We start from the raw sequence: 72,089 nt of genomic DNA, 5'->3' as shown, positions 1-72,089 counted from the left end.
TGGTATTAGTGCTCAATTGTGAGCCTCCAGTTAGGGGGTCATTTGTCTACTAGTTACACATGACATTAGTTAGTTTAAATGCAGCTGAAATTAAGTAAAAGTGTACAAAAATACAGCTGAAATACTTACCATTTGAACTGTCTGGGTTTTAGAAGTGTTATGAGATTGCGTGGCCACCCTTGCCACCTGTCATTAATGAGAAAGACATTAGTACAAGTTAAAAATGACAAAGTTTGGAAATATATATAATGCCTAAGATAATATTAGATCACCATATTAGATGGGATGAAATTTTTGGCATCAGACATGCCAATACCATTCCAATTTCCAAATCTAGAAAGCGATGGAGGACATTCTGAAAATGCACCTCTCCCTTTTTTCCCTCTTCCCCCACCTCTAGTTGATGATTCCACTCCCCTACCATTACCTTTTCCCCTTCCATTACCACTAGTCATATTGACCTTAGCATTCTGTATGTCCACATTAATTGTTCTCGGTCTTCCACCAACATTTCTTGGAGGGGCTGTACTTCCTCCCCTTCTTGTTTGAGTGGCACTTTCATCCTACAAAAGTAACCAAATTAGTAAATAAACTAAGTAAGGAAATTATTAAACACAATTTAAGACATCATACACAACCTGTCTTGGTTGCTTGCATGTCTTTTTATTATGACCAGGCATATTACAGTTGCTTGCTACAGTGGGCTATAGTACCCTTTCTGGTTACCATATCACTATTCACAAGCTCATCTACACTTTTTCTTCGTAGCTTTCTTGGTCTACCAGGTCTTCTCCTTAGTTTTGGTGATTGAATGGGCAATCCACCTGTTTGAACCCATAGACTATTTTCTGGAATGGGAACCATCATACCCTTATAAGCTCTACAATAGTACTCTACACTATAGTATAGATGGATAAGGTCTGCTGGTTCTTGATTAGAATCTATAATTGCTGCACATGCATGTACACATGGAACACCGGTTATATCCCATTCTCTACAAGTACAAGTTCTTGCATTTAGGTTAACAACTGCCCTACATAGCCTATGATCTTCCATATGCCTTGACTAGCTTGAATAGCTTCATATTCCACTACTCATGCCTTAATTTCCTCCACTTTGTCATGGATTCTTGGACAAATTTTTCCCTTGACCTTAGATATGAACTCTCTCTTTTCTTGGTATCTACACATAATCAGCCTTCTAATCGTTTCAAACATAGATAAAATTGGCTCCTCCCTTGCCTCCTTAATATACTGGTTGAAGGATTCACTAATGTTGTTACTCAAAAGATCACACTTTGATTTTGGATTGAACATACACCTTGACCAAAGATTAGCTAGAATAGCACTCAACCAGTCATAAGCTTCCCTATGAGCAACCTGGAGTTCTCTCATCTTTTGTGTCCATTCATCTGGCTCATATGCCCTTGTAGCAGCCTACATGATATCTCTAAATGCCTTGTCCTTAACCTCAGTTTGAAATTGGCATACATATGCCTAACACAGAACCTATGTTCCACCCCAAGAAACAACACATCAAATGTCTCAACCAGACCCTACAAAATAGCAACATCATCAATCATATTGGGTTTAATTATATAGCAGTAATTATATAGCATTAATCATATGAATGTTGAAAAAATTTAATGGCACATTTACCTTTTGTCTGTCAGAAATGAATACCCAAGTCATGTCAGCTGGTGATCCAATATGAGTAGCCAGAAGTTCTAGAAACAAGTGCCAACTTTCCTTACATTCAGATTTCATGCATGCCATTGCTATAGGATACATCTGATTATTTCCATCCGTCCTAATAGTATGCATTAGATGTCCCCCAATCTTTCTTTGAGATGGCAAGCAGCTAAACCTATAACTAGTCTGCAGCCACTGATAAATCCATCCTTTTATGCCCCAAACATAACAAACATTCTCTGAAATATAGGATTAACAGAGGCTGGAGCAACTTCTGTCATAGCATAGGCTGCAAAACTAGGATTTTTTGGCATAATGGTTGCACAATAATCTCTTAGCCTGGAATATTGTTTCTTATGATCCCCAAACATTTCAGAAAGTGCATGTTTCTTGGCCCTATACACCTTCCATCTAGAAACTCTTAATTTGACTTTCTTTTAATTGTCTTTCGAAATCCCTTAAGATTCTAGTCAGGTTCATCAGCCAATTCCTTTTTGAAGTGTCAGCCAATTATCTTGAATTTGCACTAACATTCTCATAAGACCAAGGACACCTATGAGGGGTGCCCTTTATACTCTTCACCTGCATTGCTTTAGTTTTCCTATAATAACTTGCATATATCCTCCAACAACATTCTCTGTTGCATATTGCAATGATTTTGTTACTATCATTTTTTTGGAATTTCAACTCAAAACTTTTAAGGATGGAATACATTCGAATTGCCTTTCTAAACACATGTGTGGTTGGAAAAATGAGGCTTACCACAATTTTAGGATCAATCATGTCTCTTTCTTCATTAAATTCACGAAATTGTTCTCTATTTTTATCATTAGAGGAGTGAATGGTAGTTTCTAGTACTTCAACATCTACAATATTTTCATGCTCAACAAACTTATCCTCTTTCCTAGCCTCAATAAAGGCTCTATAATTATCACTAATTAATTTAGCATATTGTTGGTACTGTCCTAAGTTAATATTGCTATCCAGCCCACTAGTTACCTCAGTAGTATCATCACCAATATCACAGCCATCACTTAATGTGTCCCTATCTAAGAAATACTCAAAATCTGAATCATATTCAAAAGATTGCTCACTTTCAAGTGTGTATGATTCATCAGATTCTGTTTCTGATTCATTCACATCATGATCAACCTCTGGTTCAATATTATCATTCACCCCACCAGCCCCTAAACCATCATTACCATTCCCAGCTCCCTGATTAGCATTTATATTGCTATTACCTATAGCTCCATTACCATCTTGCTGATCTCCATTATTATTTTCTACATCCCCATTATCATTTACCTCTCCAATATAGATATGAATGTATGGTTCATCCTTAAACATTCCAAACATTTCCATGACTGTTGCTTTACTGTTTAGTAAGGCAAATTCATCATCTGGCATTTTAAAGCAAACTTGAGTGTTTATGGGCAGTTCTAGTCCTTTTAACTTCTCCCAAATCTCAAATCTTGACATATAATCTGGGTCAATACCATTAAAATATTTTATATTCCCACTCACATATGTTAGTCGTGGATTATGTACAAAATGGCTCCCATAATAGATTTTGAATAAGAACATATTTTCCAACTGTGATGACCACACTGGTATGCGACAAAAAAATAATAAAACAAGTGAGGGACCACAAAAGCACCTTTATTGAACTTAGTTAACATACTGTAATTAGAAATAATAAACTTAAAACACACTACCAACACCGACCCATGTTCAACACAATAGAATCTTGTAAAGAAACCTATAAACAACCCAATTATTGCATGAAAAGGACAAATAACAAAATTTGGTCGCAATCAACCCGACAGTAAACCAACATAAGGACAACATGCAACATATTCCATCATAACCATACAATACACATTCTAAAACCCAAACTACAAGTTTGGGCATCCAGATCCACACAAAAAGGGTAAAAAGTCGATTAAAGAAAGAAAAAATGGGGGCTTTGCATATTACCCGATTTGCTGAGTTTCTATATATATTCCACCTTCTTTTAGATTCTTCAAACCATTAATTTCCTACTTCTAGTCACCCTCTGTAGTGATTCCTCTTTGCTTCTTCCTCGATCGCAAGGAAAAAACAAAAAAATTTGGCAAACTCAAGAATTTTGGCCCTAGAAACCTACTATTCGATTTTTCTCTTTGTCTTGTACTTTCCGCCCGACATAATGGGTTTGATTGGGACGAAGGGTACTTTTGTTCGTTCAGTTATTATATGAAAATAAAGTTATCATTTGTGTGATAAAGTAAACAGTGTGTAAAGATCCGTTACTTTTCAGTGGAGTTTGGGTGCAAAGTGCCTATAAACATATTTAGGGGTGTATTGTGCAATGGCCAGGAAAGTTCATAGGGGTTTTCTGCATTTAACCCTAGTTTTTTTGTGGGGAAATTGTCTTATGGGGCCAAAAACAAGCAAACCAAACTTAAATTGCATTTAAAGGAAAACACCTCAACAAGTCACTTAGTTTTTGCATTTTGGTGAACCCCTTGTTTTCATTGACAGGGAAGTGATGTACATAAACAGGGGGATACCACCCCAACCAATCATATTCTGATCAAAACAGAAAGCAGAAATCACTATCACAAGGCATATTCACAACTCAAGACACATATCTAAATACTCCTGTTCCCTGTCAATGGATCTCCAGCCAATAGCTATAATCAAATTTTTAAAGGCTCTGATCCAGTAATTGATTCACAGTTGAACCCATGCCCCTGAATGCTAATTGATTCCTTACCCGCCATAAGCACAAGTGATAGACAATTGCTACTAAAGAACTCCTGAGGCAGTTACTAGAAGTCTTTTTAGAAAAGTGTTATTGCTGTATCTGCCATTATAACTCCTGGTTCCATTCCACCATACCTGCTCAATATCAACCACTTCTGCTGTTTGACATCCCATATCACTACTTAGGAAATTTACGAAGGCAAACTGACTAAAGATGCAAATCACCTTCTAATACATGAAGTCATAAGGAATAACAGTTACAAATCATTTTTAAAGCATGTTCATTTACTACATAAGGTTCAAAAGCAATAACTTGATAAAGTCACAAATCATCTTCAAAGCATCAAGGTTATAAATCATGTTCACTAAGTCTAGTTTTAAACTTCATATTCAAGAAGTTCAAAAGGAATAAGACTTAATTCTTGGTAAAAATCATGATTTGCTAAACACCAGCAAACTGAAATGCGAAATGTTTGATCAATTTCATGCTGATCTTGCCATATCCACAGCAGCCTCAGGCTTCTCCTTGAGTGTTCTTCACAAGGAAGAACAACTCTCCATCCTCCAAACCAATACCAACTACTTGAACACAATGGAGTTTGACTTTTTTGTCCTTGAACATTAGGAATTCAGTAACAGTAGGCCCCTTGTAAATTTCCTGAATAGAAATAAAACAAAATTAAAGGTATTATTCAGTATGTGAGACAGTCACATACATGCACAATAAGATTATTTTCACAACGTACATCTCTACGCTTGTACTTATCAAAACTTGGATAACCTTCCACCAAACCAATAATAGGTTGCTCCTTTATGATTTGTAGGAGTGACTTACTGAAGTGCATCAAAGAAAACCTTTGAACATAAAGTTTTTCTTTCTGCAAATGGAAAAAAAAAAAAAGTAAAAGTGTCAGGAATTTGAAGACCAAATAATCAAATATTGTATTAATATTTAGATTTTGCATTAAACAAACAAATACTAAACTAAAAGAATTATGAATCAAGAGACCAAATAATCAAATATTAAACTAATCTCTAGATTTTTGAATTGAACAAACAAATTCGTACAGCCTCAAGAGCTGTATCTGGAATGACTGGAATAGGATTCCCCTTCCCCATATAAGGATAGACTTTATTTGTGTACACGTCATATCGCTGTATATACTCAAATGTGGCTTTTATTGAAACACCTGAGATGCCAAAGTCATCAATTTCTGCCTTTTCTAAATTCATCTTTTCATGAACATGATCTACAAGCTCCTGGCTGGACAAAGGTATTGGGAATTCTGACTTTTCATCCAAACAGTGTTTTACTGAAGTAACAGTGTTTGCATTGAGAGCCGAACAAGATGCTGAAACGAAAAATCAAAAAATGGAACTTAACTTTGATTACCTATAAATAAATAACTAATTGACAATCAAGAACTTACAAGTTAGATGTTGATACAGGAGTAATTGTGTGAGGACTATCATCATAGCACGCGTGTGTAACCTATTTATTAAAAGCATATCAAAACAGCCTGTTTGATGATAGGGACATGAAAACAAGCAAACTAAGAATGCACTTGACATACATTTTTAAAAAAGCTATTAGAAAATATGGAAATCTTTCTTTTTTTCACTCAAGCGAATGGATCATCATCATCATCAGACCGCTTTCTTTTGCTCATAAATGGATTAAGCTTGGCCATCAAAAACAACCTGCGAACAAAATATTATAAATAATCCACATCAACAAACAGCATTTGCTAACTAACAAAGAAAGCTTGATTAGTCATGGCAGCAATTGTCAGTTGTAATTGCCACCATCAACAATCACTTGCAATTACCCCAAAAAGGGAAAAAAAGAGCATTGCATTGCAAATGATGACTTAAAAATATAGAAGCACTTAAAACTGACATCCATTGCCATGAGAATAGCAAAATAGACTAGACACAAAGCTTCTTGCATCCAGAATCAACCCATCAAGGGACAAATTTCGTCCCCCACAACAACACTGTTTGTGATTGCTATATCACAAATATAAGATCCTGAGTATTTTTGAAGTAATGCCTCCACAAGCGACAGAATTCGCCTTGACCACCAATATCCCAAAAAGCAAAGTTAACATTCATATACTCAACAGTCTCAACATTGAAAGCAATGGTGTCCAAAGTACACAAACACACAATATATATGTGTGTGTTTATACACACACACTATACTAAAAGCAGCAGTCCTAAAAGCTAAGAATTTGAGTCCTAAAAGTAATGTTTCTTTAAGACTTTAAAATCAATAAATAAGTAGACCTTTAAGCTAGTGGAAACACACTGTATGAACTAAGAATTATATAGAAAAGATATTATACTCAAAGCTAAGAATTATACAGAGAAGATTTTTTTGTCTTGACCCCCAACATCCCAAAATAGCAAAGCTAACATTCTTAGACTGAACAGTCTCAACATTCAAAGGAATGGTGCCTAAACTGCACAAAACCATGATATAACTGTGTGACGTGTATACTATACTAAAAGCGGCAGCTTTTAAGAGGCTATTGTTTCACATCAAACATCTAATAGCACCATTAATCTAACCAGTCCTAAAAGTAATATGTTTCTTTAAGACTTTAAAATCATAAACAACTAGATGTTTAAACTGGTGGGAACACATTGTATGAACTAAGAATTATACAGAAAAGATATTAACTTCAAAGAAAAGCCGCTGTGGAACTTGAGCAAGGACCTTAATACTTTTAGAATATCCTACAAAAACGCCATGTATACAATGTTTTAAAGTGTGAAAAAAACAAAAAATTAGATAAAAGAAAAAAAATACAAAGAAGAGGGAAGAGAAAAATGCACAGTTCAAGCAAATAGTGGCAGCAGAGAGAGGAACTGGAAAAATGGTGGGACATTGATGACCTTTTATTTGGGTCAATTTTTTCGAGGCATGGTCTATCACTGGGAGGCAGACACAGTTTGGAAGAAAGGTCGTTTAGGGTTCCGACGAAATTAAAAAAAAGTAAATAGAAGTACCCTCCCTAGAAAGTAGGCTTGAGTTCAAATCCGAATAATAAGGGTTCATCCTTGTAATCTTGGACCTTTTCATTGAGACCCAAAGTCCATATGAAGTTAGGTCCCATTTAACAATGGAATCGGCAATCCTCAGACAAGTTGGGCTCTATCAACAAGTCCTCTAGGTCGAAAATATTCAAGTTGAAACATTTAGTAGCACCGTTGCCATCTAAATAATTGTTACTGACTCAAGTGTTGGTAGTTTGGTAGACAATCCACAAGAATTAGAGTAAGCCACCTAATGGGGTGGTGACATGTTCTAACCCTAGAATGTGAAAATCTTCCTCTCATCCTACTTTTTTAACTGGAAAGAAAAAATAATTAACCGCCAAACTGAAAAGGGATGGAAGAAAATGTTTTTGTTATCCTATTGCATAATTCTAACGCTTTCTAGGCGATCAAAAGAAAGGAAGTGGGAGAACACCGGGGTACAATGCGTGGTGAAATGTCTAGATGTGCTTTGCCCAATGTATATATACAGTTTTTTATATTTTTTCAACAACGTCTAGATGTGCCCTGCCTAATGTATATAATCAATTTTTTATGTTAGAACAACGTATGTACATTTGCAATATAACAAATTAGCAGTTGCAAGGACGAAATCATTCAAATTACGTACATTCATATTTCTACAATTGAAGCCATAGCTGATCTAGACTTCATATTCTAGAAGTTCAAAAGGAATAGGACTTAATTCTTGCTAAAAAGCATGATTTACTAAACACTATCAAACTGAAATGCGAAATGCTTGATCAATTTCATGTTGATCTTCCCATATCCACAGCAGCCCCAGGCTTCTCTTGAAGTGTTCTTCACAAGGAAGAACAACTCTCCATCCTCTAAACCAATACCAACTACTTGAACACTATGGAGTTTGACTTTTTTGTCATTGTACATTAGGAGTTCAGTAACAGTAGGTCCCTTGTAAATTTCCTGAACAGAAATAAAACAAAATTAAAGGTATTATTTAGTATGTGAGACAGCCACATATGTCGCACCCCATTTTTCGCGATGAAAATATAGTATTTCCAAAAAATGTGATTTTATTTAAAAATAAGTGAAAAAGGACCTAGAATGGGACTTTAAAGAATGCAACAATTTGGGTCCAAAATTTAGTTTAAAAGAATTTTTAAGAAAAAGAGGAGTCGCCACTTGGTATTGAGTTTGGGTGTACCAAGTCACCCAAAAATATTTTTTGACAAAAATAAAATAAAATAAAATTAAACCCTTTTCGACGATTCTAAGTCTTTGAAAAATAAGAGAAAATGAGTTCGGGAGTCATGGTTGAAGAAAAGGGAAGGCAAAAGTTCGATTAATTCAAACCTAAGGCTCCCTTTCAATCTAGTATAAGTTAGTTGCGAGATTTAGTAAAAATTTTTCTATTTTAACCCTTAAATTTATCATGTTTAGATGTTTCCTACATGGATGCAAATCTAAATTTAGAAAATGTCGGAAGGAACAAAATGTCTATTCAAGGATTTAATTGATACCAAGCGCATTAATTGCGAAATCCAAAATAATCCCTTGAAAGGGGTTACGAGCATGTATGAATGAAATTCAAAGAAAAGAAAAAAAAATTATATATCTAGATATAAGTGATCAAAGAATAGGAATGCAGTATAGTAGGTATGGGAGGCAAAAACTTGTAACATAATTTTCTTATGCAGGGATCGATGGGGTATTTAAGTTAAAAAGTTATAATCACCCATATCCATGTTCAATGAATAATTCTCCTAATATGAACAAATAAATGAACTAACTTATTTTATAATTTCTTAAATGAGATGCAATTCTAAATGATATGATTAACACATATGGAGGGTAGGGGATAATATAATAGGAAATATCATACAAATGAGAAAAGATTCTAAAAATAAAAATATGCATGAAAATGTAATGGCCATCATACAAAAGATGAATCTAATGCGTGAACGATCTACGAGTCTAACGTTGGACTAACTCATTTCTAAAGAATCTTACTAGCGGTGGACTAACAAGTAGGCGGAGGGAGAAACCACTACTAGCGTTGGACTAGTGTAGTAACGGTATGCATTCATAATACACAATAAAACAAATAAGACATAAATTAAAATAAATAAACACATAAGAGCACGTAGCACATAACACGTAACACGTAAACATAATATCTAGATGCAAAAATCCTAAAAAAAGCGGATAAAGCATATAACACATAAGCCACATAAACATTCAAAACCTACCTATTACAACGGAGAGTATAACTACAATCTATAATGGGAAAATATGATGAAGTAAACTTATCTATCCTATCTATTACAATAGGGGATCTAATTACAATCTAAAATGGAAAAATATAATGAAGTAAACTTATCTATCCTATGTATTACAATAGAGGACCTAATTATAATCTAAAATAGAAAATATAATAAAACAAATCTAGTTATCTTATCTATTACATTTTGAGGTATTTAAATGCCTCTCAAATAATTATAAAAATTCACTAAACAAATATAAGAAAATTGGAATGAACATTTGAATCAAATAAATAACAAAACATATAAAAATATATAAACACATAAGAACACGTAGGAGCACATAAGAGCATGTAATTGACATTTAAATAATAGTAATAGAGGTATCTCCCCTTTGAAGTGGTGACTAAATGGAGTCAAATTGCTCTATTTATACTCAAAATGAACAAAAGAATCATGACACCAATTTAATTGAAAATAATAATAATGATAAAAATACTAAATTCACCTTAATATGTCAAACGTAAAGAAATTTAAAAACATCTAAAAATTACAAGTTAAATATATTCAAAAGTAACATAATTAGTTATCAAAGAAAAGAAACAATCATAATAAAGAGAGTAAAAATTCATTAGTGACTAAATTGCAAAATCGAAAAAACTTTTAGGGTCAAAATATAATTTTTCCAAAGTTTAGAGGACAAAATTAAATAAATGATAAAGTTTAGGTACCAAAGTACAATTAATTTAAGGACCTAAGTGAAAGCAATTTAAAATTTCAGAGCCACAGTGAAACTACTCCAAAGATCAAGGGCTAGAGCGCAAATTTCGATTTTTGACTTGGGCAAGAAAAGGCCATCGGGCCTTTCTTTTTATTTTTGTGTGGGCCGAAAATTCCTAAACCCAACCGAAACCCAAAGGATGAGCGGTCCAACCCATCCTTTTATCACTCAAGCCCCGACCAAAAAATGAATTGGCTCTGACTTCCTAGCCCAAACCGAAACTCAAAAGAAATAAACAAAAACTCATTCCTAAAACCCAACCAAAAATAAACACAAGCCCACCAGAAAAAAAAATATCTGTTCAATTATCTTTTCTTTCTTTTCTTTCCTTTCTCTTCTTCTTCTTCTTTGTTCTTCTTCTTCCATTCCGGCCAGCTTAAGCTTCTTGCAGCTGGTGGCCATGCCGAATTTTCCGGTCGTCAAATTTTCTCAAAATACACCCCCTCACTCGATTTTTCGCGTAGATTCTGATTTTGAAGTTAAATTTTACAAAAAATGACCCGAAAGTGGCCCAAAATAGCAAAAGTCAGTCCAATTTTTTATATTTTTTTTAACCCTCAAATCTTTACCAAAAATCATAAGAATTATACTACAACACTCCTTATAACTTCTACATTATAATTATGATCTTATTTTGACAAGAAAACAACAACAGAAGTCTAAATTAAGGCAAAACAGCCCCTAATTTTGAAAAAATTCATTCTTTGCTTTTGAGGTCAAAATTTAAATTTTGGACAATCAAACATCTTATTCTAGGCCCTGTACTAGCTACGGGTCATTCATTTTAACAAAACTATGCACAAAAAATTCACTAATTTTGATTCGTTACATTTTGGCATTTTATCAAACATTTAGCTTGCATACAGAAAAACTACTTCTCTTTCCTCAATCTTGTTTGTAACTTAACCCCAACATTTAGCAACACAACAACAACAATAACACCCAACAAAAGCAAGAGAAATTTAGCAATCAACATGAATTTAATTTGCTTCAAAAAATTGAGAGATACACCGAAAGTATAGTTGGTTAAAATGCTTTGATGAAACACCAAACCTCCAACTGTCCAATGGCTTGCTCTTTTTTTTTTTTTTTTTTTTTTGCTGGTAAGTGTATGAAATTGATAAGGGGAAAGGAAGGTGAGAGTCGAGAGAGACAGAGAGTTGAAGGGAAAATTTTGTTGTCTAAGGAAATTTTTTTTCTTAAGAGAACAAGAAAGGAAAAGAAGAGCTGAGAGGGATAGAGAGGCCGAGAGAGTAATTTTTTTTTCCTTTTGTGTGTGTGTTTGTCTGTTGAAGTGTGCTGAAATTTTTTTTGTTTTTGGGAAAGAGGGCGGAGAGCTAGATGGAGATTGAGGGAAAAAAAATCCTTCTCTTCTTGAGGGAAAAGCAAGAGCCGAGAGAACAAACCCAAGAATTAGGTGGTCTCTTGGTTTTTTCCAATGATGGTTTTTGACCAAAAATGAAAAGAAAGGTGCATGGAGACATTGAGTGCAAAAATGGATCAATAGTACATTTGGTGAAAGAGTAATAATTAGGAGAAGATTTTTGATTTCTTGATTTTTTTGTTGTTTTTTTTGTGATTTATTTTTTCTCTTTCCCTAAAACAAACCTGCAAAAATGAGAAAAATACACATTAAAATGTAAGAAAATAAATAACTTATTAAATAGAAAAAATTCAAGAAAATATTAAAAATTAACAAAAATTTGGTGTCTACAACATACATGCACAATAAGATTATTTTCAAAACGTACATCTCTATGCTTGTACTTATCAAAACTTGGATAACTTTCAACCAAACCAACAATAGGTTACCTCTTTATGATTTGTAGGAGTGACTTGCTGAAGTGCATCAAAGAAAACCTTCAAACATAAAGTTTTTCTTTCTGCAAATGGAAAAGAAAAGTAAAAGTGTCAGGAACTTGAAAACCAAATAATCAAATATTCTATTAATATCTAGATTTTTGCATTAAACAAACAAATACTAAACAAAAAGAATTATGAATCAAGAGACCAAATAATCAAATATTAAATTACTCTCTAGTTTTTGAATTGAACAAACAAATTCGTACAGCCTCAAGAGCTGTATCTGGAATGACTGGAAGAGGATTCCTCTTCTCCATATAAGGATAGACTATGTCTGTGTACACACGATATCGCTGCATATACTCAAATGTGGCTTTTATTGAAGAACCTGAGATGCTAAAATCATCAATTTCTGCCCTTTCTAAATTCATCTTTTCATGAACATGATCTACAAGCTCCTGGCTGGACAAAGGTATTGTGATTTCTGACTTTTCAATCCAAACAGTGTTTTACCGAAGTAACAGCGGTTGCATTGAGAGCCGAACAAGATGCTGAAATAAAAAACCAAAAAATGGAACTTAGCTTTGATTACTTATAAATAAATAACTAATTGACAATCAAGAACTTACAAGTTAGATGTTGATACAGGAGTAATTGTGTGAGGACTATCATCATAGCACGCGTGAGTAACCTATTTATTAAAAACATATCAAAACAGCCTGTTTGATGATAGGGACATGAAAACAAGCAAACTAAAAATGCACTTGACATACATTTTTAAAAAAGCTATTAGAAAATTATGGAAATCTTTCTTTTTTTTCGGTCCAGCGAATGGATCATCATCATCATCATCAGATAGCTTTCTTTTGTTCATAAATGGATTAAGCTTGGCCAACAAAAACAACATGCAAGCAAAATATAATAAATAATCCACATCAACAAACTGCATTTGCTAACTAACAAAGAAAACTTGATTAGTCAAGACAGTATTTATCACTTGCAATTACTCCAAAAAGGGAAAAAAAGAGCATTGCATTGCAAATGATGACTTAAAGATACATAAGCACTTAAAACTGACATCCATTGCCATAAGAATAGCAAAATAGACTAGACACAAAGCTTCTTGCGTTCAGAATCAACCCGTCAAGGGACAAATTCCCCCCTACAACAACAGTGTCTGTGATTGCTATATTGCAAACATAAGATCCTGAGTATTTTTGAAGTAGCGCCTCCACAAGCGACAGAATTCTCCTTGACGCCCAACATCCCAAAAAGCAAAGTTAATGTTCCTATACTCAACAGTCTCAACATTGAAAGCAATGCTGTCCAAAGTATACATAAGCACAATATATATGTGTATGTTTATACATATACACACACACACACACACGATACTAAAAGTAGCAGTCCTAAAAGCTAAGAATTCAATAGCAACATTAATCTAACCAATCCTAAAAGTAATGTTTCTTTAAGACTTTAAAATCATAAATAAGTAGGCGTTTTAGCTGGTGGAAACACACTGTATGAACTAAGAATTATACAGAAAAGATATTATACTCAAAGCTAAGAATTATACAGAGAAGATTATTTTGTCTTGACCCCCAACATCCCAAAATAGCAAAGCTAACGTTCTTAGATTCAACAGTCTCGACATTCAAAGCAATGGTGCCCAAACTGCACAAAAACATAATATAAGTGTGTGACGCGTATACTATACTAAAAGCGGCAGCTTTTAAGAGGCTATTATTTCACATCAAACATCCAATAGCACCATTAATCTAACTAGTCCAAAAAGTAATAAGTTTCTTTAAAACTTTAAAATCATAAACAACTTGATGTTTAAGCTGGTTGGAACACATTGTATGAACTAAGAATTATACAGAAAAGATATTATCTTCGAAGAAAAGCAGTTGTGGAACTTGAGCAAGGACCTAAATCCTTTTAGAATATCCTACATACAATGTGTGAAAAAACAAAAAAAATTAGATAAAAAGAAAAAAAGTACAAAGAAGAGGGAAGAGAAAAATGCACAGTTCAAACAAATAGTAGCAGCAGAAAGAGAAACTAGAAAAAGGGTGCAATATTGATGACCTTTTATTTGGGTCAATTTTTTCGAGGCATGGTCTATCACTGGGAGGTAGACGCAGTTTGGAAGAAAGGTCGTTTAGGGTTCCGACGGAATTGAAAAAAGTAAATGGAAGTACCCTCCATAGAAAGTAGGCTTGAGTTCAAATTCGAATAATAAGGGCTCATCCTTGTAATTTTGGACCCTTTCATTGAGACCCAAAGTCCATATGAAGTTAGGTCCCATTTAACAGTGGAACCAGCTACCCTCAAAATTGGTTGGCTCTATTAACAAGTCCTCTAGATCGAAAATATTCAAGTCAAAACCTTTAGCAGGGCCATTGTCATCTAAATAATTGTTACTGACTCAAGTGTTGGTAGTCTGGTAGACAATCCATAGGAATTAGAGTAAGCCACCTAACGGAGTGGTGACATGCTTTGGGCCCAGAATGTGAAAATCTTCCTCTCATCCTATTTTTTTAACTGGAAAGAAAAATAAATTAACCGCCAAACCAAAAAAGGATGGAAGAAAACGTTTTTGTTATCCCATTGCATAATTCTAACGCTTTCTAGGCGACCAAAAGAAAGGAAGTGGGAGAACACCGGGGCACAATGCGTGGTGAAATGTCTAGATATGCCTTGCCCAATGTATATAATCAATTTTTTTATGTTGGAACAACATGCGTACATTTTCAATATGGGAAATTAGCAGTTGCAAGGACGAAGTCATTCAAATTACGTGCATTCATATTTCTACGATTGAAGTCATGGCTGATCTCGACTTCATATTCTAGAAGTTCAATAGGAATAAGACTTAATTTTTCCTAAAAAGCATGATTTGCTATACACCAGCAAACTGAAATGCGATATGCTTGATCAATTTCATGCTGATCTTCCCATATCCACAGCAACCCCAGGCTTCTCCTCGAGTGTTCTCCCCAAGGAAGAATAACTCTCCAACCTCCAAACCAGTACCAACTACTTGAACACAATGGAGTTCGACTTTTTTGTCCTTGTACGCTCGGAGTTCAGTAACAGGAGGCCCCTTGTATATTTCCTGAATAGAAATAAAACAAAATTAAAGGTATTATTCAGTATGTGAGATAGTCACATATGTCGCGCTACATTTTTCGCGATGAAAATATAATATTTACAAAAGATGTGATTTTTTTTTTTAAAATAAGTGAAAAAGGACCTAGAATGGGACTTTAAAGAATGCGACAGTTTGAATCCAAAATTTAGTCTAAAAGGGCTTTTACGTAAAAGAGTAGTCGCCACTTCGTATTGAGTTTAGATATACCAAATCACTCAAAAATATTTTTTGACAAAAATAAAATAAAATAAAATATAACCTTTTTCGACTACTCAAGGTTTTTGATAAACATGAGAAAATGAGTTCGGGAGTCATGGTTGAAAAAAAGGGAAGGCAAAAGTTCTATTAATTCAAACCTATGGCACCCTCTCAACCTAATCTAAGTTAGTTGCGAAATTTAGTAAAAGTTTTCTTATTTTAACCCTTAAATTTGTCACGTTTAGATGTTTCCCACATGAATGCAAATCTAAATTTAGAAAATGTCGGAAGGAACAAAATGTCTACCCAAAAATTTAATTGATACCAATCGCAATAATTGCGAAGTTCAAAATAATCCCTTGAAAGGGATCACGAGCATGCATGAATGAAATTCAAAGAAAAGAAAAAAAATTAAATTATATATCTAGATATATGCGGTCAAAGAATAGGAATGCAGCATAATAGGTATGGGAGGCAAAAACTTGTGACATAATTTTCTTATACATGGATTGATGGGGTATTTAAACTAAAGAGTTATAATCACCCATATCCATGTTCAGTGAATAATTCTCCTAATATGAACAAGCAAATGAACGAACTTATTTTATAATTTCTTAAATAAGATGCAATTTTAAATGATATGATTAACACATATAGAGGGTAGTGGATAATATAATAGAAAATGTCATGCAAATGAGAAAAGATTCTAAAAATAAAAATATGCATGAAAATGTAATGGACATCATACAAAAGAAGAATCGAATGCGTGACCGATCTACGAGTCTAGCGTTGGACTAGCCCATTTCTAAAGAACTTTACTAGCATTGGGCTAGCAACTAGGCGGAGAGAGAAATCACAACTGGCGTTGGATTAGTGTGGTGACGTCATACATTCATAATACACAGTAAAACAAATAAGACATAAATTAAAACAAATAAACACATAAGAGCAAGAAGCACGTAACACGTAAGTATAATATTTAGATGCAAAAATCCTAAGGAAAGCGGATAAAGCATATAATACATAAGCCACATAAACATACAAAACCTACCTATGACAACGGAGAGTCTAATTACAATCTAAAATGGAAAAATATGGTGAAGTAAACTTATCTATCCTATCTGTTATAATAGGGGACCAAATTACAATCCAAAATGGGGAAATATAATAAAGTAAACTTGTCTATCCTATCTATTACAATAGAGGACCTAATTACAATCTGAAATGGGAAAATATAATAAAACAAATCTAGTTATCCTATCTATTATATTTTGAGGTATTTAAATGTCTCTCAAATAATTATAAAAATTAACTAAACAAATATAAGAAAATTGGAATGAACATTTAAATCAAGTAAATAACAAAACATATAAAAATATATAAACACATAAGAGCACGTAGGAGCACATAAGAGCACGTAATTGACATTTAAATACTAATAGGGGTACCTCCCTTTTGAAGTGGTAACTAAATTGAGTCAAATCGCCCTATTTATACTCAAAATGAACAAAAGAATCATGACCAATTTAATTGAAAATAATAATAATGATAAAAATACTAAATTCACCTTAATATGTCAAACGTAAAGAAATTTAAGAACATCTGAAAATTACAAGTTAAATATATTCAAAAATAACATAATTAGCTATTAAAGAAAAGAAACAATCATAATAAAGATAGTAAAATTCATTTGGGATTAAATTACAAATTCAAAAAAGCTTTTATGGTCAAAATATATTTTTCCAAAGTTTAGGGGTCAAAATTAAATAAATGATAAAATTCAGGGACCAAAGTGCAATTAATTTAAGGACCTAAGTGAAAAAAAATTAAAATTTTCAGGATCACAGTGAAACTGCTCCAAAGATCAGGGGCTAGAATGCAAATTTCGATTTTTGACTTGGCAAGAAAAGGCCATCGGGCCTTTCTTATTATTTTTGCTTAGGTCGGAAATTCCTAAGCCCCGCCGAAACCCAAAGGAAATAAGCGGTCCAGCCCATCCTTTTATCACTCAAATCCGACCAAAAAATGCATGGGCTCTGACATCTTAGCCCAAATCGAAACCCAAAAGAAATAAACAAAAACCCATTCCCAAAACCCAATCAAAAATAAACACAAGCCCACAAGAAAAAAAACATCAGCCCAATTCTCTTTTCCTTCTTTTCTTCCCTTTCTTTCCTTTCTTCTTCTTCTTCTTCTTTTTTCTTATTCTTCCACTCCGGCCAGCAGAAGCTTCTTGCAGCTGGTGGCCGCCGCCAAATTTTCTCAAAATACACCCCCTCACTCGATTTTTCGCGTAGATTCCGTTTTTGAAGTTAGATTTTACAAAATATGACCTGAAAGTGGCCAAAAATAGCAAAAGTCAGTCCAATTTTTTTATATTTTTTTAACCCTCAAATTTTCACCAAAAATCATAAAAATTATACTACAACACTCATTATAACTTCTACATTATAACTATGATCTTATTTTGACAAGAAAACAACAACAAAAGCCTAAATTAAGGCAAAATGGCCCCCTAATTTTGAAAAAATTCATTCTTTGCTTTTGAGGTCAAAACTTAAATTTTGGACAATCAAACATCTTTTCCAGGCCCTGTACTAGCTACGGGTCATTCATTTTAACAAAACTATGCACAAAAAATTCACTAATTTTGATTCTTTTCATTTTGGCATTTTATCAAACATTTAGCTTGCATACAGAAAAATTACTTCTCTTTCTTCAATCTTGTTTGTAACTTAACCCCAACATTTAGCAACATAACAACAGCAACAACAACACCCAACAAAAGCAAGAGAAATTAAGCAATCAACATGAATTTAATTTGCTTCAAAAAATTGAGAGATACCTCACCGAAAATGGAGTTGGTTAAAATGCTTTGATGAAACTCCAAACCTCCAACTGTCCAATGGCTTGCTCTTTATTTTTTTTTTTGTTGTTTTGCTAGTAGGTGTATGAAATTGATAGGGGGAAAGAGAGGTGAGAACCGAGAGAGATAGAGAGTTGAAGGGAAAATTTTGTTGTCTAAGGAAATTTTTTTTCTTGAGAGAACAAGAAAGGAAAAGAAGAGCCGAGAGGGATAGAAAGGCCGAGAGAGTTTTTTTTTTCCTTTTGTGTGTGTGTTTGTTTGTTGAAGTGTGCTGAAAATTTTTTTGTTTCTGGAAAAGAGGAGGGCCGAGAGCTAGATGGAGATTGAGGGAAAAAAATCCTTCTCTTCTTGAGGGAAAAAGCAATAGCCGAGAGAACAAACCCAAGAATTAGGTGGTCTCTTGGTTTTTTCCAATGATGGTTTTTGACCAAAAATGAAAAGAAAGGTGCATGGAGACATTGAGTGCAAAAATGGATCAATAGTGCATTTGGTGAAAGAGAAATAATTAGGAGAAGATTTTTGATTTCTTGATTTTCTTTTTTGTTATTTTTTTTGTGTTTTATTTTTTCTCTTTCCCTAAAACAAACCTGCAAAAATGAGAAAAATGCACATTAAAATGTAAGAAAATAAACAACTTATTAAATAGAAAAAATTCGAGAAAACATTAAAAATTGACAAAAATTTGATGTCTACAACATACATGCACAATAAGATTATTTTCATAGCGTACATCTCTACCCTTGTACTTATCAAAACTTGGATAACCTTCCCCCAAACCAACAATAGGTTGCTCCTTTATGATTTATAGGAGTGACTTGCTGAAGTGCATCAAAGAAAACCTCCAAACATAAAGTTTTTCTTTCTACAAATGGAAATGAAAAGTAAAGTGTCAGGAATTTGAAAACCAAATAATTAAATATTCTATTAATATCTAGATTTTTGCATTAAACAAACAAATACTAAACTAAAAGAATTATGAATCAAGAGACCAAATAATCAAATATTAAATTACTCTTTAGTTTTTGAATTGAACAAACAAATTCGTACAGCCTCAAGAGCTGTATCTGGAATGACTGGAATAGGATTCCTAATCCCCATATAAGATAGACTTTATCTGTGTACACGCGATATCGCTGCATATACTCAAATATGGCTTTTATTGAAGCACCTGAGATGCCAAAATCATCAATTTTTGCCCTTTCTAAATTCATCTTTTCATGAACATGATCTACAAGCTCTAGGCTGGACAAAGGTATTGGAATTTCTAACTTTCCATCCAAACAGTGTTTTACCGAAGTAACAGCGGTTGCATTGAGAGTCGAACAAGATGCTGAAATGAAAAATCAAAAAATGGAACTTAACTTTGATTACCTATAAATAAATAACTAATTGACAATCAAGAACTTACAAGTTAGATGTTGATACAGGAGTAATTGTTTGAGGACTATCATCATAGCACGCGTGTGTAACCTATTTATTAAAAGCATATCAAAACAACCTGTTTGATGATAGGGACATGAAAACAAGCAAACTAAGAATGTACTTGACATACATTTTTTAAAAAGCTATTAGAAAATATGGAAATCTTTTTTTTTTTTTTGGGTCCAGCGAATGGATCATCATCATCATCAGACATCTTTCTTTTGCTCATAAATGGATTAAGCTTGGCCAACAAAAACAACGTGCGAGTAAAATATAATAAATAATCCACATCAACAAACTGCATTTGCAAACTAACAAAGAAAGTTTGATTAGTCATGGCGGCATTTATCATTTGCAATTACCCCGAAAAGGGAAAAAAAGATTAAAATCATATCAAAACAGCCTGTTTGATGATAGGGACATGAAAATAAGCAAACTAAGAATGCACTTGACATACATTTTTAAAAGCATATCAATTTATTAAAAGCATATCAAAACAGCCAGTTTGATGATAGAGACATGAAAACAAGTAAACAAAGAATGCACTTGACATACATTTTTAAAAAAAGCAATTAGAAAATATGGAAATCTTTCTTTTTTTTTGGTCCAGCGAATGGATCATCATTATCATCAGACATCTTTCTTTTGCTCATAAATGGATTAAACTTGGCCAACAAAAACAAGATGCGAGTAAAATATAATAAATAATCCATATCAACAAACTACATTAGCTAACTAACAAAGAAAGTTTGATTAGTCATGGCGGCATTTATCACTTACAATTACCCCAAAATGGGAAAAAAAGAGCATTGCATTGCAAATGATGACTTAAAGATACATAAACACTTAAAACTGACATCCATTGCCATAAGAATAGCAAAATAGACTATTAAAAACATATCAAAACAACCTTTTTGATGATAGAGATATGAAAATAAGCAAACTAAGAATCCACTTGACATACATTCTTAAAAAAGCTATTAGAAAATATGGAAATCTTTCTTTTTTTTTTAGGTCCAGCGAATGGATCATCATCATCATCAGACATCTTTCTTTTGCTCATAAATGGATTAAGCTTGGCCAACAAAAATAACATGCGAGTAAAATATAATAAATAATCCACATCAACAAACTGCATTTGCAAACTAACAAAGAAAACTTGATTAGTCATGGCGGCATTTATCACTTGCAATTAACCCAAAAAGGGAAAAAAAGATTAAAATCATATCAAAACAGCCTGTTTGATGATAGGGACATGAAAACAAGCAAACTAAGAATGCACTTGACATACATTTTTAAAAAAGCTATTAGAAAATATGAAAATCTTTCTTTTTTTTTGGGTCCAGCGAATGGATCATCATTATCATCAGACATCTTTCTTTTGCTCATAAATGGATTAAATTTGGCCAACAAAAACAACATGCGAGTAAAATATAATAAATAATCCACATCAACAAACTGCATTATCTAACTAACAAAGAAAGTTTGATTAGTCATGGCGGCATTTATCACTTACAATTACCCCAAAATGGGAAAAAAAGAGCATTGCATTGCAAATGATGACTTAAAGATACATAACACTTAAAATTGACATCCATTGCCATAAGAATAGCAAAATAGACTATTAAAAGCATATCAAAACAGCCTGTTTGATGATAGGGACATGGAAACAAGCAAACTAAGAATCCACTTGACATACATTCTTAAAAAAGCTATTAGAAAATATGGAAATCTTTCTTTTTTTTTTTAGGTCCAGCGAATGGATCATCATCATCATCAGACATCTTTCTTTTGCTCATAAATGGATTAAACTTGGCCAACAAAAACAACGTGCGAGTAAAATATAATAAATAATCCATATCAACAAACTGCATTTGCTAACTAATAAAGAAAGCTTGATTAGTCATGGTGGCATTTATTACTTGTAATTACCCCAAAAAGGGAAAAAAAGATTAAAAACATATCAAAATAGCCTGTTTGATGATAGGGACATGAAAACAAGCAAACTAAGAACGCATTTTATATACATTTTTAAAAAATCTATTAGAAAATATGAAAATCTTTCTTTTTTTTGGGGTCCAGCAAATGGATCATCATCATCATCAGACATCATTCTTTTGCTCACAAATGGATTAAGCTTGGCCAACAAAAATAACATGCGAGTAAAATATAATAAATAATCCGCATCAACAAACTGCATTTGTTAACTAACAAAGAAAGTTTAATTAGTCATGGCGGCATTTATTACTTGCAATTACCCCAAAAAGGGAAAAAAATATTAAAAGCATATCAAAACAGCCTGTTTGATGATAGGCAAATGAAAACAAGCAAACTAAGAATGCACTTGACATACATTTTTAAAAAAGCTATTAGAAAATATGGAAATCTTTCTTTTTTTTTTTGAGTCCAGCGAATGGATCATCATCATCATCAGACATCTTTCTTTTGCTCATAAATGGATTAAGTTTAGCCAACAAAAATAACATGCGAGTAAAATATAATAAATAACCCATATCAACAAACTGCATTTGCTAACTAATAAAGAAAGTTTCATTAGTCATGGCGGCATTTAGTACTTGCAATTACCCCAAAAAGGGAAAAAAAGATTAAAAACATATCAAAACAGCCTGTTTGATGATAGGGACATGAAAACAAGCAAACTAAGATTGCACTTGACATACATTTTTAAAAAAGCTATTAGAAAATATGAAAATCTTTCTTTTTTTTGGGTCCAGCGAATGGATCATCATCATCATCAGACATCTTTTCTTTTGCTCATAAATGGAGTAACCTATTTATTAAAAGCATATCAAAACAGTCTGTTTGACGATAGGGACATGAAAACAAGCAAACTAAGAATGCACTTGACATTCATTTTTAAAAAAGTTATTAGAAAATATGGAAATCTTTCTTTTTTTTTGGGTCCAGCGAATGGATCATTATCATCATCAGACATCTTTCTTTTGCTCATAAATGGATTAAACTTAGCCAACAAAAATAACATGCGAGTAAAATATAATAAATAATCCATATCAACAAACAGCATTTGCTAACTAACAAAGAAAGTTTGATTAGTCATGGCGGCATTTATCACTTGCAATTACCCCAAAAAGGAAAAAAAAGATTAAAAGCATATGAAAACAGCCTGTTTGATGATAGGGACATGAAAATAAGCAAACTAAGAATGCACTTGACATACATTTTTAAAAAAGCTATTAGAAAATATGGAAATCTTTCTTTTTTTTTGGGTCCAGCGAATGGATCATCATCATCATCAGACATCTTTCTTTTGCTCATAAATGGATTAAGCTTGGCCAACAAAAACAACATACGAGTAAAATATAATAAATAATCCATATCAACAAACTGCATTTGCTAACTAACAAAGAAAGCTTGATTAGTCATGGCGGTATTTATCACTTGCAATTACCCCAAAAAGGGAAAAAAAGAGCATTGCATTGCAAATGATGACTTAAAGATACATAAGCACTTAAAACTGACATCCATTGCCATAAGAATAGCAAAATAGACTATTAAAAGCATATCAAAACAGCCTGTTTGATGATAGGGACATGAAAACAAGCAAACTAAGAATGCACTTGACATACATTTTTAAAAAAGCTATTAGAAAATATGGAAATCTTTCTTTTTATTTTTGGGTCCAGCGAATGGATCATCATCATCATCATCAGACATCTTTCTTTTGCTCATAAATGGATTAAGCTTGGACAACAAAAACAACATGCGAGTAAAATATAATAAATAATCCATATCAACAAACTGCATTTGCTAACTAACAAAGAAAGCTTGATTAGTCATGGTGGCATTTATTACTTGCAATTACCCCAAAAAGGGAAAAAAAGATTAAAAGCATATGAAAATAGCCTGTTTGATGATAGGGACCTGAAAACAAGCAAACTAAGAATGCATTTGACATACATTTTTAAAAAAGCTATTAGAAAATATGGAAATCTTTCTTTTTTTTTTTTTGGTCCAGCGAATGGATCATCATCATCATCAGACACTTTTTTTTGCTCATAAATGGATTAAGCTTGGCCAACAAAAATAACATGCGAGTATAATATAATAAATAATCAACATCAACAAACTGCATTTGCTAACTAATAAAGAAAGCTTGATTAGTCATGGCGGCATTTTTCACTTGCAATTACCCCAAAAAGGGAAAAAAAAGAGCATTGCATTGCAAATGATGACTTAAAGATACATAAGCACTTAAAACTGACATTAATTGCCATAAGAATAGCAAAATAGACTAGACACAGAGCTTCTTGCTTCCAGAATCAACCCGTCAAGGGACAAATTTCCTCTCCCACAACAACACTGTCTGTGATTGCTATATCGCAAATATAAGATCCTGAGTATTTTTGAAGTAGCGCCTCCACAAGCGACAGAATTCTCCTTGACGCCCAACATCCCAAAAAGCAAAGTTAATGCTCCTGTACTCAACAGTCTCAACATTGAAAGCAATGGTGTTCAAAGTACACAAAAGCACAATATATATGTGTGTGTTTATAAACACACACACACACACACTATACTAAAAGCAGTAGTTCTAAAAGCTAAGAATTCAATAGCAACATTAATCTAACCAGTCCTAAAAATAATGTTTCTTTAAGACTTTAAAATCATAAATAAGTAGGCGTTTAAGCTGATGGAAACACACTGCATGAACTAAGAATTATACAGAAAAAATATTATACTCAAAGCTAAGAATTATATAGAGAAGATTATTTTGTCTTGACCCCCAACATCCCAAAATAGCCAAGCTAACGTTCTTAGACTGAACGGTCTCAACATTCAAAGCAATGGTGCCCAAACTGCACAAAAGCATAATATAAGTGTGTGACGTGTATACTATACTAAAAGCGGTAGATTTTAAGAGGCTATTGTTTCACATCAAACATCCAATAGCACCATTAATCTAACCAGTCCTAAAAGTAATATGTTTCTTTAAGACTGTAAAATCATTAACAACTAGATGTTTAAGCTGGTTGGAACACATTGTATGAACTAAGAATTATACAGAAAAGATATTACCTTCAAAGAAAAGCCGCTGTGGAACTTGAGCAAGGACCTAAATCCTTTTAGAATATCCTACAAAATCGCCATGTATACAATGTTTTAAAGTGTGAAAAAAACAAAAAAATTAGATAAAAGGAAAAAAAGTACAAAGAAGAGGGAAGAGAAAATTGCATAGTTCAAGCAAATAGTAGCAGCAGAGAGAGGAACTAGAAAAAGGGTGCGACATTGATGACCTTTTATTTGGGTCAATTTTTTCATGGCATGGTCTATCACTGGGAGTCAGACGCAGTTTGGAAGAAAGGTCGTTTAGGGTTCCGACGGAAATGAAAAAAGTAAATGGAAGTACCCTCCATAGAAAGTAGGCTTGAGTTCAAATCCGAATAATAAGGGCTCATCCTTGTAATCTTGGACCCTTTCATTGAGACCCAAAGTCCATATGAAGTTAGGTCCCATTTAATAGTGGAACCGGCTTCCCGCAAACAGGTTGGCTCTATCAACAAGTGCTCTAGGTCGAAAATATTCAAGTCGAAACCTTTAGCAGGGCCGTTGTCATCTAAATAATTGTTATTGACTCAAGTGTTGGTAGTCTGGTAGACAATCCATAGGAATTAGAGTAAGCCACCTAATGGAGTGGTGACATGCTCTGGCCCCAGAATGTGAAAATCTTCCTCTAATCCTACTTTTTTAACTGGAAAGAAAAAATAATTAACCGCCAAACTGAAAAAGGATGGAAGAAAATGTTTTTGTTATCCCATTGCATAATTCCAACGCTTTCTGGGCGACCAAAAGAAAGGAAGTGGGAGAACACCGGGGCACAATGCGTGGTGAAATGTCTAGATGTGCCCTGCCCAATTTATATATACAGTTTTTTATATTTTTCCAACAACGTCTAGATGTGTCCTGCCTAATGTATATAATCAATTTATTATGTTGGAACAACGTGTATACATTTTCAATATGGCAAATTAGCAATTGCAAGGACGAAATCATTCGAATTAGGTGCATTCATATTTCTACGATTGAAGTGATGGCTGATCTCGACTTCATATTCTAGAAGTTCAAAAGGAATAAGACTTAATTTTTCCTAAAAAGCATGATTTGCTATACACCAGCAAACTGAAATGCGATATGCTTGATCAATTTCATGCTGATCTTCCCATATCCACAGCAGCCCCAGGCTTCTCCTCGAGTGTTCTTCACAAGGAATAACAACTCTCCAGCCTCCAAACCAATACCAACTACTTGAACACAATGGAGTTTGACTTTTTTGTCCTTGTACGTTCGGAGTTCAGTAACAGTAGGCCCCTTGTAAATTTCTTGAATAGAAATAAAACAAAATTAAAGGTATTATTCAGTATGTGAGACAGTCACATACATGCACAATAAGATTATTTTCACAACGTACATATCTACGCTTGTAGTTATCAAAACTTGGATAACCTTCCACCAAACCAACAATAGGTTGCTCCTTTATGACTTGTAGGAGTGACTTATTGAAGTGCATCAAAGAAAACCTCCGAACATAAAGTTTTTCTTTCTACAAATGAAAAAAAAAATAAAAGTGTTAGGAATTTGAAGACCAAATAATCAAATATTCTATTAATATCTGGATTTTTGCATTAAACAAACATATACTAAACTAAAAGAATTATGAATCAAGAGACCAAATAATCAAATTTTAAATTAATCTCTAGATTTTTTAATAGAACAAACAAATTTGTACAACCTCAAAAGCTGTATCTGGAATGACTGGAATAGGAATCCATTTCCCCATATAAGGGTAGATGTTATCTGTGTACACGCCATATAGCTGCATATACTCAAATGTGGCTTTTATTGAAGCACCTTATTGAGAAAAAGGAAAGGAATGAGGAATCAAGCAGAGTTTATTAAAAACACTTCAATTAAATATGTCTATAACACTATTTCAGTAATTACACCAATACATAAGTTTATATGAGTTGTACTCGATGCAAAAACGGTTACAAAATAATTTCATATTCCAGAAATACCCAGTTGTCTCCATAAATCAAAAATTTAAATGTACCAAAATGAGGTTATTTCGGTAAATATACTTAAATACGTGTTGCCCCCAGTTGTATCAAAAATTTTAAAAAAACTACATAACATTTCACATTCTCAAAAAGTCCCTATCTACATGGTTGAAATTCAAACCCTCCTTTGACTACAACTTATTCTTATATTGTATAAGGATACAAGGTAGAATATCCAAAACATCCGGAGAATAGGAGGGTCAACTATAATTCGGTCAGTTCACCTATTTTGTCAGTTATTGAGTCGTGTGCAACTCATATTATCATGTGAATTGACCAAATAATTCTCAAAAAAAAAAATAGTGATACTTTTGGCTAGCAAAATCAAATAAGATAACGGGTCAAATTTGCCCTTTTCAAACCTGAAGCTTAACCCGTCAGTTTGTAAGTATAGTTTACAAAACTCTCTAGCATTTAACTTTCTAGCACTAGTACGCCATTCCCATTCTCAATTCTGGTAGACCAGTGTAGATTTGGACATTAAAGATATCTTAATTGATCAAGGCAACTACCCTTGCTTTCATAACACGATTCCTTCTTCATTTTATTGCAAAATACACACTACGCTAAATCCATTTTTGACACGACCAACCCACGCCAAAACCTCCCATCTCCTCCAATATCATACATGTGTATTTTAGTGTGTTTATATGTGTAAAAATAAAATATTTCAATAGAGCTTAAAAAGTGAGTGTGCGTTTGTATCTGTGAGTGTTTTAGTGTGTGAAAATATGTTTGTGTATGAATTTTTTTTTTTTTGTATGTGAAAATATATTTGAGAGAGTTTATATGTCAAAATCTATTAATTCCAAAATTAACTCAATCTAAAGTTTGACGGGTTGGGTGTAATCCATTTAAATAAAAACCCAATATTAACCCGTCCAATCCGTCCAATTGTCAGGTATAGTGCTTATATAGGGCACTGAAGGCGGTCCACACTGGACACATGATTTTTTCCGTTTCAGATTGGGATTCGGGTCATGTGAGGAGCAGGCGGGCTAAGGCCCATGAGTGCCTGAGCAGGCTGATATTCCTTGCAGTTCTGTTGCCTGATTTTCCTGGTATTAGGTGTTTTTGATTCCATTAAATATCACAAAAATCCAAAAGTTAGATCTAACTAATAGTATTTCACATTTGTCCCCAACTAAAAATCAATAGAAATTCAAGATGCAAATAATTCCTCCAACAAATGTAGAAAATAAATTAAATTAAACCTATAGTCCAAGCCTCGACGAATAAAGGGAAGAGTAATAGCTAGTACGATCATCTGTGGTGTTAGATTGTAAAAGGAAAGTAATTAGATTGAGAACATCAGTTCATCAAATCATTATTTATCAGCATATTCATAGAAATGTTAATGAACCATTGGCAAAATTCAGAAACCTCAATTAAAATTCTTTAATCTTTTTTTTGTGGTTTATCATGATTGGTACACGAGCCTAATTACAACATTCTTACATCAAAAGCCAACCAATGAAAAAGAAAATACTACCGCTAGTAAAATATTTAAACTCAATCAATGAAGAAGGGTAGCATTAATAGCCATGGACAACGGAAGGAATTATAATAGAGTTAGTTCCAAAAATATTCAAAACTATATATAATACAATTTTGGATAGCAAAAATATTGCAAATAATATTTCGCTTGCATCATAAACACACTTCCCAACCTACATTTTATATTCCCAGTCTCCTTTTTATCTCACATACATCACATCACAAAAAGTACTACAATAATTATTTTAAATAATATTTCAAATAATACTCTATCCAAACAAGAGTTAGCTCTAAAAAATTCAAAACTGTAAATAATTAATTTGCATAGTAGACCATGGACAGAACATAAATTTTTTTTTTAGTAGACAGACAATGAACAAAACAAAATAGTATCGCCTACTATTCAAGAATTGATACAATTGTGTATGTCAGGATAAGCAATAATGATTAAAATCCATTAGACTTTTAATTTTTTTTTCAAAACGATAATTGATTGTATTGCTTTCAAAAGATGTACAATTACGAGGAAATGCTCGAGTTGACTTTACATTCAGTGTTTTTGACACTGAGGAAACAAGAGTTCCTCATCTAAAGTGATGCCCAAGGCATAGTTGCTAATCTTAGAGCTTAATTGATTCTTATCATTTTTAACTAGACAAAAAGAACACATATGAAACAATCATCTTAATTGAACAATATCTTCCACCAAAGTAGCTAGTCTGATGTCCCGTGCCTTTAGACTTTTAACGTGAGAGAAAAAGGAAACAAAAAGAAATCATCTTGAAAGAGTGAGAAAGAAATGTACTCAAGGAAGAAATATCAAGGAATTGTAGAGAGAAACCAAGAAAGATTATTGTTGTTACATCAAGAGTTTTCTTCAATCTGCCTAAGAAGAAAGAAATATAATAGTAGTATGGATCAAATCGTAAAACTATATAGTTTTCATGTAATAGAAATAAGCGAACTAAGAATAGAAGAACTTCTTACTATATTATGAACTAACTACATAGTTAAACAACAACGATAAGCCACAAATACAAATTCAAGAAAGTTAACAATAAAAAATTGAATGAATTGGGTCATGATACTGGAAAGAACGAGCTGTGTGTGAAAAAAGTGACTTGCGAACCACCAAAATTGGTAATTCATTTTCACAAAAGTCATGACCAATTAATTACACGTGATCAGTTTGTATAAAAAAAATTAAGTCCCCACCAGATGGAATAATGGAACTGGAGATTGCATATCTTGCAACTGCAGCATCATCTCTAGGCAGAGCAACTAATTGTTTTCTTTCCTTATAATTGCTTTCTCTTTCTAAGTACACCTTTAATGCACCAAGAATAACAAGATCACAGAAGGAGAATCAAGAACAATCTTAGCCAGAGACCACATTTAATACTTTCAACACTGAATGGTATTTTCAGACGTCAAACTCCAATTTTTTCAAACAAACCCTGAATAATATTTTAAGATTATCGAATAGTCATTTGAGAAAATTATACCAATATGGTGCTGCATATTTAAAAAAAAAAAAAAAAACACACCTTGTCATTCATCTACAGTGTATGAAAGTTATGGATAAAAAAATTGATTAAGCATTCAAAATGGATTTATTTTTTTTTTTGGTCAAAAATCACAATGGATTTATTTGATTTATCAAAACGGACGTTTCAACTTAATTCGTATGATTTCTTTCATTTGTAGAAAAACGTGAGAAAATAAAAGTGTAGAGACCAAACAGAATTAGGTCGAACATTAAGGACTTTGAAGTTAAATAATCCTTTCATTTCCTCCCATCACTCGCCTGATCGGTCTGCACGATCCAGCTCCATCCAATCCGTTCCCGCCGTCCCAAGGAAAACCTCCTTTGATTGCTCCGGGCAAAATTTCTTTCAATCTGAAGAACTGAGTCATGTGGAGAAACTCACTGAGTTTCTCATCTAAACTCGTTTCTACAGCAAACCCGAGAAATTACAATTATGCCGTCGGATCCTCGCTCTTCCACTCTCAATTCTACTCGGCAGCCGCCAGCACAACCTCCTTTGCTTCCGACTCCCTCAAGTCGGATCCTAGTCGGGCACTCGGATCTTCTTTTCTTAACACGACGTCGTTGTCTGCGTTTTCGGCGTCGAAACTGAAGGATGCCGTCAATTATTACGGCCGCTGTTACTTTGAACTATCCAAAGCTCGCCTGAGGTAAATTTCATTATTTTCTATATGTTTGTTAGTTGTTTTTTCTATTCCTGTTATAGTTTGCTGAATGTTCTTCGATTCATTTACATTTCCGATTAAATTTGATAAACTTTGGGTCGATATTCAACTGAATTTTGTGCTCGTATATTGGAATTGATTTTTAAGATTTAAAGTGCTATCAGAAGAAAAAAAAGTGAATCTTGGTCGAATCAATACAATATTAATAAGGTTATTGAACTAGAAGAACTTAAAAAAAATGATCTGCCATTTGTGATCTAATTTTTTTTAATTAGTATAATGAACTTTCGTGAAAGGTTCAGAAATTTAGTAAAATCTTGCTGCTGTCACATTGGAACTAAACTATAGGCGCTGTTGCAGCAGGATTACGATCATAGCTTATATTGATCATCTTAATTTTGCAGTCTTAATATGATATATGTAATTAGTCTTGACATGATATAACATGTAAATAGTTTTAAAATGCCATAGAGATATATAAAAGCAGAAAATTTAACTTTTTTTTTTTGAATCGTTGTCCGTAGCCTGTTGGTGGTAGCTACTTCTGGAACTGGATATATTCTTGGAAGTGGTAGTGCCATTGATTTCGCAGGACTTTGTTGCACATGTGCTGGTACAATGATGGTTGCAGCGTCTGCCAACACATTAAATCAGGTTTTCATCTTCTGGGCCGCATGCTCATCTCTAACGTGGTATTGTTGCTGTTATTAGTAATTTGTGTCTTCGTTGCTTTATCTTTAGTATTGTCCCTTGCAATTGTGTTATAGTGTTTAGTATTCTGTGTTGTATTGGAAGTTACAGTATGAAGAAACCATGTAATCATGCTTGTTTAAGTGGAGAATTCAGACATTTTTGGAGCCTTGCCTAAATGCTGCAGTGTAATGACTGGAGAAGTATCTTCAGTACTATGAAACGAGACTCTTCCTGTTGGATGCAAAAGACATGTCTGTTTAACTTTCATGGGCCCATTTTGCTTCAGGAGATTGAATTGTGGGAGTGGGAAATATCTTGTTGATTTGGAGTTTATGCTTGGCAAATAAGAAATCATTGACCTTTACGACTTTAATAAGTGCATGAGTGTGGTTTAAATCCAATAGGCATGATCTTTATTTCTGCGGATCTATAATTGAAATCGTTCATCAAACTATAAAACCAACTTATTTATTGTGTTCATCATCCTGTGTCCCCTGGTGTGAGGTTTATCCTGTCAGAATCTTTTTTTTTTTTTAAAGAAATAGCATCTTCCATATGGCATGCTCTTTTTTTTTTCAATCAAATTTTCCTGTTCTATAAAGTCTGGGTTACCATGATGTGGATTTGGTGTGTCTGCATTTTTGTACATTTTTTGTGTATCATGTGGATTTGCTCATCTCTTAGTCTCCCTGATTGGATTGAGAATACCACTCATTTAAATTCACATTTTCGTGTTAGGTTTATGAAATTAATAATGATGCTCTAATGAAGAGAACCAGGAACAGACCACTTCCTTCTGGTCGTCTTACAATTCGTCATGCTGTCACCTGGGCATCTTGTGCTGGCATTGCTGGCACTGCTTTGCTGGCTTGGAAGGTGGTTGGATAATTTGAATATCTGGCCTGCTCAGTGTCCTTTGTTTTGGTTCTGTTTGCTAATACTGTATCTGTGGTTGGAGTAACTAATGTGAGCATCTCATATGACAAGGTATTTGCAGGCTAATGTGTTGGCAGCTGGGCTTGCTGCTTCTAACCTTGTGCTTTATGCATTTGTATACACTCCACTGAAACAAATGCATCCAATAAATACTTGGGTTGGAGCTATTGTTGGTGCTATTCCGCCTCTTCTTGGGTAGTTTTCCCAGTACACCTTTGGTTCTAATTGCATATCTGTGATCTGTTTGTTTCTTTTTCCTTCAGTTTATAGGCTAACATTGTTGGCATTTGACATTTTCTTCCTTTTTGGAGGAAGTCTTCTTTTTAGTAGACTAGTAATGATTTCTTTTCTATTATATTGTTTTATTCTTAATTTTTTGCGGTTTTTTGGGGGGTGCGGTTGCTGAATAGACTGGTCCAAGAGGTTGCATTTCAATTTTGAATTGTGTGGGTAACCAAGAGGGAAAACAGAACTTTGAATTGGGTGTTAATAGAGAGATGTTGTGCCTGGTCTAGGACATTAATGCTATGTAAAGAGTTGACATTTACAGGTGCTGCACTGGTAAAAACTCCATTGGATTATGTGGTCATTGAAGGGCTTAAGATATTTTGCCATATGCTTGTTGCACGCTTTTTTCAGGATGAGTTGGTCAAAAAGAATTCATTGAAACAATGTTAAATGAATTAGTACGGTAAATACTGAATATGATCTTTGTTTCTGCTCTGAAAATTTGAACAAGTTTCACATATTGCAGTACCTTCTTTCTGTAGACATCTACAATTTCTATGGAAAAATCTAGTAGTACAAGATAGGTCATCCATTTTATTGGGAAACCACAGAAACCCAGTTTGGGATTTTGTAAGTTCCTAAGTCGAATATTATGCTGTTGCAGTTTTAAGGTGATCAGTTGAACAGCTGTGTTATACTTTAGGTCAAAATAGATGAGGTTGATTGCATTTTAGTGGACAGTTTCTTTGATAGTTGCAAACTTAGTAATGATTGATTTGCCTTTTATGTGAATGTTCTTGTATTTGCATTTCTTTTTCCTCTTATGGAAGTCTTGCCATGTACTTTCTTAATTTTGGGCCAAATTGTATAGATCTCTCTCTCTCTCTCTCTCTCTCTCTCTCTCTCTCTCTCTGTGGGTGTGTGTTCTGTAACTTTGGTTACTGTATCAATATTATAGAATAATTACTTGTTGATGCAACGTTAGAGTGACAAATTGACATGAGAATATGACATCTTTGATTGTTGAGCTGCCTCTTTGATAATGATTAATTAAAGGAGAGCAATCTTTTCATTGTTTCGTTATCCCTTGTCCTTGCCATTGAGTACATTGAAATAGTTATTAGCTGATTTTTCTTTGGGTTTGGGTTTGTTTGTTTGACGCATCATATTAACTGTTTTTATTCGTAAATTCAGGTGGGCAGCTGCTGCTGGCGAGGTATCACTCACCGCTATGATTCTCCCTGCTGCTTTATATTTTTGGCAAATACCCCATTTCATGGCCTTGGCATATTTATGCCGCAAAGACTATGCAGATGGAGGGTATGTACATAGGGTATGCAGATTGATATGTGAAAATCCACGAGAAAATTGTGTTGATTAAATATTCTAAGTTAAAATTGTCTTAAATGTTGTACGGTTTTAATTAGAATTCAGATATGTGAAACAGCCACCAGAAAATTGTGTTTAATTGAAAGGAAATCTGCTTGCAAACTCAGTCGTCTCATACTAGTATTTTGTATCTTAAAACCTTTGTATTTGTAGCACGTGGATGTAAGTTGAAGTCTGTAAAACAAATGGAAATGTCTAGATTTTTTTGAAATGTTGATATTTGACAAGAATATGGGTAAGTTCATGGACATGTCTGCTGATTGGTAGTCTTACTTAAGCTTCTTGATGTTGCATTCAATTAACGGCATCCAGTTTGCCGTTGTTATCCTAATTTGTTATCATTTGTGGTGTGCTGGCAGGTTTAAAATGTTCTCTCTTGCTGACGCTTCTGGTCACAGAACCGCCATGGTTGCTTTGAGGAACTGCTTGTATCTGCTTCCACTTGGTTATCTAGCCTATGACTGTGAGTGACTGAGTTCATAGCAAGATTTTGCCTAAGTGCTTTGATTCTCAAGTTACGAATGTGTCTTATTACTTTGTTTCATTTAGTCTTGGGTATTGCTTCTCTGACATGAACTGGGGCTAATTTTAATGCCCTTTTTTCTTTTTGGGGATAACAAGTGCAAATCTTAATGGTTAATGTGATTAAATTGCAGGGGGGATAACTTCTGGCTGGTTCTGTCTAGAGGCAACAATTCTTGCTCTAGCAATCAGCGGTACTGCCATGTCTTTCTGCATTGATCGCACCACCAAGAGTGCCAGGGGAATGTTCCGTGCCAGCCTATTGTATCTCCCGGTGTTTATGTCCGGGCTTCTGTTTCACAGGCTGCCAGATAACAAACAGTACCAAACAGCACAAAATTTACTAAGGTCTCTTGGTCTTTCATCATCCTCAGCATTGCCGCTTGATGGGACTGAACAGGTCAACGAGCAGCATAACGTTCAAAGTAGAAAAACGGGTGCACGAGGACCACCAGTGGCGTATGCTTCCGTTGCTCCATTCCCTTTCTTACCAGCTCCGACTTACGTTACACATTGAGAATGAATACATAACGAGTCTGCACTCTTTTTTTTTTTTTTTTTTTGAGGTACAGTTCATGTTTGCTGCCTTCCATTATATGGAATTAAAATAATAAGTGAAATATTCTAGCACAATAACTAATTCTTGGTTATTTACTTGAAGAGCTTATATGTGCTGATGAACGCGTATAGCGTAAATGTTTAAAGCTGAGGGAGGTAAAGCATATGGTGTTCCATATGCATTTCAAAACCTAATTAAGGGGTTGTTGTCAACCATACGCTTTTCATTTCATACCCTAATGTGTATTAAGAGCAACATTTACATTACAGACGTCTGTAAGATTGACCGGTTAATAATATAATTTAGTGCTTGGAAAATACTTTCACATTCAATGAAAATGAGAGGGGGAAAACTGCATCAGACCACGCTTGTCATGAGCAAACACCACAATCCTGGTGGAAATAATAGCTAGCAACCACGACCTGTCACAATCCCATTGGAGACACCAATTAGCGACTGCAAACCATTACCAAATCGATGCACCTAAATGACATGTAAAAATGAAAATGAAAACCAAAATGAATCTCAATTAATCATTTCCCTTGCTTATAGCAACGTCTCCAAAATTTTTAATGGGTTTTCGGTGCCTCAAAAACGGACAGCAAATAGGAATGAAGCCAAACATTTAAAACGGTTTTAGAAAATTGCAGTTAAAAACCCAATGATTTGTCCTTTCAAATTATACAAGTTCCTTTCTCTCTTTTTTTTTTTAGTTTATTATAAAAAGTAGAATTTTCTCAAGAAAAAGAAAATTTGGGAGATGAAGTCGGATGGGGAGAAGGTCTGAGTAATAGTTAGAGTCTAATGATTGCCGTCAATAGACAAATAATTTGGTAGTTAAAAACCACGGACAATGCTTTAGTAACGATAGTTATAGTAACGAAGCAGTTTTTACCTTATATATAATAAGTTGTTACACTCTTAGCGACCATTTGATTATTTGTTGAACCCATCCATCTAAATAGGATAACACTTAAAAGGGAAAATGGCCAAATTTATCCCTAAATTTTTTGTTAATGTCAATTTAATCCCTGACTTTTGTTTTCGGCCAATTTAATCCCTAAACTTATATTATGGTTTCAATTAAGGATCGCTACGGTCGCGCCATCACGAAAAATAGATCAAACTCCTAATTTATCAACTAAACAGGGGTATTTTAGGAACTTTTGATATGTCCTCCTTGCACCATCAATCTCCACCACCTGCCACCTACCTCCTCCTTCTTTCACCCTTCTTCTCCCACCTCTTTTGCTCCTCTCTCTGTTATGTCAGTCATCTCTATAAATTTTGCAACTAAGAATCGATCAGGAACAAGATGCGATACTTTGACTTCTGGGACAGAGAAGGGTGCGAAGAGGAGCCAATGATGGAGAGAGGGTAGAGTTTGGGAGGGATTTGAGGGCCTAGATATTCCAAAAACTAAGCAAAGAGACTCCCTTGGATTGGGTGAAGCCGAAACCATATGATGCCCCAAATCTAGATGTTGGGTTAGTATCGGATCTGTTCTAGTGAAGATCTAGACATGATGAAGTATGTTGTTTTTTTGGTAATCATTAGTAATGATTTTGTTGATTAAGGTGGATCTAATCCAGTGATTCTCTACATACAAGTAGTAGTAGTAATTTGAGTTTTGTAAGCACTATATTATCAAAATCAAATATAGGAGCAGTACCAAAAATGGTGGATTGGATGGAGAGTGAAGAGTAAATTCTCTTTTTTTTTTAATTCATTTTTATCCTCCGTCCACGGAAGAAAAAGGGCATGTTCATAGTTAGCAAGAACATTCCGGCAAAATTCAAAAATCAAATTACAAGACAACATGATATGTAAAAACTGGAGGACTACTGGAGGCATGATTTGATGTATCACTTATACCCAAAGCTACGAAAAACTTTATTTCAATGTATCCATATTATTTTTGCAGTGTACAAGTTCAGCAAGGCCAAAATTTCCCAAGAAACTAACAAGGATTGCATGGCTTCGCCTAACACTCATCATCCACCACAACAAAAGTCATTTTGATGGCTGCTTGGGATAATCCTTTGATTCCTGCTTTGAACTTGGCATGGCTATAGCTGTGTAGAAGCAAGAAAGAGAGAAGCTTTTACTGCTATCTCTTTTGAAAAAGGAAGCCTCTTCTTCAATGTAAGAAGGATTGTGTTTTGGGCTGCTCAAGGACTAGTTAGTGAGCTGCAACAAAGATGATGGACATGATAGATGGAGGGAATGGAGAGGTTGGAGAAGAAGGGTAGGAGTAGAAGGGGGAGGTGGCTGGTAGGCCGTAGGAATTGATAATAGAGGGAGGAGATATCTAAAAGTTCCTAAAATACCCCTGTCTAATTGGTCAATGTGGAGTTTGATCTATTTTCGGTGGTGGCGCTGCCGTAGAGATCCTTAATTGAAACCATAATATAAGTTTAGGGATCAAATTGGCCGAAAACAAAAGTAAGGGATTAAATCGACATTAATAAAAAATTTAGGGACGAATTTGGCCATTTTCCCCACTTAAAAATAAGGAAGTAAGTTTCCCACCTAAAATAGTAAGTTAACGGTAATAAATTAGTAACTTTTATATCTCAAAAGGTAAATTGAAATAAATATTAAACTTACTTTTTAAATAAATAAATTACTACTTGATATCTCAAACTTTTTTTAGAGAGTAAGTTTAGTTCAAGTAATATGTAATAAAAATTTGCCGTATTATAAGTTTTTAATCAATTTCAATTTTTAAAAAGTTTGAAAGTTTGGATAACAATAACATCAAATCTTCCTAGTTATATATAGAATATCACTTGTTTATATATCACAATTTTTATAATTTAACACCTATGAATATAATAAGATGATAAAGTTTTAATAAATTTACATCTAGGACACAAGCAATGATGGAGCCAAGGGGGGGCTGAGGGGGGCCATGGCCCCCCCTAAGTTTTGAAATTTTTAATTCATAGTATGTAAATATATGTATAAGACAAAGTTGGCCTCCCCTAATTTTTTACAATTTTAGTTTATATTATGAGAGTTATATATGTGTGTGTGTGTATGAATTAGCCACATTTGATTTAATTTTTTCTTCAAAAAAAGTTATTTATTTTTTATTGTGCTAATTATTTAACATTCAAAAAATTAAACATATAATTTCATGATCCATAGTAAATTAACCCAATTTGATATATTATAATAAAAGACTCAATTCATAATTATGAATGGGCTAAAATAAAAATAATTACTTTATTGGTCCATATACAAATATACAACTTAGCCTAATTGATAAAAAAAAATTAAAATTAGTGATCTATCCTCTTGTTGACCCATATACAAATATACAAATAATTACTTGAAGGTTTGGTGAAGACAAGAAATTGAGTGATCTATCATGTTGTTGATAGATTGATTATATTTGTTTTCACTCTTTATGTATCAATTACAACTATAGAACAGACATTTTCAATTATAAAAATAATCAAAACAAAACTGCAAAACAAGATAAAAGATAATTTCTTGAATGATTGTCTAATAATATACATAAAAAAGGGAAGTTGTTCAAAAATTTAGCACTGATTCAATTATAGATGAATTTAGTTATAGGAAATAATGTAAAGCTCAATTTACTTTTAAGAAAAGAGGTTGAAATTTCAAGGTGTGCGAACATAACTTTTATCTTTTTTTTTTTAATTGAAAATAGTTATATTTATATTGCACAGTTATATTTTTGTTTTTGCACAAGTGACGTATTGGATCATCTTCTCATAATGTACAATTTGGATAGTTTGTAATGTTATAAGATATTTAATCAAAGGTTATTTCTTGTTCTAATTTTTGTTATGACTATGCTGCATATTTATGAAATAGACATACCTTTATAATTAAATTTAATATTTGATATTTTAAGATGTCATATATTTAAATCGATGAAAATTATTTTGAATATAACATATTAAGATAATTTTGTTCAAAAAAATTTTGGCCCCCCTCCCAAGGAAAAAATCCTGGCTGCGCTCTATAGTCTATAGAATGGACATTTTCAATTATGAAGATAATCAAAACAAAACTCCAAAACAAGATAAAAGATAATTTCTTGAATGATTGTCTAACATTGTACATAAAGAAGGAAGTTGTTCAAAAATTTACCATTGATTCAATTATAGATGAATTTAGTTCTATGAAAGAACGTAAAGCTCAATTTACGTTTAATAAAAGAGGATGAAATTTCAAGACATGTTAACATAATTTTTATCTCTTTTAAATTGAAAATAGTTATATTTATATTGCATAGTTATATTTTTGTTTTTGCACAAGTGACATATTGGAGCATTTTCTCATAATGTGCAACTTAGGTGGTTTGTGATGTTACAAGATATTTAATCAAAAGTTATTTTCTCATAATGTACAAAATTTTGCGGGCCCCACACACGATGTGAAAATCGATACACAACTTGTGATCTGGACCGCACAAAATTTTTTGGCCAAATCATGACCATTAACCGTTCAGACCGTCCCTGCCCCTTGTCCAGTGTCTCCCGTCTCCCATCAAGTGTTTCTCTCTCATCGCTGCTTTCTCCTCTCATACCCAAACCACCGGACCACTACGGCTACTGTACCCATGATCTTCTCCTCTCCGCAATGCTTTGAAACCCGGACCGGCTTGATCGGTCGAATCGCGAACCGGTCATGTGTCTGGTTCGGTTCATAATCTGTGTTGACTTGGTCCAAGAACCGGTCAAACCCGTAAAAAATCGTACAAACCGTTAAATCCGAATCGAACCGTGAACCGCGGTTTTTCAATTTTTTGATAAAATTGCAGAATTTTGACCGAAATTATCTAAACCTAGCATTCAATCTTCACTCTTCGGTCTTCCTGCTTCCTAAAATTGCCGTCTCTAATTCCTTCTCCCCTTAATGGCTTAATCCTAATCCTTCTCCAAAGTCCAAAGTCCAAACTCCAATCTTGATCCATAGCAATCAGCAAAAACGAAGCATGAAGTTTTTCTACTCACCGCATCGATTCTAAGCCAAAAAACTCTGGAATTCAAGCTATTACCGGGTTAGTTTATCTTTTTTCCCTTTTTTTTTAATCTTTCTTTGTTGATTGCTGGGTTTTAGGAACCGTCCCCTCGGCCTCTGTCGTTGCTGTTTTTGGGAAAAAGATTGAATTTTGATGCTTGCAGTTTCATGTTTTGCCTTGCTATAGGAAGATCGGAGGCAATATGTGAATTTCTGGATTGATATTCTGTGAATTTTTGTGGGTTTTGATTATTAGTTATAATTCTTGCACTGCAGTTATGAGTTTTGTAGTTGTAGATTGGTCCAGTTGCAGGTGGTAGATCTGATTCTGTAATAGCTGATTGAACTGTACTGTTATCTGCTTTTGGTTACTAGTTCAGTTGGAACTTTTGTTGGAAGGGAATTGTAGTAGTGTCATATTTGAAGAAGAATGATGATGCCGTAAAATCCTATTTCATTTTTGTAAGTTGTTGCTTGAAAGATAAGATAGTGTGAATAAATTTTGTATATGTTTGTAATTTTCCTGCTCCAGAGTTGCACAGCTGATTGGTAAAAATTTTGTTGCTTCATTTTGGTTCGAAATTAGCAGGACTATGAAGAAACTGAAAGGATCTATCTTCTTTTTTCACTATGAATTGGTTTACGATACTTCCTGATATTCGGTAATGAAATTTGCATGCGTACGTTCAATGTCTAGGGGGAGCCTCTAATTATACAATTTGTTTGTTGGGCATATGATCTTTATTGACTTGTCATTGCAGCAGCAGCCTGAATGATTAGATTATATTTTTGCTATTCCTCCATTTCATAGACTAACTTGGTAAAGTAAAAAAAAGTTGAAAAACAAAAGATCTGGTTTGTCCTCAAATTAGATAAGGTATTTTTTTTGGTTTGTCCTCAAATTAGATAAGCTCATCAGTCTGTTTGTCCTGTAATTTTTGTTTTGTTTTGTTTTTTTACTTGTTAGTTGCCTGGCTTAAAGATTGTAGCAAAGGTGAATCAATAGGTTAATCTATTATCTTACTATGGAGACTGCTAGCCAAGAGAAAGTGCGAGTTTCTGCACAAAATGTTTTTGAATAGGCTTTTGTGAATGAAAGTAAAAAAAAAACCTCATATGCACATGAACTCCAGTAGACGTATGTTTCCTGAAATTCCACAATGATAAAGCTGCAAGTCTTCATAAATTTTGCATACTTGTTTCTTTATTACAGTGATGGATCGAGTAAGGATTTGTACCATTTTAGATAGAAAGTTTCATGGTCACAAGTGGAAAAAGTTCACGGATGTTGACTTCAAATCATCATGGAATTAAAGAAGGACAAATAGTCTTAAGCATCATTGATTCTACTAAAATTATTGCAATGCATCAAATCATTTTAAATTTACAATTGATCCACTATAATGTGTCCCGAATAACTAGTAGCACTAATGTTTCATAGCCGTGCATCACTAGGTGTATATTTTAGTTTTGGCAATTATTACAAAACTAGGATTATCTTTTGTTAAGGTGCCATTGGATGTCTTCTTGTTACTTGAGAAATTTGATACAAAATTTCCCATCCTCCTTGGCTATGTATTAATTTATTTGTTGAATATTCATAATTAGCTATGTATTAATTATGTGCATAGGTGTGTGTGTGTATATGTGTGTGTATATATATATATTTATTTATTTATTGAACCGGGGTTGAACTGGTCCGACCGGTTGAACCTCGACCCTTTCACTTTGTCGGTTCAATTGACAGTCCGAGTTTTAAAACATTGCCTCTCCGTTATTCTTTGTTTCTCGGTAAAAAAATTATCCGGACACAGCATTTTGTTTCTCTCTTTTTTCCCAGTTACTTACCGATCTGTTCCAAAACTTTTCTTTTCGGACCACTACGGCTGCTGTACTGCTCGTCCATGATCTTCTCCTCTCCGTTATTCTCTATTTCTCGGTAAAAAATTATCCGGACACTCAGCCTTTTATTCCTCTCTTTTTTTCCAAGTACTTGCCGATCTATTCCAAAAATTTTCTTTTTTCATATGCTTTCTGTCTGGATGGACTATGACTGTCAAGAAAATAACATTATCGAGTTCTGTTGGTGCTGGTTTCAAGCAATCATCTTTTTTTTTTTCCAGATACATTGCAGATCTGTTCAAAATTTTATTGTTTTTCCAGCACTTTCTATCGTCAACTTTTTTTTTCTTTCTTTTTATTAGACCTGATATAACTAAAATCATCTATTTCTGCTTTATCTATGCTATTCTCCATATTGTTGTTAATTCTTACAGTGAGCAATTTTTACAGTTTTTGAATGGCATGAATTTTCTCTTCTTGTGGAATATTTAGATTGATATTATGCTTATTGTTAAATTTGCTTGTTTTTAATACGTATGTTTTTCTTTTTAGGAGACTTTTTGGTGCTTTTGTTGTGCTACGTTCTCCTTCACTGAGTAAGTTTGCTAATTTTTTTATGTATGTATTCTTATCTTTTTAATTCCTTGAGCTCTGTTTTAGTTGGATTGATGATTGTAGAACTTGTAAACTGCTTTTAGAAGTACTTTATAGATGTTTCTGAATAAATGTGTCTATTCATGAGCAATTTTCTCTTAATTTTTCCTTGGATTTGAATATTTCTTCATGTTTCCTTTTGTTTCTGGTTAGGTTTTTACAAAGATGTATGGTGATTTTTTTTGGAAAAGGGTGCAGCTTTCTGGCTAGAGTATTACGGCAGATGAAAGTTGTAAATAGGCTAATTTATTTTGTTCTGGGTTAGGCTATGATGATATGGTTTTGGTTTCATTAGATGTATTTCAGGCTTTAAATTGATTGCCGTATCTTGGCGAGGCAACCCTGATTGCATTTGAGGTTCATTCTTCCCTTCAAATGCAATGGGTCTGCAGCCATGGCGGTACTCTCATCTCTGCCTGACTTTTGCTGACAAACATGAGCCTTACTTTAAACTACCATAATTACTGCTTAATTTAATTAAAAAGATTTGATCACTGATTCCTGTTTTTCCGTATGTATAATAATTTTCAGATAATGACAATTTCTGATGTTCTTATTGGTTGTTTTCACCTTTGAAGCAATCTCTACAGAGCTATACCAAAAATTCTCAGGTGTGCTACTTTGGTTTATAGTTATAACTCATTCATCATATGATGTTGTACTTATGACAAAGCTTTAGCTTTTTTCCTTTTGCTTTATACTATCTTGATCATGCAAGAGAAATTGCTTGATGCTTTGGTACAATTCACATAGTGACCCTGATGAGCTTTTGTCAGTGTGCTTTAAATTTTTGAGAAATTTTGTGGTCAAGTGTAGAAACTATATGAAGTTTAGAATGAAATTTCTAACTATTCTACTTTGCTATTAGATGATGGCTAGACTTTGATCTGTTTTGTCCTATATGTTTTATGAACAATTCACTATGTATTTCTACAATCTATATCTATTATGCATATTGTTGTGCTTTTCAATGATGTCTCTTTCCATTTCTCGATCCTTAGTTACGTTTCAGGCATTATATAAACAGGGCATAACTGGGCATGTAAATTTTAAAATTGTTCACCGCGCACTTGCGCGGTGATCCCTTCCTAGTTGTCCTATATAGTACTACACGTCGAACTTGAATTACATCTACAATTTCAAGGCACTGTTCATATTGAAATTAGGTTTCCTTGTCCTTCGAAAAGAAATTAGGTTTCCTTGCCATGGCTTCCGGCAGCGACGATGAATGCATGACCCCTGAGCATCTACTCGAGCATCCTGAAATGAAAGGCATGATCCTCGAGCATCCTGGAATCGAGTCGGAGTTTCTCTCGCATGTCAGAAGCCCAGAGATCAGCTCCCAAGAGAGGAGCAGCAGCGACAAAGAGAGCCTCGCCTTGGAGAGCATCGGCAGCAGCAGCAGCCAAGAGGAGAGCGGCAGCGACAAGGAGGGCGAGGGCAGCGACAGCAAGTTGGAGAATGTCTGGAAGAAGCGAAATTTAGAGAAGCTGCCTGAAATTGCTGAGGAGGCAGAGGAGGAGGAGGAGTATCGGAAGGCAAAAGAGTGGAAGGAATGGTGGGATCGTAGAAAGAAGGAAGCGAAGGAGTTTGACTTGGAGGGCTGGAAAGAGAGGAATGGGGACCTCAGCCATAAATCAAGGGAGCAAATTCGGGAGGAACTTCAGGAGTATTGCAAGTCGGTGCCCTCTTTTCCATCTAACCTTGGTGCAATTGGTGGATTTGACGATGTTGACAAGTCTTTCTTCGTCCACGATGTAGATCCCGAGTTATGGGAAAAATACATGGCAGAGTGTCGAGAAAGTGAGGTTAGTAGATCAATTCCAGTCCTTCCTCTTTGTCTGTTTTTTTTTTAATTTTTTTTTACTTTTTTTTTATTTAGGGTCTGTTTAATTTCTTTGTCTTTGTATTTTAGTATGTTATGCTCTCCTGAAATCAGTTCCATTAGATGCACCGTGCAGTTTGCAAAAATTTTTGTACTTCATTTACCAAAGACAGACTCTCAATAGGACTCATGAGTTTTTGCTTTATAATTTTGTTTTTTGTATATAAGTAATAGTAAAGGTATTATTCCATTTGTGCTTCACTTGCCTTGTTGATTTGGATGCATGATGAATGAACAGGGATTTGATGTGGTTACATATCCGGGTCCTTCTCCGTACATTCTGGTTAGGCCAATCACCTCTTATGTGGATTACCCTGAACTGCATCAAGAGCTCATCGAGTTTGCTACTAGGGCCCTGGAGGAGGTGCGTTCCATTTGCATTTTTTGTGTTTCTTTGTCTATTTTTTTCACCTTATTGTTGAGTTTCTGAATTCTATGAATCACTCTTGCAGAAGCAACCAGGATACCAGTTTTTGCATATTGAACGGGTAACTGGATATGCTTGTTCTGGTTACATGTACAATATCACTTTTCGAGCTCAGAGTGCTGATGAGCCTGATGGAAAAAGCTTTCAAGCCAAGGTTTATGCTGGAATAAATAAGGTGGAGGTTATTTTCTGCCGTCCGAAAGTTGAAACCTAGTTTTTGACTGGTTTGAACATGAATAAATTTTAACATGGTTACATGTTTTAGGTATTAGACGTGCTAATTCCTTAAGTTTGCTTTCAGCGTTCTTGACATTTGACTTGTATCATCCAATATTGCTTTTTATGATTGTTACAATCTCAAATATAATACATTGTCAGGATCTATGCAGCTTTATTTCCACTTGAGTAACTTTCGTTCTGTTGGAGCTCTTAATTAGTAGTGAGGAGTGGAGTGGCATCCTTCATGACTCATTCTTCCGGGAGCATTGTACTGGGTAATAATTATTGGTTTTGGCAACATTGGGTCACAGGGTGTAGATTTTATATGATTGGCTTTGCTTAGTGAATAAATTTGATTTCTGGATATGTAATTGTGAATCTTTTGAGATTTGATTTTAGAAATTTGCTGATGATCTGTTGCACTTTTTGTTGATGAACCTTGGGGTTTAATCTTAAAAATGAATTAGGATCACGACTGTTGCATACTCACTTGTTTTGACATACCTCTTTCTATCATCTTTGTATGCCCCCTTGTTTGTTTGATTTGTGTGTTTGTGTCTAGGAGGGGCCAATGATGGCAATAGAAGGTGATTTATGTGCTATTAACTGGTAATCTGCTCTACCCAGTTCTAGGTATGAAAAGTTGGCTGGTAGTGGGAAAAAGCATTTAGTTTTTCCCTTTGCAGTAATTTTGTCTTTGTATTCTCAGTTTTGAAAAGTTATTTTATTCTTTTTGTGTTCTGCGTTGTTACCTTCATTTAAACCTCTCCAGTTTGACCTTGAGCTATGCATGCATTGTTTCGAACTCCAAGTGTGTAATGTTTGTGCTGCCTGGAAATGTCTTTGGTAGATTAGGAAATACTAAGCCCTTGGATGTAAAGATGACATCTAGTGCTAAATGCAGTATCTTACAATTTGTTTTGTTTTGTTTTTCTTTTTTCATTTTTATAAAAATTGGTCAGTGCTTAACTGCGTGCTAAACATCCCCTTTTATTAAGATGTAAATAAGAATTCTACTATTTGATTTAACTGGATCCTAAATTATAAGTTTGCTTCAGGGAAAACAATTTTTCTGGGTAAATGTTTTTAAAGGCAAGCCTAAGTTAGTCAAATGAGTTCTGTTTTCTTGGTATTTGGTGGTTGCATTTTGATATATTGTCTTCTATGCTGAAGTTTTACTTTGTGAAATATTGGTGGTATGAAATATGAACAAATGAGGAGGTTACTGATGAATTGTCAATTCAATTACTCACCTATTCGGGTCGATGTCTGGTTGTAGTGTCATTGCAAAAATATTTTTGTAATATTGGACTGTTTAAGTATCTAAACTAACAGGTGCAGACCAAATGAATGTGATAGAGTATTGGAAAACCAGTAGATTGTTTCCTATTGAGATGGTATAAGCAACTTGTATCGAAGTTGTGAAAAACTGTGGCGGATAATCATTTCCAAGCGTCATTAATCTTTTTCTGTTGGAGTTCAACATGGAGATTTTGCTGTCTTAACTCTCAATGTGGGTCGTGCAGACTTTTCCCCAGACTGCTGCAGTACTGTGTACACCATCGTACACCATCGTGTGAGGTATTTTATTGATGGGAGTATAACAATAATGGTCTAAAGTTGCTAAAGTTTGATCAGACAATTATTAGGTGGTGTGCTCCAGAAGGTCATGGGAGATGGTAAAAGGGGCAATATATTGTGTACCTATGACTATGAGGTTCTAGTCTTGTGACTTTCAAATTGCTGGAGAGCCAACACCAGCTACGAAGATTGTCTACTGTAGTGGCATCAAAAAAGGAAAATATAGTGCGGGAGCTGCTTCTTCAGATCATAGGTTAGATACCTCTGCGAATTTGTAAGAAAATCCTAGTCCAATCGTGAGAAACGAAAGAACTGACGACTGCTGCATCAGTAATCAAATTTTAGCTATCCCCAGACAAGCCTATAATTCTATCTCTGATATCACCAAGTGCGGCCCCTCAGTTGATGGCAATTTCTCTTTCAAATCAGCCTATGCCCTCGTCTTTGCACTTGCACAGCCAAATCCTCACCTTTTGGAGAATACCAAGAACGTTGATTGGATTTGGCATCTTAAAGTCCCTAACAGAATCACACACTTCTTATGGCTGGTCTTTCATGGTCGTGTATCCACCAAGCACCTCTTGTTCAAAAGTAAAATCACATCCGATGATAAGTGTCCCTGTTGTACTCTAGAAACCGAAGACCCCGATCATGTCCTTAGAAACTGCTTTCAAGCCAGAATTTGGACCAAGTCAATCTCCCTTCTTCCACAAACACCCCCCCACCTCCCCTCCCCTCCGCCTTTGATTCTTGGCTCTATCAAGGATACGCACTGATCGCACCCTTTCCCCTTTCGCTTATGTTTACGGGGAGCTATCTTCTCTCTCTCGCTGGATTCTTTGGACAAATAGAAATAAGAGTTTTTTAACCATCAAAGAGACAAAGTCCCTGCCAAATCCCTTCACCTTTGCTGTTAATATGGCCGTAGAATTCTCTTCCCTTGCCCCTGCCAAACACTTTCTCGCCCACCTAGGAAACTGACCCAACATTGGGTGGAATCACCGCCTTTTGAATGGTTCAAAATGAATGATGGATCCGTCTCAGCAAATCCAGGCTTCGGAGGTTGCGGAGGACTTATACGGGATCAGAATGGCTGTTGGATCAAAGGTTTCTCCAGCAAACTAGGCCTGACGAACAAATTGAGTTGCTGAATGTTGGGGATTACATGATGGACTTGAACTTGCTAAATCCCTTCGCATTAATAAGTTGGTTGTAGAATTTGATTGTGAAATCATTTTAAGTATGCTCTCTGATACTAACTCATTGTTTCATGATTTGGACCCTATTTTGCATGACTGCATTACATTGATAGCTTCATTTCGCCAAATTAAAGTTAGGCACATCTACTAAGAAGCAAATCTAGGAGCTGATTTTTTTTTGCAAAGAAGGGTGGAAGTTTTTTGTCAAAATTTTGCACTCTACCATCAATGTTCTCCGCTAGGAACTATTTTGTGTGATGATTCAAGGGGTGTTTCATTCCCCAGACAAATATGTGATGTATTGACTTAATTATTTTCATTGATGCAATCATTTATTACCCAAACAAAAAAAATTATCGTCCTTGCTTTGGAACTTAATTCAAAGAACTTCAGCATTTGAGATGATCGCGTGCACTTGGCAATAAAAGGCAAATTGTGCTCCTCATGCTTCCTTTTTGCGGGTGTACAAAACACTTTCCTGGTGGTTCCTTATTCAGTTCATCTAAGCCATCCACGCTATCAACACGACAGAAGAATACGTTACTGCCATGACCCCAAATCTGCATCTTAAAAGAAAAAAAGGGTAAAATGCTCCAGCCGCTCTTTAAACTATTATAAAATTTAACTTTTGCCTCTCTAACTATTTACTAATAAGTTTTGATCTTTCAATTAATTAAAACATATAATTCTAACCCTTCCATTAACTTGAGTCATTATGTCTAATAAAGCTACAGGATTCATGAGATAAGCAAAATGCCCTAATGAGCCTCAAACTATTACAAAGTTTAATTGTTGGCTTTTCAACTATTAATTAATATGTTTTAACCCTTCAACTAATTAAAATGTATAATTCTAACCCTTTTGTCAACTTGAATTATTATGTCGAACAGAAATATGTGTTGATAAAAAATTTGGGATATGCCCAACCAATGATGGAGCCAAGGGGGGCCATGGCCCCCCCTAAGTTTTGAAATTTTTAATTCATAGTATGTAAATATATGTATAAGACAAAGTTGGCCTCCCCTAATTTTTTACAATTTTAGTTTATATTATGAGAGTTATATATGCGTGTGTGTATGAATTAGCCACATTTGATTTAATTTTTTCTTCAAAAAAAGTTATTTATTTTTTATTGTGCTAATTATTTAACATTCAAAAAATTAAACATATAATTTCATGATCCATAGTAAATTAACCCAATTTGATATATTATAATAAAAGACTCAATTCATAATTATGAATGGGCTAAAATAAAAATAATTACTTTATTGGTCCATATACAAATATACAACTTAGCCTAATTGATAAAAAAAATTAAAATTAGTGATCTATCCTCTTGTTGACCCATATACAAATATACAAATAATTACTTGAAGGTTTGGTGAAGACAAGAAATTGAGTGATCTATCATGTTGTTGATAGATTGATTATATTTGTTTTCACTCTTTATGTATCAACTACAACTATAGAACAGACATTTTCAATTATAAAAATAATCAAAACAAAACTGCAAAACAAGATAAAAGATAATTTCTTGAATGATTGTCTAATAATATACATAAAAAAGGGAAGTTGTTCAAAAATTTAGCACTGATTCAATTATAGATGAATTTAGTTATAGGAAATAATGCAAAGCTCAATTTACTTTTAAGAAAAGAGGTTGAAATTTCAAGGTGTGCGAACATAACTTTTATCTTTTTTTTTAATTGAAAATAGTTATATTTATATTGCACAGTTATATTTTTGTTTTTGCACAAGTGACGTATTGGATCATCTTCTCATAATGTACAATTTGGATAGTTTGTAATGTTATAAGATATTTAATCAAAGGTTATTTCTTGTTCTAATTTTTGTTATGACTATGCTGCATATTTATGAAATAGACATACCTTTATAATTAAATTTAATATTTGATATTTTAAGATGTCATATATTTAAATCGATGAAAATTATTTTGAATATAACATATTAAGATAATTTTGTTCAAAAAAATTTTGGCCCCCCTCCCAAGGAAAAAATCCTGGCTGCGTTCTATAGTCTATAGAATGGACATTTTCAATTATGAAGATAATCAAAACAAAACTCCAAAACAAGATAAAAGATAATTCTTGAATGATTGTCTAACATTGTACATAAAGAAGGAAGTTGTTCAAAAATTTACCATTGATTCAATTATAGATGAATTTAGTTCTATGAAAGAACGTAAAGCTCAATTTACGTTTAATAAAAGAGGATGAAATTTCAAGACATGTTAACATAATTTTTATCTCTTTTTAATTGAAAATAGTTATATTTATATTGCATAGTTATATTTTTGTTTTTGCACAAGTGACATATTCGAGCATTTTCTCATAATGTGCAACTTAGGTGGTTTGTGATGTTACAAGATATTTAATCAAAGGTTATTTCTTGTCTTAATTTTAGTTATGACTATGATACATATTTATGAAATAGACATATCTTTATAATTAAAGTTAATATTTGATATTTTAAGATGCCATATATTTAAATAGATGAAAATTATTTTGAACATAACATATTAAAATAATTTTGTTCGAAAAAATTTTGGCCCCCCCAAAGAAAAAATCCTGGCTCCGTCACTGGACACAAGAATTAATAAGAGTTAAGCCCAAACAAAATGAGAAATAGTATAACAATACAAATGATAAAATTAGTATAAAAATTAATATTAGAAAATCAGTAAGATCTGGACTTTTTTCCTTGGGAGGTTGTTCATAAAAATGAGATCCAATAATTCAATGAAAATCACTTGCACACATAATCTATTGTATAATTTAAATTAAATTCAGCTCATGTATAAAATGGTCCTAAAATAATTAGCGCACTATGATATAATGTTATTTTAACAACAAAATTTTTTTTTACTAAAAGTCTCAAATATCCATGACATACATATGAGGGATATTTTACCATATTTGTATCTAACTGTAAGCACAAATTTCATTGCCTAAAATAAAAGATAAGAAAACTTGCACAAATATCAAATTTATAAATCAAATAATAAGAGGGTTACAATATCTGAATTTTTTTATAATTATAATCTCTAAAAATTCTTGAATCAAAGAAATTAATCCCCTGATACTTCTCTTCAAAAGCACTCCTAATTAAAGCATAATAAAATAAAGTTTTTTTAACTTTTTAATGTAGTAGTTATGTTTACTAAAAAATTAATAAACCATTCCTACAATGCATTGTTTCTCCTAAAAGTACTAATATGTTGTAAATAAATTGGAATAATTTTACAAAGATTTTATGCATTGTCACTAATATAATCAAGAGAAATTTTCACCTTTAAAATATAAATAGAAAGAAAGGAAAATGGTATGAGTATAAAGGTGACCAAATGCAATATTTATCACATCATGTGTTTAGATATGATTTGTTAAGTAATCAGTAATTTAGTCCTAGTCAATATATGATGCATATTGATTTCTTATAAATAAAAATATAATTTAGCAATTATGCATTAACAAAATTCATAGTTTGAACACAATCAATTGAGTCCCTATTTCCTGTTTTTATGTAGCTATTATTTATTTTATTATTTAGGTTATATATTTACATGTAAAATAACAACAATAGCATGGCAATCTTGGACTAACATAACTTCAATTATTGTTAACTAAACTAATTTTACATTGATAAAAATTAGTATAGAAAATGAAATGTTAATGGCAACAATTGGTTAAAAATAGTAATCTTTTAATTTTGAGAAAATAAAAAATAAGTTCCCAAAATATTTCACTTTTATTTTTTAAAAAATTCTCAACTTGTTAATTGAATTCAAAATGATTTTGTTATAAAAAAAATTCTTCCTCAAATTAACATCAATGATTGGACGTGAGATACAAATATGGAAAAAAAGAGATAAAAATATGGTAAAATATCTCTCATACATATGTCATGGATAATGAAGACTTTTGGCAAAAAATTTTTTTGTTGTTAAAAGAATATGGTATTATAGTGTGCTAATTATTTTAGGATCATTTTGTACATGAACTAAATTTAATTTAAATTATACAATAGATTATATATTCATGTGATTTTTGTTTAGTGATTGGATGTTATACTCGTGAACAATCTCCACAGAAAAAAAATTCCAGATTATACTAATTCTATTATTTTTATTGTTGTATTAGTTGTTACACTATTTCTCTCATTTTGTTAGGTCTACATTAATACAAGTTTAAACCTTATTAATTCTTGTGTCCCAGACAATAAATATATTAAAACTTTATCATCTTATTATAGTAATAGGTTTTAAATTATAGAAATTACATAGATAAGTGATATTCCATATATAGCTAGGAAGATATGCTGTTATTATTATCCAAACTTTTAAACTTTTCAAAAATTTTAAAAATTATTCAAAATTATAATACGACAAAATTTTATTACATATTTTATAAGGTTGTGAAAAGTCAAAACATTTTTCATAGTATTTTAAAATATATAAATACAAAAAATATTAAATTATACATATAATCATGTATTATACATGTATATTACGAGTACTTACTAACTAAGGTACTAAGTTTTAATCATTAATAAAACATTTTATCGTTATTTCAAATAAACTTCCTAGTATTGGTTTGGTATAAGTTTTTAAAGTAAAATAATACATTTGTGCCATAAATAATAGCTACTTAAAAAAAGGAAATATGTGCTCAATTGGTTGTGGTCTAAAATATTAATATACAATTAACTAGAGCTTGAAATGGAATGAAATTTATTTAGTATTTTACTGCTAACAACTTTGACACTATTTAATGGTTAAAGAAAAAATAAAAGAGACGTGGAGATTGGGGTTAGTTCCTTGGTGTGAAAAAAGGAGAGTTCCTCTAAAGTAATGCTGCGTCAAATTCTGGATGCATATGAAATTGGAAATGTGATAACTTTGCAATTCATTCTCATTCATGATGAATTTCTTCGATTCTATATAGAATCCCAATTTTTTTACGTTCAGCACGAAAATATTCTATTTTTGTCATATTGATGGCTTTTGCTCTTAAGATTATCTGCATGTTGGTGGTTAGTATTATTGATGAGGTTAGAGGTCATGGAAAATGTTACTAATTTCAGGAGAAGTTATGTTTTGTAAAAATGGTTTAATAATTTTCTACTAAACATAACTATTGCATACAAAAGGAAAAGATATTTGATTTGATTTTACTTTGATTAGAAGAACTTGTACTAGTAATAAAGGAAATAGTGATAGTGGTGCAAATTTCAAATCAACAATCAACGTACACATGATTACAGTAATTTTTTAGTCGACTAATATATGCTATAAAGTAGTAAGATTTAGTCATTTGTGAATTAACAATTTTAGCAATTTACATAACATTCACCTATAAAAATTATGATTATTATAAAATGACAGTTTATAATAATTTACATACCATTTGCCAATAAAAAAGGAGTTTGATAGAAAAAATATGCATACAAATCCATAATGTAAATGATACAAAGTATATTTGAAAGTCACGGAACTTAACATATGGGTAAATTTACTATAATTTTCAAAGATTATGCTACATTAATACAACTTTAATTTTTATGCTTGTGACCCAGAAAAGAATTTTATTAAAACTTTACCATTTTATTAAATTCATGGGTATTAATATATGAAAATTGTGATGTATAAGTAAGTGCTATTTTATATACAACTCAAAAGATTTGTTGTTATTGTAATACAACTTTAACTTTTATACTTGTGATTCAGAAAATAAATTTATTAAAACTTTACCATTTTATTATATTCATAGGTATTAATATATGGAAATTGTGATGTATAAATAAGTGCAATTCTATATATAACTCGAAAAATTTGTTGTTATTGTCATCTAAACTTTCTAACCTTTCACAAATTCAAAAATAATTCAGAATTTATAATATGACAAATTATTCTTACATATTTTATAAGGTCATGTGCAAAAAAATAGTTTTCATAGTATATTTAAAATGCTTAAAACATATAACATTTATAAATGATACGTACAATTGTGTATCATACATTTACATTATGAGTAATTACTAACTATAATACTAAGTTTCAATCATTAATAAAAAAATCTTAGCATTATTTCAAATAAACTTTCTAATACTTGTTTCATATAAGTTTACTCTCCAAAAACTTATTATTATTTGAACTAAACTTACTCTCCAAAAAGTAAGTCTCAGATATAGAGTAGTAATTTATTTTAAAAAAAGTAAGTTCTATATTTATTCCAATTTACTTTTTGAGACATAAAAGTTACTAATTTATCGAGTTAATTTATTATTTTTTATGTGAAACTTACTAACCAAATTTTTATATATTATCTTATTTAGGTGATCAGTCCAACAGGTAATTAAATGATCGCTAAAAGTGTTTTTACCTGTTATATCAGGTAAAAATAGTTTCTTTAGCATAACGATCGTTACTTCAATCTTTTCCAAAAACTTATTGGAGTTCTTGGAGTTTTGTCTGTAACTTTGGGATAAGTTACGGACCATCACCATCTTATTTTCCTTTGTATTAATTTGTAAAGTTTCCTTCGAAGTTTCCCTTTTGAATTTCACTATACAAGAAAACATTAATTTGTATTAATTTGTCCTTAGTTTGTATTGTTTCATCTGAAGTTTCCATTCCGATTTTCATATACAAGGCTCAGGCTTTTTTCGTCGTACAGACAAGAATTTTTCTTGATAATTAAAATTTTGAACAATTTTAGGAATGGAAGCAAAAAGCAAAAAGTCTAAAACTTTTTCTTTATTTTTGGATTGAATATCAAAATGGGTAAGACTCTAGGTCTACATTATCTTCTGAGCATCTTCATATGCATTTGCATCTTCATGTACATCATATACTAGATCAAAATGAATTTCAAAGCATTTTTTGATCTTCAAAGTATTTCACATACTGCATGAGTCAATTCATGAAATTCATTGACTCTAGTTGATTTCAAACCATCTTTATACTACATCAAAATGAATTTCAAAGCATCTTTTGATCTTCAGGGTATTTCATGTACTACATGAGTCCAATACATGAAGTTCATTTGACCCTAGTTGATTTCAAACCATCTTTATACACAACGAAGTTTAGGAATGAGACTCTAATTATACATTTTAAACCAAAGGAATAAGACTCTAGATTTCTTAATCACTTCATATAAACGAACCCCATTGGTTGGAAACAGGAAATGCTGGATCAACTTTATACTTATCTTTCCATACGTGAAAGCCAAGTTTCACCGTGAGTATTCTTCACTAGGAAGATTAATTTTTGATCCTCTGTACCAATATCCACCACTTAGACACAATAGATTGAACTTTTTTCTCCTTGAAAATTTGGAGTTCATACCCAATGGGCCCATGTAAAATCCTTAAATAAAATCAAATAGATAAAATTTAAAAATGAATTTCATGCCCAATGGGCCCATGTAAATTCCTTAAATAAAATTAAATAGATAAATTAAATGGATAAATCAATATGAAAGCAATCATATGCATGCACTACAAACCTAAATGGACATCTCTATCTCTACGTCGATGGTTGCTAAAACTTGGATAAGCATCTAGGTCAAGGTTCAAACCACATGTATAACTCCTGATTGTGACAGAATAGGATTTTGTATGCAAACTCCGCCTCCTCTTACCTTTGGAATACTTACCTCCAGTTTGAGCAGCGTCCCAATTTAGCCATATTTTCTCTTTCTATGGACCACTTTTTCCCCCTTTTATGGCACATGAAGTCTATCATAGTATACTTACGAACGAAAAGTTTTTCTGTCTACAAGGAAGGGGGAAAAATGTAAAAGAATTCTCGACATGTTTGATGATCCATTCATTGGCACACAAGATCAAGGTTTAGTTTGTAGTTCTCAATTATCATTTCAACATTTTTTTATAAGGTCAAAGAAAATAAATTAAGTTCCATTTCTTTGTTCTCTCATTTCAGTAGCTTTCATTTCAGTGGCTTGTTATGCTTTGAATGTAGCTTTCATTTCAGTAGCTTGTTATGCTATTAATGCAGTTGAAGAAATTTCAATAGAACATTTTCATTTCAGTGGCTTGTTGTGCTATGAATGTAGTTTTCATTTTAGTGGCTTGTTATGCTATGAATGCAGTTGAAGAAATTTCAATAGATCATTGTTTGGATGAAGAGTCAAAAGTTCCTAATACTCTTCTCCAGCCTAGAAAATTGTTGACCATATTTATGAAAATATGAAACCAAGAAAGGGGAAAATAAATTGTTTTGGCATGTGAGGTCCTCTCATAAAAGTTACATCTTATTACATACAACCATTTGGCCTGTATACCGATGATCTATCCATATATGGATATTAGGAGTAAGAGTTACAAAAAATTGGTGTGTACGCGAATGAGATCTACCCATATGTTAGGAGATAAAGCCCATAAGGTCAGAAGAACTTATGTGTTTATTGCAAAAATTTAGAAATTAGTAGAATATTTGATTATTTGGTTTCTTGATTCATAGTTCTTTCACTTTCTTTCATTTCTTGCAGAAAAAAAAGTGATTGAATATTGGTTTAAATGGATGGTCTTAAACCTCAATAAAAAATCTGGTCATCTTGATTTTCGAGTTTTTTGTGCAAAGAAATATTTTTTTTAAAAAAAATTTCGTTCAAGGAAGTTTTTTGAGTTCTAAACTATTTCTGTGGTACTTTCCCTATTGAGCTTTCATCAATGAACTAGAATTTTACCCGTGCCTTAGCACGGTCTTTTTATTTATTTATTGCAAATTTATACAAATATAAATAATTTAAAATACAAAAATTAATAACAGTCCTACATGTTCATCTATATTAACTTTAAAAAACTAATGTATTCTAAATATTCAATTATTTACTAATTTTTAAAATTTGTTTATATACTTTCACTATAATATGATAGTATACATCAAATCATGTACCCCATATTAAGAACTTGGTAGATATTCTTTTTTAACAATATTCTTTTAGATAATTTAAATGTTTATAATGACCATAAATGTAGAACTATATATTCATATTTAATTAAGTAGAAAAAATCCAGCAATTCATTTTTCTTCATCAATAAATATTCAGTTTCCAACAATATTGGTAAATATGCAGGTGTAACAATTAATTCTCTTTTTTATACTAAGTTAATTCAAAATTATGGGAAGAAATGATCAAAATTTGAATACTAATCAACGGTATCGTGGTGAAAGGAAGTAATTTGGGATATGTAAGAATTCAATAATTATGATTGAAAAGATTTTACTATAGTTCTATATGTAATAATTTGATAGAAAACAGAATCATTAAGATAAGATTAATTGTTTTTAAAACATAATCATTAAGATAAGATTAGTTATTTTTTAAAAATATTTTAAAATTAGAGATAATTTTTAAACATATAATATAATCCAATTCGGATTTAATATGGGCAAAATCCAAGTTATCCATAATCCGTTAATTCTCGTCAATTAGGCATGCCATGTGGGAGTGAAAAACGACTCTAATTAAAATAGCTACTTTCATATATATATATATATATTTCTTGTACTTTGTACAAGTAGTTTTTTTTGTACAAGTAGTTAAGGTATTCCCATTTACTTATGTTTCCCGTTGTTTATACTACGTTTTTTGGGCCAACTACTAAGCTTTTTGGGCCAACTATATTTCCCTCAAGAATTTATTTCTATCGAGCGAAATCTCTGTCCAGATAAATCTGGGGATCTAAGCAACCAAAGTTTCCCTCAAATGAAAAAGGGGAAAATCGCCATTTTAGTCCTTGAACTATTTTACTTATGCCAATTTCATCCCTCAATGTTTTTTTAACCTAATTTAGTCATTCAACTTAAATTTATTGTCCAATTAAATCCTTTCAGGAACGCACCACCAATTACAATTTTTCCGGCACAAAATCACCACCCAATTAAGGGCAATCCAGGAATTACAAAGCAAGGGCCAAAGCTAGAACCCAAAAAACTAAAAAGGGGAGAAAAACAAAATTTCGACCAAATTGGGATAGAAAATAGAGATCGTCAAAAGTTCTCTCCAGGACCATCACCAGTATCATCAAAAGTTCTAAAGAAATTCGCTCAAGTCGTCTGTCTACCTTCCATCAAATAGGGGTTGAAAAACTTGAAATGCCTCCTTAACAAGTCTAGCCTGTCTAGTGTTCGCGTACCCAGAAAACCATGGTGATTCATGAAACTACAATTCTTTTAAGCATTTCATCAAACACTTTTTCGGCTTTTTCGACAAAATGCAATCTAGAATACATATTGAGCAAAGAACTACACACAATGTAGAGTGCATATTGAGCAAAAAAAGCTGCTCACAAAAATATCCCACAAATGAGCTGTTTTTATGACAATCGCACAAGATTTTACCCCAATTAATGAATCCTCTGGAAAAAACAATGCAGCAATTAGGAAAGGGCAATAAAGGAAACTCGAGAACTATGGCCAGAAGGAAAAGACCAGTGGTCGACGGCAAAAGACACAAACATGTTTTTGTTGGAGATGGCTCGGGGGCGGCGGATGAGATGTTTGAGGCGGCCAATGAGGAGGATGTCCAGAAGTGCTCCTAAAAACAGGTCGAGGAGAAAACGGTTGGCAGTGGCGGCGGTGGTCGAGAGAGGGTAAAGGAGGAGGGAGAGGATTAGAGGGCAGAAGAGGTGACCGTCCCCCGAGAATTCGAGGAATTTGAGGAGACTGTAAAGATTGTTGGGCGGAGGGAAAGGGCAGTGTCAAATTTAATGAGGTGGCGGAGGATGATGGTAGAATTGTTGGGGACGTTGAGCCCATTTTTTGCGGGTTTGGATGGGTGGATTCGGCGGGCTCGCCACCCCACTCTCACTTCTCCGTCAGCCGTCACTCTAGGGAGTCGTCTACCAGCCGCTTCTCCGGCTCCCTCAAGCCTGGATCGAGGGAGATCAACCCAAACGACGGCGGATCGGGTGGGAATAGGCACCCTAGCCATAAGGGCCAAAAACTGTGGAAAGAGTGTGACGTGATTGAGGAGGAAGGATTGCTGGAAGACCCAGAGTCACGAAAGCCCCTTCCCAGGCGGTGCTATTTTCTTGCCTTCGTTGTGGGATTTTTCTCGTTTGGTGATTCCGTTATTTGCTGGTTATCACGAAAGAGTGTAGTTTCATGAATCACCATGGTGATTCCGTTAACCAGCAGATAACTAGTTTGCCGGATTCCAGCCACTTCTTTTGCAGATTTTTGTTTTTCTCCCCAATTCAGTGTAAAATTTTTGTTTTACCCCATTAGATGAAAATTTTTCATATTTCTTTATTTTAATGTAGGGCATGACTTGTACTTCCATTCTTGCCCCTGGTTAGGTAGCATTTTTTCATGTCGGGAAAGGTTTAGTGGGTGGCACCACCGTACAAGGATTTAATTGGACAATAAATTTAAGTTGAAGGACTAAATTAGACTAAAAAAACATTGAGGGATGAAATTGGCATAAGTAAAATAGTTCGAGGACTAAAATGACGATTTTTCCAATGAAAAAGTCACAAGAAAACATATAAACTTTTTGGAAGCAACAAATCTCAAGATTTGAGCTCATCAAACAAAGTCAACTAAAACCAGTACTGTACAGCATACTGCAGCTTCAGTTACAGATGATAGATAAACCTAAGCAGTTGTTTTCACCTCAGGAGCTGCACCACTTGAGTGAATTTCATAACCTCCTGGGCTCAACATGCACCTACTTGCGTCCAGTCAGTTTTTGTCGTTCAAATTTAACACATCCTTCTTTTAAAGCAAAAACCGTGTGATCTTCCCCTATTCCAATGCAATCATCAGGCTGGAATTCCCCTTCGCAGAACAATGATATTTCCTAGGATCACCTTCTGCCATTATCAAAAGGTTCCAATCAAAATATGAATGAATGAATCACGAGGCTATGTACAGCTAGCAACAATTCAGTCATTTACGCCAAACAAAGTGATATGACCTCTCCACCAAGATTTTTGGGTTTAGAATGGTTGATCCAGCATCTCTTTTTGGTAGCCCATTGCCTGAACGCCAAGCTTAAGCCGTCTCAAGATGCATCTATAATTTGCATATACATTAATCATTTCTCAATCCCCTAAGCACATATCAACATTTGAGATAGTGTTAAACCAGACCACTAACAAGTAAGGTGAAAATTTTACCAGTTGCAGACTGTAGATAGGAGTAAAGGTGATTACTTCTCTGGTGGTCTACCTCCTAAACAGAGATCCAGTAATGTTCATCATATTTCTAACTGAACGGGGAGCAAAAACCTGACGCCAAAAAGGAGCTCGTTCAGACAGATTTAAAAGATCATCACAACGTACTCCTGAATGGTAAAGCTACAAGCCCAAGAGAAATGAAAGCGCATCACTTCCTGCATAGAAAATCATGGATACAAGGAACCAGTTGCAAAGAAACTCGAGACAAAATTAATTGGCAAAATGCCAACTAACTCCATTCGGGATCCACAATACAGGCTAATCAAGATCTGCAACAGACATTAACGTAAGTTTTGAACAAACATTCGAAACTAAATCAAAAGACTGAGGCTCCTTTAGCGTGTAGAGTGTTTGAACATCTCTCTCTCTTAAAGTTCCCTAAACAGGTTTTTAATTTCACATATATTTTTTTTGTTTTTAAATTATTGCAGTTAATTAAGCTTTTCGGAAAACAACCATCCAAATGATGAATGATGATGATTTCTAAGGAAAATGATGTGCGAATAAGAAGGACTTCTAAGGTAAATAATCCTTTCATATCCCCTCATCAGTCATCACTAGTCTCTGCAGTTTACACAGCCCATCTCCATTAAACTGTCAACAGCATCAAACGCATGGTTTCAAATGCAACCTTTCTAGCTAAGATAGGCATCACCTCCAAGGGCAAAAAAGCACATAACTTTCTAGATTCTAAAAATTTTTACACTTGAGACTTGCAAGAATCTAAAAATATAAACAACCATAGGACTTGTCAGCGGCGGTTCGGCTCCAGGACGGATTTAACTTGAGGTGAACTAGGTTTTAACAGCTTTTGGACGGCAGAAAATAACCTCCACCTTATTTATTCCAGCAAAAACCTTGGCTTGAAAGCTTTTGCCATCAGGAGCATCGGCACCCTGAGCTCGAAAAGTTATATTGTACATGTAACCAGAACAAGAGTATCCAGTTACCCGCTCAATATGCAAAAACTGGTATCCTGGTTGCTTCCGCAAGAGTGATTCATAGAATTTAGAAACTCAACAATAAGAAGGTGAAAAAAAAAATAGACAAAGAAACACAAAAATTGCAAATGGAACGCACCTCCTCCAGGGCCCTAGTAGCCAACTGAATGAGTTCTTGATGCAGTTCAGGGTTTTTCAAATAAGAGGTGATTGGCCTAACGAGAAGGTACGGAGAAGGACCCGGATATGTAACCACATCAAATCCCTGTTCATGCATCATACATCCAAGTTAATAAGGCAAGTAAAACACAAATGAAATAATACATTTACTATTACTTATATACAGAAAAATATAATTATAAAGGGAAAACTCATGAGTCCTATTGAGAGTCTCTCTTCGGTCGGTACACGAACTACAAAAAGTTTTGCTAACGTGCATCTAATGGAACTGATTTCGGGAGGGCATATCATACTAATATGCAAAGACAAAGTAATAAAACAGATAGACCCTAATTAAAAAAAAGTAAAAAAAGGAAATTCAAAAAAAACCGACAAAGGAGGACTGGGATTGATCTACTAACCTCACTTTCTCGACACTCTACCACGTATTTTTCCCATAAATTAGGATCTACATCGTGGACGAAGAAAGACTTGACAACATCGTCAACCCCACCAATTGCACCAAGGTTAGATGGAAAAGAGGGCACCGACTTGCAATACTCCTGAAGTTCCTCCCGAATTTGCTCCCTTGATTTGTGGCTGAGGTCCCCATTCCTCTCTTTCCAGCCCTCCAAGTCAAACTCCTTCGCTTCCTTCTTTCTACGATCCAACCATTCCTTCCACACTTTTGCCTTCCGATACTCCTCCTCCACCGCCTCCTCAACAATTGCAGGCAACTTCTCTAACTTTCGCTTCTTCCGGACATTCTCCAACCTGCCATCTTTGTCGCTATCACTGCGACTGTCACTGCCCTCCTTGTTGCTGCAGCTTCCCTCTTGGCTGCTGTAGAAAATTTTTTCTATTTTTTATTAACATATTTTTTAATCACCTTATAATTTCGCATATGTCAAATTGCTATGATACAAAAAGTATGCTTTTCCACTAGTTGTTGTAATGTGTTATAATACATGTTAAATTAAAGTATGTAATAACACATACTTATATAATTTGCCCTCCTTGTCGCTACTGCTTCTCTCTTGGCTGTCATTGCCACTGCCCTCCTTGTCGGAGCCGTCGATACTTTCCAAGGCAGGCTCTCTTTGTCGTTGTTGTTGCTCTTTTGAGAGCAGATCTCTTGGCTTTTGACATACAAGACAAGCTGCGACTCCATACCAGGATGCTCGGGGATCATGCCTTTCATTCCAGGATGCTCGGGAGTCATGCCTTCATCACTACCGGAAGCCATAGCAAGGAAACCTAATTTCTTTTTGGAAGGACAAGGAAACCTAATTTCAATTTGAACATTGCCTTAAAATTGCTGATGTAATTCACATATGATGTGTAGGAAAAGTCTGAAGTAACTACTGTTACGGTAACGAAACTGTTTTTACCTGATATAACAGGTAAAAACACTTTTAGCGACCATTTGATTACCTGTTGTACTGGTTATCTAAATAAAATAATACCTAAAATTTTGGTTAGTAAGTTTTACATAAAAAATAGTAAGTTGACTCAATAAATTAGTAACTTTTATGTCTCAAAAAGTAAATTTGAATAAATAAGGAACTTACTTTTTTTTTTGAAGTAAATTATTACTCTATATCCGAAACTTACTTTTTGGAGAGTAAGTTTAGTTCAAATAATAGTAAGTTTTTATAGATTAATAGTAAATATTGTTGATAGAATAGTAAATTTGGTTAATCATCAAAACTTACTAGTTTGTGGCATAAATTTACTATTTTACTTAAAGAAACTTATATGAAACAAGTATTAGGAAGTTTATTTGAAATCATGCTAAGATTTTTTTATTAATAATTGAAGCTTAGTATTATAGTTAGTAATTACTCGTAATGTAAATGTATGATACACAATTTTACGTATCATTTATAAATGTTATATGTTTTAAGCATTTTAAATATACTATGAAAACTTTTTTTATTTTTTTTGCATATGGCCTTATAAAATATGTAAGAATAATTTGTCATATTATAAATTTTGAATTATTTTTTAATTTGTGAAAGGTTAGAAAGTTTGGATGACAGTAACAACAAATCTTTCGAGTTATATGTAGAATTGCACTTATCTATACATCACAATTTCCATATATTGACACCTATGAATATAATAAAATGGTACACAATTTTCATACATTAATGCCTATGAATTTAATAAAATGGCAAAATCTTAATAAATTTATTTTCTGGGTCACAAGTATAAAAATTAAAGTTGTATTAACATAGCATAATCTTTGAAAATTGTAGTAAAATTACCCAAATGTTAGGTTCTGTGACTTTCAAACATACTTTGCATCATTTACATTATGGATTTGTATCCATATGTTTTCTATCAAACTCTTTTTTTTATTGGCAAATGGTATGTAAATTATTATAAAATGTCATTTTATAATAATCGTAATTTTTTATAGATGAATTTTATGTAAACTGTTAAAATTATAAATTCACAAACGACGACTAAATCTGACTACTTTATGGCATATATTAGTCTAAATAACTAAAAAATTACTATAATCATGTGCACGTTGATTGTTGAATTGAAATTTCCTTTATTACTAGTACAAGTTCTTCTAATCAAAGCAAAATAAAATCAAATATTTTTTCCTTTTGTATGCAGTAGTTATGCTTAATAGAAAATTATTAACCCATTTTTACAATACATAATTTCTCCTAAAATTAATAACATTTTCCATGACCTCTAACCTTGTCAATAATACTAACCACCGACATGTAGATAATCTTAAAAGCAAAAGCCATCAATATGACAAAAAAAGAATGTTTTCATGCTGAACGAAAAAAATTGTGATTCTATATAGAATCGAAGAAATTCATTATGAATGAGAATGAATTGCAAAGTTATCACATTTCTAATTTCATATGCATCCAGAATTTCACGCAGCATTAGTTTAGAAGAACTTTCTTTTTTCACACTAAGGAACCAATCCCAGTCTCTACGTCTCTTTTATTTTTTCTTTAACCATTAAATGGAGTCAAAGTTGTTAGCAGTAAAATACTAAATAAATTTAATTCCATTTCAAACTCTAGTTAATTGTATACTAATATTTTACACCACAATCAATTGAGCACCAATTTTTTTTTTTTTTTTCAAGTAGCTATTATTTATTTTGTTACTTATGTTAACTATTTACATATAAAATAATAGCAATAAAATGCCAATCCTCGGATCAATGGAAATTCAATTATTGTTAATAAAACTAATTTTGCATTGATAAAAATTAGTCTACAGAATGAAAAGTCAATGGCAAAAATTGCTAAAATATAGCAATTTTTAATTATGGGAAAATAAACAACTAAGTTCCCAAAATATTTCACTTTTATTGTTTAAAAAATCTCAACTTGTTGACTAAATTCAAAATAATTCTATTGTCAAAAATATTTTTTCTCAAATTAACTTTCATGATTAGATGTGAGATACAAATATGGTAAAATATCCCTCATACGTATGTCATGGATATTTCAGACTTTTAGTAAACAAATTTTTGTTGTTAAAATAACATTGTATCATAGTGTACTAATTATTTTAGGACCATTTTATACGTGAACTAGATTTAATTTAAATTCTACAATAGATTATATATGCATTTGATTTTCATTTATAATTCTTGGATCCTATTCTTATGAACAATCTCCCAAGAAAAAAAAATCCAGATCATACTGATTTTCTTATATTAATTGTTATACATTTTGTCATTTTTATTATTATATTATTTCTCATTTTGTTTAAACTTTTACTCTTATTATTTCTTGTGTCTCAGATGTAAATTTATTAAAACTTTATCATCTTATTATATTCATAGGTGTTAAATTATAAAGTTTTGACATATAAACAAGTAATATTCTATATATAACTAGGAAGATTTGTTGTTATTGTTATCCAAACTTTCAAACTTTTCAAAAATTGAAAATGATTAAAAACTTATAATACGACAAAATTTTATTACATATTTACAAGAATATGTGAAAAGTCAAACTATTTGTCATAGTATTTTAAAATATATAAATAAAATTTTTTTAAATTATACTTATAATCATGTATTATACAGGTATATTATGAGTACTTACTAACTAAGGTACTAAGAATTAATCATTAATAAAACATCTTATCATTATTTCAAATAAATTTCCTAATACTAGTTGAAATATGTTTTAAAGTAAAATAGTACATGTGTCCCATAAATCAGAAGTTTTGATTATTAATCAATTTTATCATGTTATCAGTAAGAATTACTATTTATGTATAAAAACTCACTATTACTTGAATTAAACTTACTCTCTAAAAAGTAAGTTTGGAATATAAAATAGTAATTTATTTATTTAAAAAGTAAGTTTAATAATTATTCCAATTTACCTTTTGAAGTGTAAAAGTTACTAATTTATTACTGTTAACTTACTATTTTAGATGGGAAACTTACTTTCTTATTTTCAAGTGTTATCCTATTTAGGTGGATAGGCCTATCAAATAATCAAATGGTCGCTAAAAGTAAATAAAAAATAAATCGAAAATGGTCATATAAGTGTTATCCTATTTATGTCTCAAAAAGTAAATCGAAATAAAAATGAAAGTTACTTTTTTTAAAAAAATAAATTACTACTTTATATTCGAAACTTACTTTTTGGAGAGTAAGTTAAGTTCAAATAATAGTAAGTTTTTATAGATTAATAGTAAATCTTGTTGCTAGAATAGTAAATTTGGTTAATCATCACAACTTACTAGTTTGTGGCATAAATTTACCATTTTACTTAAAAAAATTTATATGAAACAAGTATTAGGAAGTTTATTTAAAATAATGCTAAGATTTTTTTATTAATGATTTAAACTTAATATTATAGTTAGTAATTGTTGGTAACGTAATATATAATACATATTGTATGTATCCTTCATAAATGTTTTGTGTTTTAAGCATTTTAATAAATGTATGTATCATTTATAAATGTTATGTGTTTTAATAAATTTATTTTCTAGGTCACAAGTATAAAAGTTAAAGTTGTACTAATGTAGCATAATCTTTGAAAATTATAGTAAATTTACCCATATATTAAGTTTTGTGAGTTTCAAATATATTTTGTATCATTTACAATATGGATTTATATGCACATTTTTATCAAAATTATTTTTAATTGGCAAATAGTATGTAAATTATTATAAAATGTCATTTTATAATAATCATAATTTTTTATAGGTGAATGGTATATAAATTGCTAAAATTGTCAATTTATAAATGAGTAAATCTTACTACTTTATGGCATATATTAGTCTGATCAACTAAAAAATATTACCTTAATTAAGTGTACGTTGGTTGTTGATTTGAAAGTTGCACCCCTGTCACTATTTCATTATTACTACCACAAGTTTTTCTAATCAAAGTAAAACAAAATCAAATATCTATTCCGTTTATATGCAGTATTTATGTTTAGTAAAAAATTAATAAACCATGATTACATTTCATAATTTCTAATGAAATTAGTAACATTTTCTAAATAAATTAGAATAATTTGTAAAATATGTTATTTTTTTTACCAATATAATCAAAAGAAATTTGCACTCTTAAAAAGCAAATGGGAAGAAAGGACGATGGCATAAGTATAAATGTGAGCAACTATATACATATCACACCATGAGTTGAGGTTTGATTTGTTCAAAACAATAGTAATTTATTCATTAGTAGATATAAAATGCATATGGAAAATACAATTTCATATATACTAACCATTAACAAAATATGTAGTTTGAACACGATCAATTGAGCTCATATTTCATTTGTTTAGTTATCATTCATTTTGTTACTTAGGTTGAATATTTACATTTGAACAGAGTATTGATATCATAGTTTCAATTATTCCCAATGACACTAATTTTATGCTGATAAAAGCTGTTCTAGACAATTAAGTGTCAATGACAACAATTGCTAGAATATATTTTTTAATTTTTTTTTGAAAAATGACAAAAAAAGTACACTTTTTTTTGTGAAAATATCAAATTGTTAATTCAATTCAAATTAATTTTATAATAAAAAATATTATTCCTCAAAATAGTTGCTCAATTCATATCTATGCCCGTACTAGTGTCGAATGGATAACTAAAATAGGAAATTGCAACAAAAAATAATGTTACAATAAAGGTGCAAATAGGTAGGACTTTTGCTAATTTAACCCAAAATGATAAAAAAGATAGGTTTTTTTGTAGTTTTGAATTCAAAAGTGTTATGGTTGTGATAGAATTCTTTGTTAAAATTTGAAACGGTTCAGAATTCCAGAGATAAGTGACAAGGTGATTTTTTACTTAAATATGGAAATTTTTTACTTTTAGTATTAGTAAGTTTAATTTAAACAAAAGTAAATTTTGTCAAATAATAAGTAAGTTAAATTACTCAAAGTGTAAATTTCTATTTCTGACTAAAACTTATCTTTCAGGCATATACTTACTAGTTTTAATTAAAAACTTACTAAAGTTAATATTAATTAGTTTAATATAATATTTAAAAAGTCGCTAAAAAACTTGATCTGTCACTAAAGGTAATAGAAATCTATAATAGCAGATTTCTCTAATATCGTTACCATAACTATAGGCACTGTAGCATTGTCCTGATGTGTAATATATAGGACATTGAAGGCGGTTTTCCAGTCTTTTACCAAAACCTAGGGTTTGCAAGCTCGGTAATTATAGAATTACCACTAATTTCAAAATAAATTTGGAAATTTGAAATTAGTAATTTGGCAATTCGGACCAAATGTGAAAAATAATATAATTCAAATTAGACATGGAAAATGTACTGATATCTCGAATTGGGAAGTTATCGATTTCAAATTTAATAAATTATTAAAATTAATTAATATATAAAATTCATATTTGTATTTTTTATACGTGAATCCTATAATGACATGTCAAAAATATATATTACAATGTTATATAAATTTACATATGTGTAAAAACATATGTCATTATATTAATGTTTTTTTCTATATATAAATCATGAGGAATGGGTTTGGTGTTAAAATTTTGTGTCACTTTTTGGTTTTTCAATTTTATCTCTATAAAAAAATAAGGATTTACTATGGATAACTATTTAATTTAGTAACTTCTAATAATTTCCACACTTAATAACTTCTATTTGTTTTTTATTTGTTTGTCAAAAAAATCATAACATATTTTTTTTGTTTTAAAAACTTCTATTGATTTTAATAAAAGCAACAACCTTGTTCGGATTGTAGTTTTTCACAAAAAAATTTTTATATTTTTATCGAGCATATTTTTCAATCATATTTTTACCTCATATATATCAAATCAATATAATATATTTCCTAAAATTTTTTTATTAATTTGCACACCCATAGAGTATGCTTTTGCTACTAGTTATTATAATGTGTTATAGTACATGTTGAATATATAATAACATATGCATACATACATATATACATATATGTATGTGTATGTGTATGTGTATGTATTAGTCTTTCGAAGTCAAATTCATTAACAATTTCGGAATTCAAATTCAATCGAAATCAAAACATTTAATCTGAAATCAAATTAGGTCAAAATTTTATGTGCGAAAATTTGTACCAAATTTAGTAAAGCTAAGATGGGTAAGATGACCCACGCTTGCCCAAGCTGACCTATTAAGATAACATGAATTGAGTTTGATGAATTGACATAAAGAAGGTCGAATGAACTAACCTTTTATCCTAAGATAAAGGAGGTCGAATGAACTGACCTTCTGTTCAGCTCTTGAATATGATCGCTGAAGAGGTGTTTTCTGTCCCGCTGAAGTGACTCTCCCGGACTGGAAAAACCTCCTATCCTTGACAGGTCACCGCGACGAGGTCACCTGTTTAATTAACAAGAGGCGGCTAAATCCCCCAGGGTAACTCCGAAACTTTAGTTAGTTCGGTAGTGAAGAAGTAAAATAGCAATTGAGAGAATCAGTATAATGTTACCCGAAATTGGTCATCCCCTTTCTCAGTGGATACGTTGGGTATTTATAGGGGACTGATTGGGAAGAGGGACTGCCAGCACAGGTCCCCAGAGATTTGTCCTAGATAGTGTATCAAGTTGATTTGACTGGTCTCTGTGGGAAGCTGCGTCAGGACAGTGGTCAGGTTCAGACTGCAGGTGTCAGAGCAGCTTTCCGTCAATCAGACAGCATGTGTCAGGGGTCACACCCCACCTTTTACAGTTGTCAGATGCCCAGACGTCACCTCGGCTAATGACCTGAAGATCCCAGCCGAGGTGATAATTGGGTCGATACCACCTCACTAGATAGTGGGCTGAGGCGGCACTTCTGGAAGCATCACAGGGTGAGGCCCCGAGCTATCCGGGCCGAAACAACCATCCTCACTAAGCCCTCCAAGTTTCGAGAAGGGCGAGATCGTTGTTTCCCGAGGTCGTCCCTTCCCGAGGGTAACGAGTGTGTAGAACACGGAACACAGCAAGGACACGTCATGACTGTGTGGATGGGACTGGGAGAGAGGTGAAACGATGGCTATCAGCTTTAACGTGGGATCCATGAAATCAATTGTCAGATGAACAGTATCTTCATTAATGAGGGGAGAGAGAAGGGGCATTCTAGGGAATCCCAAAGGTGCCGCCCTTTCGGTCTCACCCTGTTGCCTATAAATAGGGGTTCCTTTTTACCGTTTCTATTCACCAGAAATCTTGAATCACCCCAGAGCCCTGTTCCTGTGTTTTTTCACTTCGGCAATTCCTCTAAACCACATCTTCTAAGTAAGTATTCTTTCTATACTAATGGCTAGAACAGCTCGCACACACAAAGAGACAGTGAGGCCCGACTTTACCGAGGCACAGAGGCCCGACCCCTCCAAGGAGAGAACTGCGTCCGATGTTGGGGAAGGAGGTGCTGAGGCGTCTCACCGAGCCGGGACATCTGAAGGGCAAAATGAGGAGATTGAGGTCGAGACCGAGGTCCTGTATAACGATGACCTCGGGAATGAGGTCCCTAGGGACGAGGGCGTACAGGAGCCATCCTTCTCTCTGAATTTATCAACATTTAACTACGGCCAGATGCCGGCCTTCAGTAGTAACATGGGGCAAGCTTCGGTAGCCGAGGTGGTCCGCAAGTATCCATGGAGAAGGGACTATAGTATTTATCTGCCCCAACCACACCAGTCAGCCGCACTGCCACCGAAGGGTAGGGTGGCCATCTACGTGGATCAACTGGAGGCCGAGTTCAGAGTGCCAACAACGAGATTTCTCCAGGACTGCCTGAGGTACTGGGGGTGAGAATCACTCAACTCACCCCTAATGCAATTTGCGTCCTCGTCGGCTTTCAGTTACTCTGTCGACATCAAGAGATAGAGCCCACAGTCAAATTCTTCTGCCGTTGTTACTCGCTTAAAAACAGCGGGAGCGAGAAGGGTTGGTTTTATTTCGGAAATAAGGTTCCGAAATTGGTGGAAGACTCCCCGAGCTCAATAAAGGAATGGAAAAATAACTTCATCTTTGTCCCGGCCGAGGACTTACTTCGGGGGTTCTGGTGGAGGCCTCCCACCTCGGTCAAAGAGACATCCCCGGGCAAACTGGAAGAACGCAACTTCAAGAAGCTAACGGGGTCGGGCCTCAGGATTAATTGTTGGGACTTTCCCGAAGTGGTGCTTGTAGAAGGCGGGATCAGCCGAATCTTGATCAGCTCGGACCACCCCGTCTTTTTCTCTACTAGGTTTCAAAAACCTTGTACTTTTCCATTTCCCTTTTTTGTTTATCCTCCTTGAATTCTAACTAACTCTTTTTCACCCTTTGCAGTAGTGAGGGTTTCTAACCTGATAACCTCGGGAGACGTCGAGGTGGTGAAGAGGCCACCCAAAAAGCGCAAGGATGCTGCTGAGCCCTCCACTAGGCTAGCTAAGAAATCCACCGCGGCGACGGGTGACCGCGAGCCTCCCGTGGTGATCGTGGGCGCAGGCTCACGCACCTCGGGCACGCCTGGGAGGTCCAGAGCCTCTGCCATCCCGGTGGGGATTCCTTTCCGTGGAGTCACAATAGCCTCCCCACCTCGGGGTCAAGGTGTGACTGTGATCCCGGATAACCCCGTCACGGGATTTTCGTTATTCAACCTACATCATGTGCCATCGAAGGAGGCCGAGGAGGATAAGAGGCACTCCGGGGCACATTGGTGTCCGGAGTGGGAGATCAACGTCAATGACCGCTGCAAAAACTCTCTGGTCGTGCACGAACTCCTTGTGGACTCGGTGTTGCCGCGAGATAGTACTTATGCGAGGAAACTCACTCCTGCCGAACTGACGCAGAGCGCCTCGGTCTCCTGGGCCTCCACTACGGCCTTCTTTGCTGAGATGCTCCAACGTTACGGGGAGTTCATGCAAACCTATGAATCACCTACCGAGGTTCAGAAGAGGATTGCCGATCTGGAAAAGAAGCTGAGGGCAACTGAGCTGGAGCGAGACAAAGCCGAGGCGGCGAGGAAGAAGGCCGAAATCGCGAACAATTCCCTGATAATTGCCCTTGATGAGGAGAGAGAAAGAAGGGCCCAAGAAGAATAGTCGACCAAGGAGGCAATAGACAAGGCCGGGGTCACTGCCGTTGAGGCCTTCCGGAAGTCGGAGTCCTTCACTCACGACCTCGGCGAACTCACACGCCCAAGCTTTATGTTAGGCTACACATTGGCTGTTAACGATGCGATGCCCTTTCTTTCTTCTGAGCAGCTGGAGTCCCTTCAAAGCGCTCCCTACTACAACGAAGATGCCAAGGAACTGTGCGACCGCATGGCCGAGGGCATCCAGGCTGGAAAAGACCTAGCCGAGGTTCGTGCTAAGTTCAACAAATGGCTTCAGGAGTTTGAGTTAGATGGTGATGCGCT

General features: G+C 33.4%; 2 protein-coding genes and 2 long non-coding RNA genes across 4 annotated transcripts; 2 read left to right on the top strand and 2 right to left on the bottom strand.

Annotated features, from left to right (window-relative positions):
- Positions 1 to 16,609: 16,609 nt before the first annotated feature.
- LOC140036922 (uncharacterized) lies at positions 16,610 to 19,277 on the bottom strand. The gene is made up of 3 exons (XR_011840529.1): positions 19,230 to 19,277; positions 18,509 to 19,116; positions 16,610 to 17,996 (listed from the first exon to the last, which is right to left on the bottom strand). It is a non-coding gene; the product is annotated as an uncharacterized lncRNA (long non-coding RNA).
- A 4,812-nt stretch (positions 19,278 to 24,089) lies between these two features.
- On the bottom strand, positions 24,090 to 25,691 carry LOC140037243 (uncharacterized). The gene is made up of 3 exons (XR_011841162.1): positions 25,228 to 25,691; positions 25,010 to 25,066; positions 24,090 to 24,408 (listed from the first exon to the last, which is right to left on the bottom strand). It is a non-coding gene; the product is annotated as an uncharacterized lncRNA (long non-coding RNA).
- A 4,568-nt stretch (positions 25,692 to 30,259) lies between these two features.
- On the top strand, positions 30,260 to 35,187 carry LOC113732087 (protoheme IX farnesyltransferase, mitochondrial-like). Its single transcript, XM_027257698.2, has 7 exons — positions 30,260 to 30,744; positions 31,284 to 31,413; positions 32,191 to 32,328; positions 32,450 to 32,583; positions 33,811 to 33,936; positions 34,365 to 34,468; positions 34,662 to 35,187. Exons 1-7 carry the CDS (start codon positions 30,461 to 30,463, stop codon positions 35,042 to 35,044), a joined length of 1,299 nt encoding a protein of 432 aa, XP_027113499.1. The 5' UTR covers positions 30,260 to 30,460; the 3' UTR covers positions 35,045 to 35,187.
- Positions 35,188 to 40,069: 4,882 nt separating this feature from the next.
- Positions 40,070 to 45,298, top strand: LOC113732086 (uncharacterized). Its single transcript, XM_072080091.1, has 6 exons — positions 40,070 to 40,130; positions 42,485 to 42,528; positions 43,177 to 43,197; positions 43,781 to 44,394; positions 44,710 to 44,835; positions 44,924 to 45,298. Exons 4-6 carry the CDS (start codon positions 43,792 to 43,794, stop codon positions 45,110 to 45,112), a joined length of 918 nt encoding a protein of 305 aa, XP_071936192.1. The 5' UTR covers positions 40,070 to 40,130; positions 42,485 to 42,528; positions 43,177 to 43,197; positions 43,781 to 43,791; the 3' UTR covers positions 45,113 to 45,298.
- Positions 45,299 to 72,089: the final 26,791 nt, after the last annotated feature.

This window comes from Coffea arabica, chromosome 2e, assembly GCF_036785885.1.
Source record: "Coffea arabica cultivar ET-39 chromosome 2e, Coffea Arabica ET-39 HiFi, whole genome shotgun sequence".
NCBI classification, from domain to species: Eukaryota; Viridiplantae; Streptophyta; class Magnoliopsida; order Gentianales; family Rubiaceae; genus Coffea; species Coffea arabica.
The sequence above is the reverse complement of the archived record's forward strand: the minus strand, read 5'-3'. Positions and strand labels throughout refer to the sequence as shown.

Bases quoted from the DNA above. Each gene is read 5' to 3' on its own strand.
- LOC113732087 (XM_027257698.2), top strand. From the start codon at position 30,461: ATGTGGAGAAACTCACTGAGTTTCTCATCTAAACTCGTTTCTACAGCA. The intron at 32,329-32,449 runs GTGGTTGGATAA...AGGTATTTGCAG, and splicing joins CTGCTTTGCTGGCTTGGAAG to GCTAATGTGTTGGCAGCTGG. The intron at 33,937-34,364 runs GTATGTACATAG...GTGTGCTGGCAG, and splicing joins AAAGACTATGCAGATGGAGG to GTTTAAAATGTTCTCTCTTG.
- LOC113732086 (XM_072080091.1), top strand. From the start codon at position 43,792: ATGGCTTCCGGCAGCGACGATGAATGCATGACCCCTGAGCATCTACTC. The intron at 44,395-44,709 runs GTTAGTAGATCA...ATGAATGAACAG, and splicing joins CAGAGTGTCGAGAAAGTGAG to GGATTTGATGTGGTTACATA. The intron at 44,836-44,923 runs GTGCGTTCCATT...TCACTCTTGCAG, and splicing joins CTACTAGGGCCCTGGAGGAG to AAGCAACCAGGATACCAGTT.